General features: G+C 36.4%; 1 pseudogene; it reads right to left on the bottom strand.

Annotated features, from left to right (window-relative positions):
- Window positions 1-34929: 34929 nt before the first annotated feature.
- On the bottom strand, window positions 34930-63900 carry LOC118003560 (annotated as a pseudogene).
- Window positions 63901-72089: the final 8189 nt, after the last annotated feature.

Genomic DNA, 72089 nt, shown 5'->3' with positions numbered 1-72089 from the left:
AAGACAAAGACTGAGGAACTGTCCAGATTAAAAGAGACTTATGAGACTTGACAGCTCACTATATTGTAAGATCTTGGATTAGATCTTATATCAGACCAAGAAAGAAAAAAAAAAATCTTTTTCTCTAAAGGTCATTTTAGGATAATTGGGAAAATTTGTATTCCTCTAGATTAGATTTTTAATTTTCTGATTTTTAGAACTGTTTTTATGTAAGAAAATGTTCTTGTTTTAAGGAAATACAAACTGAAGTATTTGGGGATAAAGGGACATCATATCTGTAACCTACTCTCAGATGGTTCAGAAAAAAAATTAAATACACATACAGAATGATAAAACAAATGTAATTTAGAAAAAGTTAATATTTGGGGAATTTTGTTGAAGGGTATACAGTGTATATGGTCATTCTTTGTACTATTGTTGTAACTCTTTTGTAAATCTGAAATTATTTTTAATTAAATTTTGAGGCTGTACCCTAAAATATTGTAACATGAGCAAGGCAATCTACCCGCCCCACTTTGCAAGTGAACAAATTTGGCTTGAGGAGTGTAAATAAGTGCCTTAACTTGGTCCATACAATAGATCAGTGTTACACAGCAAACCTTAACTCAGATTTACCTCCAATCCCAGTGATCTCTTCACAAGCGAACACATCATCCCTATGTACATGGGAGTAGCAAAATGACTTGGCTCCAGAATCCATGGATCTATCTCCCTGGTTTTACTACCTTTCTCAGTATAACACACTATCACATGTTAACATACCTGACCCTCAGAGAGAGTTTATCCCTGTTGATAATCCCTGTGAAATGCTTGAATCCTACATTCCATTTCCCTACCAGTCCAAATTGAGAAGTTTATCCCTGTTGATAGTCAACTGCTTCCATCCTAGATTCCATTTCCCTAACAATCCAAATCTATTTCCCTAACATATATTTCTACTCATAGATAAGTCTACTCTTGGTCAAGGGGAATTCTCAAGTCCTTGGCCTAGTAGAGAAGTGTCATTTCAGCTACACTCTGCTCTGACCATGTACCCGAGTACCAACACCTCTGATACTGTTTTGTTTGATTCCTTGAAATTAATTTCCCTCTTCATATCCCAATTCCAACATACCTTATTCTCTTTTGCCTAAATCCCTGCCTTTGTTTACTTTCTAGTACCCTTTTGTTTTGTTTTGTTTTGTTTTCTAGATCTTATTTAGACCAACAATATTCCTGGGGATTTAATTCCTTTAACCAAAATCCCAGTCTCTCAAAATAGATTCACTTCAGACCTCTGGACCTGCCTGGACTTTCTGCTTCTACATCTGGGATCAGTTAATCAGTGTCTCAGTTTTCAAGATCCAAGACATTCCTTGCTTGACTGTGTCTCAAAAAATCTCTCTACCTTTCATTATGATTATCAGCCCCCTGGGTTCCATGATAACTGTTTAGTATTATCCCTTTTAATGTTGGCTTCCTTACTGGAAAGCTGAACTTGCATCTGCTTCATTCTTCCTTTGAAGTCCAGCTTCAGTGCCACATATCCTTTAAAACTTACTTAGCCACACCTGTCCTTATGACATCTCCCATTCAAATAACTCAGCACAAACACATATTTTGCATATTACAGTTTACCTTGGATGGTAGCATTCTTTTCGTGCATAAAGCACATTCTCTATACTTTTGAGGACAACATGTTTTCGAGGAGAATGAAGTGGCTCCATTTTTTTTTAATAGTTTTTTTTATTATGTTAAACACCATTCATTACATCATTAGTTTTTGATGGAGTGTTCCATGATTCATTGTTTCCATGTAACACCTGGTACTCCATTCAGTACGTGCCCTCTTTAATACCCATCACAAGGCTAACCCATTGCCCCACCCCCTCCCCTCTAGAACTCTCAGTTTGTTTCTCAGACTCCATAGTCTCTAATGGTTTGTCTCCCCCTCTGATTTCCGCCCCTTCCTGCTATCTTCTTCTATTTTTTTTTAACATATAATGTATTACTTTTTTCAGAGGTACAGGTCTGTGATTCAACAGTCTTACACAATGCACAGTGCTCACCATAGCACATACCCTCCCCAGTGTCTATCACCCAGCCACCCCATCCCTCCCACCCCCCCTACTCCAGCAGCCCTCAGTTTGTTTCCTGAGATTAAGAATTCCTCATATCAGTGAGGTCATATGATACATGTCTTTCTCTGATTGACTTATTTCACTCAGCATAATACCCTCCAGTTCCATCCACGTTGTTGCAAATGGCAAGATTTCATTCTTTTTGATGGCTGCATAATATTCCATTGTGTATATATACCACATCTTCTTTATCCATTCCTCTGTCGATGGACAGCTTGGCCCTTTCCACAGTTTGGCTGTTCTGGACATTGCTGCTGTAAACATCGGGGAGCATGTACCCCTCCGGATAACTACATTTGTATCTTTGTGGTAAATACCCAGTAGGGTATTTTACAACCAATTGCTGGGTTGTAGGGTAGCTCTATTTTCTACTTTTTGAGGAACCTCCATACTGTTTTCCAGAGTGGCTGCACCAGCTTGCATTCCCACCAACAGTGTAGGAGGATTCCCCTTTCTCCGCATCCCCGCGAACATCTGTCGTTTACTGACTTGTTAATTTTAGCCATTCTGACTGGTGTGAGGTGGTATCTCACTGAGGTTTTGATTTGGATTTCCCTGATGCCGAGTGATGTTGAGCACTTTTTCATGTGTCTGTTGGCCATTTGGATGTCTTCTTTGGAAAAATGTCTGTTCATGTCTTCTGCCCATTTCTTGATTGGATTATTTGTTCTTTGGGTGCTGAGTTTGATAAGTTCTTTATAGATTTTGGATACTAGCCCTTTATCTGATATGTCATTTGCAAATATCTTCTCCCATTCTGTCGGTTATCTTTGGTTTTGTTGACTGTTTCCTTTGCTGTGCAGAAGCTTGTTCTCTTGATGAAGTCCCAATAGTTCATTTTTACCTTTGCTTCCCTTGCCTTTGGTGATGTTTCTAGGAGGAAGTTGCTGTGGCTGAGGTTGAAGAGGTTGCTGCCTGTGTTCTCCTTTGGGATCTTGATGGACTCTGGTCTCACATTAAGATCTTTCAACCATTTAGAGTCTATTTTTGTGTATGGTGTAAGGAAATGGTCCAGTTTCATTCTTCTGCATGTGGCTGTCCAATTTTCCCAAACCATTTGTGGAAGAGATTGTCTTTTTTCCATTGGACCTTCTTTCCTGCTTTGTCGAAGATTAGTTGACCATAGAGTTGAGGGTTCATTTCAGGGCTCTCTATTCTGTTCCATTGATCTATGTGTCGGTTTTTGTGCCAGTACCATACTGTCTTGATGAATACAGCTTTGTAATAGAGCTTGAAGTCCGGAATTGTGATGCTGCCAACTTTGCTTTTCTTTTTCAACATTCCTCTGAGTATTTGGGGTCTTTTCTGGTTCCATACAAATTTTAGGATTATTTGTTCCATTTCACTGAAAAAAATTGATGGTATTTTGATAGAGATTGCATTAAATGTGTAGATTGGTATAGGTAGCATTGACATCTTCACAGTATTTGTTCTTCCTTTTTTTTTTTTTTTAAGATTTTATTTATTTGAGAGAGAGAGAATGAGAGACAGAGAACATGAGAGAAAGGAGGGTCAGAGGGAGAAGCACACTCCCTGCTCAGCAGGAGCCCGATGTGGGACTTGATCCCGGGACTCCAGGATCAAGACCTGAGCTGAAGGCAGTCGCTTAACCAACTGAGCCACCCAGGCGCCCCACAGTATTTGTTCTTCCAATCCATGAGCATGTAACGTTTTCCCATTTCTTTGTGTCTTCCTCAATTTCTTTCATGAGTATTTTATAGTTTTCTGAGTACAGATTCTTTGCCTCTTTGGTTAGATTTATCCCTAGGTATCTTATGGTTTTGGGTGCAATTGTAAATGAAATCGACTCCTTAATTTCTCTTTCTTCTGTCTTGTTGCTGGTATATAGGAATGCCACTGATTTCTGTGCATTGATTTTATATCCTGCCACATCACTGAATTCCTGTATGAGGTCTAGCAGTTTTGGGGTGGAGTCTTTGGGGTTTTCCACGTAAAGTATCATATCATCTGCAAAGAGTGAGAGTTTGACTTCTTCTTTGCTGATTTGGATGCCTTTGATTTCTTTTTGTTGTCTGATTGCTGTGGCTAGGACTTCTAATACTGTGTTGAATAGCAGTGGTGATAGTGGACATCCCTGCCGTGTTCCTGACATTAAGGGGAAAGCTCTCTGTTTTTCCACATTGAGAATGATATTCACTGTGGGCTTTTCTTAGGTGGCTTTTATGATATTGAGGTATGTACCTGCTATCCCTATACTCTGAAGAGTTTTGATCAAGAAAGGATGCTATACTTTGTCAAATGCTTTTTCTGCATCTATTGAGAGGATCATATGGTTCTTGTTCTTTCTTTTATTAATGTAGTGTATCACATTGATTGATTTGAGGATGTTGAACCAACCTTGCAGTCCAGGGATAAATCCCACTTGGTCATGGTGAATAATCCTTTTAATGTACTGTTGAATCCTATTGGTTAGTATTTTGGTGAGAATTTTTGCATCCATGTTCAACAAGGATATTGGTCTATAATTCTCCTTTTTGATGGGGTCCTTGTCTGGTTTGGGGATCAAGGTAATGGTGGCCTCATAAAATGAGTTTGGAAGTTTTCCTTCCATTTCTATTTTTTGGAACAGTCTCAGAAGAATAGGTATTAATTCTTCTTGAAATGTTTGGTAGAATTCCCCTGGGAAGCCATCTGGCCCTGGGCTTTTGTTTGTTGGGAGATTTTTGATGACTGCTTCAATTTCCTTAGTGGTTATAGGTCTGTTCAGGTTTTCTATTTCTTCCTGGTTCCGTTTTGGTAGTTTATACTTCTCTAGGAATGTGTCCATTTCTTACAGATTGTCTAATTTGCTAGCATAGAATTGCTCATAATATGTTCTTATAATTGTTTGTATTTCTTTGGTGTTGGTTGTGATCCCTCCTCTTTCATTCATGATTTTATTTATTTGGGTCATTTCTCTTTTCTTTTTGATAAGTCTGGCCAGGGGTTTATCAATTTTGTTAATTCTTTCAAAGAACCAGCTCCTAGTTTCATTGATCTGTTCTACTGTCCTTTTGGTTTCTATTTCATTGATTTCTGCTCTGATCTTTATTATTTCTCTCCTCCTGCTGGCTTTAGGTTTATTTTCTGTTCTTTCTCCAGCTCCTTTAGGTATAGGGTTAGGTTGTGTATTTGAGACCTTTCTTGTTTCTTGAAAAAGTCTGGTATTGCTATATACTTTCCTCTTAGGACTGCCTTTGCTGCCTCCCAAAGATTTTGAACAGTTGTGTTTTCATTTTCATTGGTTTCCATGAATTTTTTTAATTCTTCTTTAATTTCCTGGTTGACCCATTCATTCTTTAGTAGGATGCTCTTTAGCCTCCATGTATTTGAGTACTTTCCAACTTTCCTCTTGTGATTGAGTTCTAGTTTAAAAGCACTGTTGTCCAAAAATATGCAGGGTTTGATCCCAATCTTTTGGTACTGGTGGAGACTTGATTTTTGACCTAGGATGTGATCTATTCTGGAGAATGTTCCGTGGGCACTAGAGAAGAATGTGTATTCTGTTGCTTTGGGATGGAATGTTCTCAATATATCTGTGAAGTCCATCTTGCCCAGTGTGTCATTTAAAGTCTTTATTTCCTTGTTGATCTTTTGCTTAGGTGATCTGTTCATTTCCATGAGGGGTGTGTTAAAGTCCCTGACTATTATTGTATTATTGTCGATGTGTTTCTTTGCTTTTGTTATTAATTAGTTTATATAATTGGCTGCCCCATGTTAGGGGCATAGATATTTACAATCGTTAGATCTTCTTGTTGGATAGACCCTTTAAGTAGGATATAGTGTCCTTCCTCATCTCTTATTATAGTCTTTGGTTTAAAATCTAATTTGTCTGATATAAGGATTGCCACCCCAGCTTTCTTTTGGTGTCCATTAGCATGGTAAATGGTTTTGCACCCCCTCACTTTCAATCTGGGGGTGTCTTTGGGTCTAAAATGAGTGTCTTGCAGACAGCATATTGATGGGTCTTGTTTTTTAATCCAATCTGATAGCCTGTGTCTTTTGATTGGGCCATTTAGCCCACTTACATTCAGAGTAAATATTGAAAGATAAGAATTTAGTGCCATTGTATTGCCTGTAAGGTGACTGTTAGTGTATATTGTCTGTGTTCCTTTCTGGTCTATGTTGCATTTAGGCTCTCTCTTTGCTTAGAGGACCCCTTTCAATATTCTTGTAGGGCTGGATTTATATTTGCAAATTCCTTTAGTTTTTGTTTGTCCTGGAAGATTTTTATCTCTCCTTCTATTTTCAATGGCAGCCTAACTGGATATAGTATTCTTGGCTGCATATTTTTTCTCATTTAGTGCTCTAAATATATCATGCCAGTCCTTTCTGGCCTGCCAGGTCTCTGTGGATAGGTCTGTTGCCAATCTAATGTTTCTACCTTTGTAGGTTACATATCTCTTCTCCTGAGCTGCTTTCAGGATTTTCTCTTTGTCTCTGAGACTCATAAGTTTTACTATTAGATGTTGGGGTGTTGACCTATTTTTATTGATTTTGTGGGGGGTTCTCTGTGCCTCCTAGATTTTGATGCCTGTTTCCTTCCCCAAATTAGGGAAGTTCTCTGCTATAATTTGCTCCAATATACCTTCTGCCCCTCTCCGTCTTTCTTCTTCTTCTGGGATCCCAATTATTCTAATATTGTTTCATCTTATGGCAGCACTTATCTCTCGCATTCTGCCCTCATGATCCAGTGGTTGTTTATCTTTTTCTCAGCTTCTTTATTTTCCATCATTTGGTCTTCTATATCACTAATTCTCTTTTCTGCCTCATTTATCCAAGCAGTTAGAGCCTCCATTTTTTATTGCATCTCATTAATAGCCTTTTTGATTTCAACTTGGTTAGATTTTAGTTCTTTCATTTCTCCGGATAGGGTTTCTCTAATATCTTCCATGCTTTTTTCAAGCCCAGCTAGTATCTTTAAAATCATCATTCTGAACTCTAGTTCCAACATCTTACTAATGTCCATATAGATTAGGTCCCCAGCAGTCCTTACTGCCTCTTGTTCTTTTATTTGAGGTGAATTTTTCCATCTTGTCATTTTGTCCAGAGGAGAAGAGATGAATGAGAGAACAAAATGCTAACAGGGTAACAACGACCTCAGAAAAATATACACTAAACAAATCAGAAGAGACCTGAAACCAGGGGAAAAGAAAGGGAAAGAAAGAAAAAAGAAAATAAATAAATAAATAAAAATATAAAAGAAACAAACTAACTAACAACAACAACAAAAAAAAAAACAGAATATGATCAAATATGATCAGGCTGGTGCATAGATCAGGGCCACACACTAGATTTTGGGCGTATTTTGGTCTGTTAGAAGAAAGTGCCCCCCAAAATTTTAAGAAAGAAAAACTTATATATGTACAAAAATAAGGGTAAATACAATGAAGGGATGGAATATGACTGTAAAGGTGAAAATTATAAAAGATTGTTTAAAAGGCATTGATAAAACAAAAAGTTCGTTGAAAAAAGAAAGAAGAGGATTTAAAGAAAAAGGGTGGAGAGAAAGTGATCAGGTAGGAGACTAGAACAAAGCCATACAGTAGAGATTTAGGGTATATTTTGGTCTGTTAGAAGATACTATATCCCAAAATTTTAAAGAGAGAACAACTTATATATATATAAGCTATATATATATATATATATATATATATATATATAGCTAAAATAAGAGTAACTACTATGAAGGGATAGAATATGACTCTAAAAATGAAAAATAAAAAAGATTTTTTAAAAAAGGGATTGATAAGATATTGGTTGAAAAAGGGAAAAAGAAAAATTCAAAAAAAAAAAGAAAATTAAAAAAATTAACTTTGAAAGACTAAAGAATCATGGTAAAAAAGTCATGAATTCTATGTGCACTATTCCCCTAGTGCTGGAGTTCTGTCGTTCTCATTGATCATTAAACTTGGTCTTGGCTGGCTGTTCTTGCTGATCTTCTCAGGGAGTGTCCTGTTGCTGTGGTTCTCAAATGTCTTTGCTGGAGGCGGAAGTGCCACACCCTTGCCGGGGGTAGGCTAAGTAATCTGCTCGGGTTTGCTCTTGGGAGCTTTTGTTCCCTGCAAGCTTTCCGTACAGCTTTGGAGGACAAGAGTGAAAATGGTGGCCTCCCAATTTCTGCCCCAGAGGAGCTGAGAACTCGTGGCCCCACTCCTCAGTGCACCCCCAGAGAAAAGCAGTCAATCACTCCTGTCTCCCCAGTCTCTGGCCACACTCCGTGCTCACCTGACCTGTGACCCAGTGTTTCTATCTCTGGCACATGACCCCATTTGGAGTCTTCAAACCCAGCAGATCCCTGCAGTGCGCTCCTGCGCCGCTCCTCCCAGGGGGAGGAAGGGGAGTCTCCCTAGATATGCCGCTTGTTGGGTCCCTGCTGGAGGAGCAGTGGCCCGACTGTGCCGTGGATCACGGTTTATGGCAACCCCGAGCTGAGAGCCCACGCCTCGGCTCCGTCTCTGCAGCCGGATTCCCCACTCCGATACCTGGGAGCTCTGCCACACTCAGGCACCCCTGGTCTTTCTGTGACCCCGAGGGTCCTGAGACCACACTGTCCCAGCGATGCTTCTACCTCCCGCTTAGCCACTGGAGCGACATCCCTCAGCAGAGCCGATTTCTAAAAGTTCCGATTTTGTGCTCCGCTGCTCTATCACTTGCCAGTAGCAGCTGATGGAAGCCCCCTCCCCTGCCATCTATCTTCCCAAATATCACCTTGGATTCACTTCTCCGCACGTCCTACCTTCCAGAAAGTGGTCGCTTTTCTGTTCAGAGTTGCTGCTATTCTTTTCTTCGATCTCCTGTTGAGTTTGTAGGTGTTCTGAATGGTTTGATCCCTATCTAGCTGAATTCCTGGGACCAGATGAAATTTAGGTCTCCTACTCCTCCACCATCTTGCTCCTCCCCCCTCCAGAATGAAGTTGCTCCTAACTGGATCACTTAATACCTCTGGACTTCAGATTTCTAAACTGTTGAGTGAGAGTTGAACTAGCAAGTCTCTAAGGGTTTCTCTTAATGCCACAGTTTTTAGAACTTTGGACTATCCAGTGTCAAATAGCAAACATTCAGTTAGTGTTTGATAAATGTGATTCTGACCTCACAAGGGTCTTATCATCATCAAAGGGTCAGGTAATGTAGTGTCTCCCATGGAGGCACTAGAATGCCCTCACTGAGCCCTTTTTCCATTGTGTCTTTAGAGGGTCTGACTTGGAAGCAGGAAATCTTATGCAACTTCAATCAAAGGCAATAGGATCAGTACCCCCAAATAGCTACATGACTATCCCATTACATTTCCAGTCCCCATCTGTGTTGATTATGCCCTGACATCACAATGCATGCGAAAATTCAGGACCAAGTCCTATAGCCACATGTGAACTAAGGGATTTTTGGCCAGAGTAAATGTGATGGCAGTGTTGATATGACACAGTGGAGAATGGGAGGGTCCAATGCTGTTTTTAAATTTATCCCTACTCAAAATGTTCTCTGTCCTTATTCCTCATAATGTGCCCCCAGAAAGATCACCAGCTTTGGTGCCAGCCTGTTAGAAATCTAGAATCTTGTGTCCACCCCAGATCTAATGAATAAAAATCTGTCTTTAACAAAATGTCCAAGTGGTACATTCGAGAAATTTTGAGAATCACTGCTCACCTTGACAGGGGAGGATCCATGTCTTGTGGAGCTTGAAACATACAATTTTGGAAACCATCTTTAAGAATAAGGAATATATATATATATATATATATATATATATATATATATATATATATATATATAATGTATCTCAAGCCTATATTCTCTCAACAATCTTTAGTACTCAAGATATATCTTGACCTTCCCCTCATTGTTCTCTGCTCCATCAATGCAGAATCCAGCTAGAATGAGAAGTACATGTTATCAAAGGGTTTAGTACTGGGTGATTGATGATGAATTTATTTCCTCTCTTAGGTAATAATATTAATAGCTAACATTTAATGGGTGCTTACTAAGTGTCAGGAGTTTTAGAAAGTGGTTATGGGTATTTCATTTAATCCTCATAACAGTCTTAAGAGATCAGAAGGGCTCTTTTAGATTAACCCTTTACCTTAGAGATAATATAAAGTATCTTTCTCATAGTAAGTATTGGAGCAAAAATCGGAGCACAGGGCATCTGGTTATATGGCCCACATTCTTAAAGACTGATCCAGGGCTCCTGGGTGGCTCAGTTGGTTAAGCGTCTGCCTTCAGCTCAGGTCATGATCCCAGGATGGAATCCCACATCAGGCTCCCCCTGCTGTGCGGGGAGCCTGCCTCTCCCTCCCCTACTCCCCCTGCTTGTGTTCCCTCTCTCTCTCTCTGTCAAATAAATAAATAAAATCTTTTTTTAAAAAAGATTGATCCATACTGCCTCTTGATGATAAAAATTAAGACTTAAAAAGAGTCTTCAGCCACCAAGCAAAAGGAAAGAATGAACTGTGGGGAACTAAGATACTGTGATGTTGTAATAAAGCCTGCATCTGGGGAGGGGATAAGGGAAGTGTCTGCCTCTTGGTCTTCCCTATCTCATCTTGTAAAGCAGCTCTATTATTCCACCAGCCCATAAGGCATGTTCTGACAGTGGCTCTTCTCTTAAGCAATTTTACTCATAACTTGATGCTAGAGATAGAGCTAAGTGTAAAGCTCAAAGTGGGAGTGGAGCTTTCGAAGAGCTAATAACAAATGAAGTGTGTCATTAGTGTATTTTTACTAGATCCTTCTGTAAGAAAGTCCCTGATATTCTAATAGTTTTTTTTTTTTAATTCTTTACAACAAAAGCCCGTGGAACTCATAAAAGTAATTTCCTTTTCTATATCACTATTTGGAAAGAGATAAGTAGATACTGAGACAAACCATGAGAGACTGTGGATCTGAAAAACAAACTGAGGGTTCTGGAGGGGAGGGAGGTGGGGGGATGGGTTAGCCTGGTATTAAGGAGGGCACATATTGAATTGAGCACTGGGTATTATATGCAAACAATGAATCATGGAACACTACATCAAAAAAAAATTAATTAAAAAAAAGAATGACCTCAGCCATCAAAAAAATGAACAAAAATGCATATAGAGAGAGCTCAAATTAACTTTTGGGGGGTTGTTTTGATGCAAAGAAAGTACTCTTTAGTACATATGTCATTTCCTGTTTTCTTTCTCCTTCTGGCCACATTTTTAGGACTGCAGCCCAGCCAATAAAATATAAAATAGACACACACACACACACACACACACACAAGTCTGCTGTATCATTAACTCAGAATAATGGACAAATACATGTCAAAACTAATCTTGTTGGGCTGCACTGGCTGGGAGATGCCAGTATAGTCCAGCAAGATCGGTTTTGACGTGTATATGGCCCCTCTGTCTTGGTCCATTACCACTGGCCTTTGGGACCTCATGGGAGGCTCCTTATTTCCCTGATCCCTCTGGTTGACAATAGTTGATTGTTCTTCAAGTCAGTCACATAAAGAATAAAGAAATCTTATTTAAACTCTATTTTGAGATTATTTGTATGATTCATAGTCAAGTTTATGAAAAGTGAGAAAGCAGGTATCAACGAGAAATAAGAGTATTACATTATTTTGACTTAAAAACACTAAAGAAAAATGAAATCTGTTGGGATTATGTATGTAAGTAGGGGAAGGGAATGGGGAAGGCAAGCTGTAAAGAGAAAGGGTTACGTCTGCACGGAAATTGAAACCTGAAAGCATGTTCACAAAAACTGCAGCTAGATCAGCAAAGGTTGTCTGAAAATGCTGTTTTTAAATATAGCCTTAATCATATTGACATGGAAAAGAAATGACATAAGAAGTGAGGAAATCAAAATAAGGCAATTTATGCCATGAAGAAACTTGAACTATAATGATTTCTGAGACAGATGTTATAAAGAAAAAAGATTGCATAACTTTTTAACTGCACTGTTATATTTAAGAAAAATGAAAATTATGTAAGAGGCCTGTGGAAGTTTGCAAAAGATGAAGAGCAAAGAGGTTAGCAAAGTAACTCTATTATATCTTAGTGCTAGACTTTTGGGGAGGCAAGTATGGTTGAGTGATGAGTAAGTGTGAATACCAAGGCCACCATTTCTTACTGGTAGAAGAATATTATGAAATATGTGGAGTAGGAAGTCAAAAAGTCATTCAACAGACTGGTATGATTATGTCACTTGCTTAGACATGAGACAGATGGTCTAGAAAAGCTCAAGTGGTGACTTGGGACATAAATTAACATGTAGAAGAAGCACTGGGCTACTTTTACAAGGGTCAAGGGGCAAATTAGTTAAGACGCCAAAATACAGGTTGACCTTCCTTTATTGCTTTAGTTTAGGCTCTCATGATCTCTTGCCTGCACTATTACATGATTGCCAAAAAAAAAAAAAAAAGCCTCACCTACTTCAGTTCACTGGTAGACTAATCCATCAATGGACTAATGATGATTACAGGCTATGAGCCCAAAGAATATAAAGACCTTAAACATCTATACTTGAGGTACATTGAAAAATAATAAAACTGGTAAAACCACTTTAGAAAGCAGTTTGGAAGTTCCTTAAAATGTTAAAAATAGGGTGGCCATATACTCAGCAATTCCACTCCTAGGTAAATACCCAAGGGAATTGAAAAAGCTTGTACAGAAATTTTAATGGTAGCATTTTTTATAATAACCAAAAAGTAGAAAAATACAAATGTCTACCAGCTGATGAATATTGTATATCCATACAACAGAATATTATTCATTCATATAAAGAAATAAAGTTTGATATTTTCACACATGAATCTTAAAAAAAAAATGTTAAGTGAAAGAATCCAGTCACAAAATACTACATATTATATAATTCCATGTATATAACATGTCCAGGATAGATAGAACTATAGAAGTAGAAGGTACATTGGAGGATATATAGGGCTGGAGGAGAAGGGTGTGAAGTGACTGCTCATGTGTATAGAGTTTCTTTTGCGGCTGATGAAATGTTCAAAAATTAGATAGTGGTATTGATTGCACAACTCTACAAGTACACTAAAAATAACTAAGCTGTATATTTTAAATGGATGGATTTTATGGTATTTGAATTGTATTTCAATAAAGATGTTAAAAATAATTACAATCATCGATAGAATTCTACTTAAACCTAGAACATAAAAAGCTGACAGGAGTCTCACTCTCAACAACAAGCAAAAGATGAACCAAATACAATATCATAATTTTTCTTGACCCTGTAAGACCTGATGGCATCAGGCAAACAAGTAGCTTAGAATCCAAAGAGGACAAGTTCCCCTCCAATGGAAGATGAGTCATAAACACTGAGGCTCACCTGTTGCCGAGGAAGGGATAAAGAGGTGCTTGGTGCCATACAGTTGTGTATAACAGGCAGGTGAAAGGAAATTTATTAAAAGTTTTGAAGAAATGCCAAAAGGTAGCTAACAGGTGTAAATACAAAATCTAAAACCACAAAAGTCTAGGAGGCCATATTGGAGGAAGTATTTGAAATCTTGGGATAAGAAAAGATTTGTTAGACATGATGATGCTAAAAGCAGGACCCATAAAAAAAAAAACTTACTGAATTGGGCTGCATCAAAATTGAGGACTCCTGCTCTTTGTAAGACACTGTAAAGAACAAACAAGGCACAAACTGAGAGAAAATATTTTCAAATCACATTTCTCACAATGGATGAGTACCCAGTATATATAAAGATGCCTCAAATCTTAATAATAATAATAGAATTTTTTTAATGGACAAAAAATCTGAACCAACATATCGTGAACAAGGATATACAAATGACAAATAAGAACATGAAAATATGTTCAACATTATTAGCAAACCACTTGCCTAGTCCAGTGGCTAAAAAAGGGGAAAATTGTGAAAATTAAGTGCTGGTGAGGATGAGAAGCAACTGGAAATTCATACAATTTTTGATGGGAATGCAAAAATGATACAGCAATTTTGGAAAAGAGTTTGGAAGTTCCTTTAAAAGTTACATATATACTTACTGTACAGCCCAGTACATTCACACCTAGATATTTATCCAAATTAAATGAAAACTTTGTCTGCACATGCACATTTATGGCCACTTTATTCATTATCACTCAAAACTTGAAACAATTCACATGTCTTTCACCTGGTAACTGAATGAATAAAGTTTGATACATCCATACAATGAAAGATTTCTCAGCAATAAAAAGAATGATCTACTGAACCAAACAATAACATGAATACATTCCTGTATGATTGCATTTATGTAACATTTAGAAAAGGAAAACATATAGGAATCCAAAAGAGATCAGTCATTGCCAGAAACCTAGGGGTCAAGGGAGGGTGATTAAAATGATCTCTATCTTGATTTTTTTATTATTATTTTCAATTAGCCAACATATAGTACATCATTAGTTTTTGATGTAGTGTTCAACAATTCATTAGTTGTGTATAACACCCGGTGTATCTTGATTTTGATGGTAGATACATGATTGTACACATCTTTCAAAAGTCATGGATACACTGCAAGGTAAATTTTAATTCATCTAAATTTTACTTCAATTTTTAAATAGTCTTATTAGCAAATAGTCTTTCAGAGTTAAAAAATAATAATAAAGCTATAAATAAAATTTACTGATGTCTTTTCCTTGCCCAAAATGATAAAAAGTATTTCTTTTCAGAAGTGCACTGGGGTGCCTGGGTGGCTCCGTTGGTTAAACATCTCACTCTTGATTTCAGCTCAGGTCATGATCTCAGAGTTGTGAGATTGAGCCCCACATAGGGCTCTGCACTGGGCATGGAGCCTGCTTAAGATTCGCTCCCTCTCCTCGCTCTGTCCCTCCCCACCTTGCATGCACACACTCTTCTCTCTCTAAAAAAAAAAAAAAAAAAGGCAAAAAAGAAGTGCATTAAAGTTCTTTCTTATCAAGCCTCGTCTACTACTTCCTCCTATACCCAAATTATACTAGCATTCATTTTCCCAGACATATAGCTCTCCTAGTTCCATGACTTAGTAAAGAATTTCTGTTCATCAGTCGTACCATTTGTCTCCAAGCATTTGAACAATCTGTTTTGTTTTGTTTTGTGTTGTTTGTTTGTTTGTTTTGTTTGCCTAGAGAGTATAAATAAACATGAAAGTGGCACAAAGCCAGTATTGATAGTAGTCAAATTAGGTAGTTTTCTTTCTGGAAATGTTTAACAAGTTCCCAGAAAAATGCCCTCCCTTACCAGCCAAATAGCTCCCTTGGCAATGCAAGAGTTCCCAGTTGTTTAATTTGTCAAAGAAAGGAAAACAAAGTGAGAAACATGGCAGATGATTGACAGAATGGAAACTAGATATTCCTTGGGAAATGTATGCACTCTACCCAGCATGTCAGTTGTAAAGTCTTGACTCTGTAGACTTAATGTTCACAGCTTCAGTGACCTGAGGGTGTTTCCCTGCCAATGCCACCATAATTGATAAATTTATTTTATTGAGTAGACTGTCCCATCAGTTTGTTAGTATTAGTCATTTATCAAGAAAAGTAACTTATCTGACCATTCTACATATACATCTGAAATAGCCATTTGTTTTCTATTCTTTGTCACAAATGCTTCTAATGTTTTTATTTATTTATTTTAGAGAGAGCGAGCATGAGTGGGTGGATGGGCAGGGAGAGGGAGAAAGAATCTGAAGCAGACTCCCTACTGAGCACGGAGCCCAACAAGGGACTGGATCCCACAACCAGGAGATCATGACCTGAGCCAAAACCAAGAGTTAGATGCTTAACCAACTGAGCCACCTGGGCACTGCACAAATGCTTTTAATTTTGAAGAGAAATTTTTATGTTATAGCATTATTTTATTCAGATAAATAACCAGAAGTAGAATTGCTGGATCATGTGGTAGTTCTATTAATTTTTTTGAGGAATTTCCATACTGTTTTCTATAGTGACTGCACCAATTTACATGCTCACCAAGAGTACATGAGCATGAGGGTTCTGTTTTCTTCACATCCTTACCAACACTTGTTATTTCTTGTTTTTTTTTTGTGTGTGTGTGTGTGTTTTTATTTTTGGGGGGGCGTTGTTTGTTTTTGAGAATAGCCATTATAACAAATGTGAGGTAATATCTCATTGTAGTTTTGATGTGTATTTCCCTGATGATTAGTAATGTTGAGCACCTTTTTGTGTAGCTCTTAGCCATCTGTATGTCTTCTTTGGAAAAATATCTATTCAGATACTCTGGCCATTTTTTAACCAGATTGTTTTCTTGTTTTTTTGTTTTGCTTTTCTTTTTCTTTTTTCTTTTTCTTTTTTTTTTTTTTGCTATTGGGTTATATGGATTCTTTATGTATTTTGGATAGTAACCTCTTAGGATGTACAAATATTTTCTCCCATTGGTAAGTTGCCTTTTCATTTTGTTGATGGTTTTCTTTGCTCTGCAGAAACTTTTTAGTTTGATGTAGTCCCATTTGTTTATTTTGGCTTTTGTTTCCAAATCAAAAAAAAAAAAATTACTGCCAAGACCAATGTCAAGGAGCTCACTGACTATGGCAGTAAAAAAGCAGCTTTTCTGATATGCTACTAGATGCTTCTCAAAATGGAAACATCAACTGCCCTCTATTCTGTGGACAGAAAAATGGACCAAAATAAAAATGTCCAAAATCTCATGGTCAGCAGCAAATGGACTAGATAGTTGGTTAGAGGCCTTGAAAGAGAAATGTTGAAAGATCAAAATCATAAAGGCCTAGGGTAATAAGCATGTGCATGGACAAAGGGGAGCAGGTATAGAATGTGAAGATTTTTGTATCATATGTTAACTCACACCAGAAGGCATCCACTACAAAAAAACTGCAAAACATCTGAGTAGACAGAATGGGCCACTCCATTGTTAGCATGATTGGCTCATGAGCAGCAGTGGAGGCAAGAATGAAGCCTATGATGGGCTTAACAGCATGGCTACAACTCACCAAGACCGATTCAGTCACTGCCACTGCTGAATGGCTCAAGCTACCAACAAAGATCAAGGCAGCCTCACCAATATGGCACAGTTTTTTTTTTTTTTAATATTTTGTTTATTTGAGAGAGAGAATGAGATAGAGAGAGAGCATGAGAGGGGGGAGGGTCAGAGGGAGAAGCAGGCTCCCCGCTGAGCAGGGAGCCCGATGTGGGACTCAATCCCGGGACTCCGGGATCGTGACCTGAGCCGAAGGCAGTCGCTTAACCGACTGAGCCACCCAGGATTATGGCACAGTATTTTGAGGAGACCAACCAACCATTTGATGACAAGTGGAGTAGATTGGGCACTTTCTACCCTGAAAGGGGCATTGACTCATCTTGACTGGGACCGACTGGATGCAGGGTAGAGTTTTATCTTTTCTGCCCTCAGGACCTTAGCCAGCACAACTTCCAAGGGCTTACTAAATACTAAAAACACAGGCACAGGATCTCTCAAGATATCGCCTCAGACCAAGGGGCCTATTTTATAACAAAGGAAGTCTGGAAGTGGCCAAATGATCATAGGATCTACAGTGAAGCTTCACATTGTAATACCCAGGAGCTCCTGACCTGAGAGGTCACTGAAATAACTTCTGAAAAACATGGCTCAGGCATCAGTCTAGGGATGATAATAAGAGTATTGGGCATTATCCTTCAGGATGTGGTAATCACCATAAATTAAGTGGGTTGGCCTCAATAGGCAGGATTCATGGGTTTGGGAATCAGCATGTGTGAGTAGGGGTGGCCACACTGAATATCACCCCCAGTGATCTATTTGGGGTAGTGTTCCACCCCTGTAACATTTTAGGCTTTATGAATCTAGAGGACCTGGCTCTAGATGGCCATCACTTCCACTGGGGAATTTGATAAAGTGTCTTTGAAATTTAAGCTCTGACTACTCCTCAGTCATTTGTATGAAAAACCAGCAGTCAAGGAAAGGAGTCATGAGGAGGGATACTTATCTCTTATCTCCAGAAGGTGCTAGGTAAGAATATATCTGGCACACAGGTGATACTGGAGTACCTCTCGGTGCTTCCATGCTTAAATTTAATAGTAAATGAATAAGTGCAACAGCCATAGCCTCAAAAGGGCATGTTAACCTATAGCTCAGGATCTTGGTACACATACCAGGCAGGTCATTTAAACCAGGAGAGGTGCTATCTGAGTGTGAGGGGAATATAAAAAGGATAGTAGAGGAAGTAAGTGATGAGCATCACTTGTCATTCTAAGACCAATATTAGTGGTGGAGGCTATAGTGTTTACCACTAACCCATGAAATAAGAATAAGTCAAATATTGGAAGAGTTATTCCCACATGGAGAAAATTCCCTTAAGGAGCAAGAGGTGCTCTGTCCACATTCCTTCATCAGTGAGGCACTCAACTCCCAGCGACTGTGAACATCAGTTGCCTCATTCACTAGTAATTGCTCTCAGCATCAAGGAACTGCTTATCCTAAGGTATATTCCTTCCTAGCAGTGGCTAGCAGCCAATGATTGGTTTGTGTGTAGATACAGAGGCTTGAGTCCTCCCCTCAATTTAAAACAACTCTGAAGAGCTATTCTAGCTTTAGAGTTACCTCCTCCCAACCAGCCTGTAGGTTCTGCTGAGGTCTTAGGCACAACCACATTGCAGGTCATCTTTTCCCCATTCCCACTCCTGGCTTTCATAAAGAATCCTCCCCAAACCTTCACCCAATTCTCTATCTCAAATCTGTTCCAGAATACATTCTAAAATTAAAGGTTGAATCACAGTTTACATGATTAATCATTAATCTCAGTAAAAACTTGGTTTTGATGTGCTACCTAATCAAATAAATGTGTCAGTGATGAAGTTGCAGAAGGAAGCAGATAAAGATGAAGCAATAAGATGCATAAGATAACTGAGAGTTTTTCAAGATGGGCATTGGCAATTCTGATCTTGTCTAACAGTACCATCTGATACTAACAATCTGAAATCTGTTGGGACCAATGACTCAGAATAAACAAACTGACAACTTTCCCATGGATTAATTTAAGTGACATTTTTCTTTGCATTTCTATACATAGTTTTGAAAATAGAAATATATAGTACTGGCTGCTTTGTTTAAAGTTCAGTGAGAAAGTAGCTGCCTTCTATAGAAATCTATTTGCCTTTATTCCAAAATCAGATCAAGTAATCAATCAGAAGATTGATTAATTAGGAAAACATTGTTAATCCTCAGGAAACAGTTCAGATTGAATACAGGTTGAAGACAAAAAAAAGTCTGAATACTTGCCTTCATGCCAACCTTCAGTGTGAAATTGAATATGAGCAAAGCACTGGAAAGAAATTTGGAAGCAATGAAGAAGTAGAATTCTCTACCTAGCAATAGGGAATCCAGAGTTCCATGGAATTTGTGACAGACTCTCCATGGATCTTAAAAAGAGACTTGACAGAGAAATGAAGGAACTTGATACATGTCTTGTCACAGGAAAGAATGGATTGCAATTATAGTACAAAAGGATTCTTAAAGCATCATGACCGGGTTTTTGAGAACAAGTTTTAAACCTGAAGGGGGCACAGATTTATTAGACTGAAACTGGAGGTTAGCCTCTTAGAAGAGATATCTGTTTGAATGAGATTTGTTGACATCAGTGTACAAAATGAAAATCCGGGAGCATTTTATTGGTTTCATAACACTGGTCAAGACTCGGGGTCAGGAACTTTCCTAAGTCATCTTGTCAATGCTGACAAGTCTAAAATTGACATCCAAATCTCTCAGGAGGTAAACTGGGACAAAGGTAAGAACCTAATGGAAATTATAGGCAAATTTCATTCCCTAAACATAAACTTTTCTTCCATGTAAAATTATACTGCTGCAAAACCATGTGGGTAAGGGGCGCCTGGGTGGCTCAGTCGGTTAAGCGGCTGCCTTCGGCTCAGGTCATGATCCTGGAGTCCGAGGATCGAATCCTGCATCGGGCTCCCTGCTTGGCAGGGTGTCTGCTTCTCCCTCTGACCCTCCCCCCTCTCATGTGTGCTCTCTCTCTCTCTCAAATAAATAAATAAAATCTTTAAAAAAAAAAAAAACAAAAAAACCATGTGGGTATGATGCCTCATTTTCATTCATACTAAAGTGACTGGGCCTTCCCAGCACTTACGTAAGAAGGAAAAAAAAAAAAAAAACCTCCCTTCTTCCATTTCCTATAGAGTACTTGTGACCACCCCCCCAAAAAAACTACTTATCATTCTTATATCAATTAAGATGCCTTTGGCTGCAAGAAATAAGTTATCCAATTCAAGTTGGCTTAAGAAAAAAGAAAATATATTCATATTATCAACAAGAAGTCTGGGACAGGTCAATGCCAATGTTAATTCAACTCACTGCTCTCAGAGCTATAGGTCAGCTTCTTCATTGTGATTTCCTTGGCTTTCCGTCATTCTTTCCTACCTTTCTTAGATTTGATGAAATATTATTCTCTGGGCTGCAACATATCTCTCTTTAGCTCAAGTCCTCATGTAGCAAAATCTAAAGTCAGGAATTAGGCTGGTTTCTCCATTGTGTCTCTATTCAGGAATCAGGAAAACTTTCTTAGAAGCTTCCTATATTCACTTCCTCTTATATGTCATAGGCCACGGTTATATCGCTTTTCCATGCCTAGAGACATGATTGGAAATGAAAGTGGAATGATCATGGTTGGCCTAGATCATTCAAGCTTTGGGTCTTGGAAGGGGCCAGAGGCCTAGGAAAAACTGGCACCTACCAAAAATCAGGTACTGTCAGCATGGAAGTGGACGTGTTTTTATAATAGTTCTTGAGTATGAAAAAGAATTCTATCACAGTCTTCAAATCAGTTTGTGTTATGGGCTGATTTGTGTTCTCCCAAAATTCTTATGTTGAAGTCCTAACCCCCAGCATCTCAGAATGTGACTGTATTTGGAGAAGGGATCTTTAGAGAGGTTATTAAAGTTAAATGAGATCATTAGGGTATGCCCTAATCCAACATGACTGGCATCCTTATAAGATGAGGAAATTAGGACACAGACACACATGGGGGAAGACCACATGAAGACTGGAAGGTGATCATCCAAAAGCCAGGGAGAATGGCCTCAGAAGAAATCAACCCTGCTGACACCTTGATCTTAGACTCCTAGTCTCCAAAACTGTGACAAATTCTTGTTGTTTAAACCACCCAGTCTGTGATACTTTGTTATGGCAGCTCTAGAAAACTAATGCAATTGGTATCCTGGTTAAAGTCCTACTGCTTTTCTCCTTGCCTTGACCCTATGAAATCTTAATAATATTAAAGTACTGGTTACAAAAGAGTTAATTTTACTTAGTATTCTCATTTTTCACATAGGATGGTAAATACCGTTCTCTCCCCAATTAGTCTCAGAGCCAGAACATTCAAAGTAGTTTTATGGGAAATATAGTAATGAGTTGTTCTAACTTTAAGTGGCTTAAATTTTAACTTGGTGCTATGCCAACATTTTCTGCCTTTATGCATATGAGAATAGAGAATTAGGAATTCAAAGTACATTTATAGAGTGTGTCATAGGAGGTTTTTCTGTTATTTCAGAATTTGAGCTGAGTAGCCAAAGCTAGACAATGCATGTTGATTTTGTTAGGACTACACTTTTCACCTAATTTATGTTTTTACAATTTTCAATTGAAGTACATCACACACATAGGAAAGTATACAAACCATAAGTGTACATACTGATGAATTTTACCAAGTGAGCCCATACCTGGGTAGATATGTTCATACATACTCATTCAGCTGAAGATTTCCAACACCTCAGGAGCCCCTGGAGCCCTCTTCCAGTTTTACACAATACCCAAGTGTAACCACTACACTGACATCTAACACTAGAAATTCTATTTAGATATTTCAATTTAATATCAATGTAATCCCACAGTGTATGTTTTTCTGATTCTCTTTTTTTTCTAAGTGTATATATAATTTTCTGTTATGACAATACCTCACAATGAATTTATCCCTCCTAATATAGGTGAACTGGGGGCTATTTTAAACAGTGGTAGTACAACAAATCTGGTAAAAATATTTTGGTGAAATATGAATAAATTTCTATTGGAGGTATACCCAGAAAAAAATTGCTGGGCCATAGGTTATATACCCAGCTTCAGTAAATACTACCAAACAGTTTTCCAAAATGTACCAATTTACACTTGCACAGCAATATTATGAAAGTTTGAGTTGCCACACATCTCCACCAACTCTTGATATCTTCTTTCTTTTTCTCTTCATACATTCTTGTGGCACATAACTATAAGCATTACAGTTTTAGTTTGCATTTCTTTAATGACTAATTAAGTTAATCATTCTTATGTTCATTGGCAATTGGATATATTCTTTTGAAAAGTACTTCTTGAATTTTTTTTCAAAATTTCTGTAGTGGATTGCCTGTATTTCCCTTATTTCTTCATAGGTTTTTGTTTGGTTTTTTTGTTTGTTTGTTGTTGTTGGTGGTGGTGGTGGTGGATTGTTTTGTGGGGTTTTTTTGGCATTTCTTGCTATGACTTTTCAGTGCATGTATGTATTGTAAATATCTTTTTTCTTACATTCTATACCTTCTATTTTCATCTTTTTAATAGTGTTTTTTAAGAAGAAAAGCTCTTTATTTTGATATGGTTCATTCTTTTTTCCTTTTTGATTAGACTACATTTTATCTTTATCTACTTCAAGGTCATAAAGATGTTCTGTTTGTTGTTTTTTTCTTTTTTTTTTTTTTTACTAAATGCTTAATTGTTTTACCTTCCATATTTATATCTGCATTCCATTTGAACTTAAATTTTGTGTATGCTGTGAATAGAGATCAAGATTCACCTTGTTTATAAATGAGTATACAATTATCTCAGAAGCATTTATTGAATAGAAAATCCTTTCTGTACTCAGTGCTATCAGTTTTGACATGAATTAAGTTACAATATTTGTGTGTCTGGACTCTATTCTGCTGCACTGGCCTATTGGTCTGCTTTAATTCATAATACACTGTTTTAATTAGAATAGGTATATCATATTATAGGTCTGAAGAGATAGTATTAATGAATATTCCAGGGTGCCTGGGTGGCTCAGTTGGTTAAGTGACTGCCTTCGGCTCAGGTCATGATCCCGGAGTCCCGGGATCGAGTCCCGCATTGGGCTCCCTGCTCAGCGGGGGGTCTGCTTCTCCCTCTGACCCTCCCCCTTCTCATGCTCTATCTCATTCTCTCTCTCAAATAAATAAATAAAATCTTTAAAAAAAAAAAGAATATTCCAGCTGTATTCTATTTCTTCAAGATATTATTTCTGGCTGTTTTAATTCCTATATAAGTGTTAGCCTCAGCTTGTAAATTTCAAAACATTCATTTATTTATTTTTTCTTAATTTGTCACAATAAAATGTTATAGATTTTCTTAAAGTTTTGTGAATCTTTTCTTAAATTTACTTCTAGGTATTTAATATTTTGTAATTTTAAAAATCCCTACAGGGGCACCCATGTGGCTACTATAGTTGGCTAAGCATTGCCTTGGGCTCAGGTCATGATCCTCGGGTTCTGGGATTGAGTCCTGGGTCGGACTCTCTGCTGGGTGGAAGTCTTCTTCTCCCTCTCCTTCTGCCCCTCCCCCCCCCCCCCCCCCCCCCCCCCCCGTGTTTGCTCACTCTCTCTCTCTTTCTCAAATAAATAAATAAAACCTTTAAAAAAAAAAAAACCTTACAATTCTATTGAGGTATAATTTGCATGGGAAAAAATGCATCAATTTTATGGATACAGCTTGATATGTTTTGACAGATATTTATATACTCATGTAACCACCATTACAATGGCAATCAAACAAACAAGGTTATATTGCAACCTTTCCCATTCACCTTAACCCTATTCCTATACCCAGGGTAAGGACTGATCTGCTTTTTGTCACTATAGATTAAACTTGTCTTCTTAAGAGTTTTATATAAATGGAATCAAGTAGTATGTATTTATTTGTGTTTGGCTTCTTTTGTTTAGCATTTTTGAGATTTTTTCATGCTATTGCATGTTATCAGTAGTTCATTTTATATTTTTTGCAGTTTTTTTTTTTAAAGATTTTATTTTTATTTATTTGAGAGAGAGAATGAGACAGAGAGCATGAGAGAGGGGAGGGTCAGAGGGAGAAGCAGACTCCCTGCTGAGCAGGGAGCCTGATGCGGGGACTCGATCCCGGGACTCCAGGATCATGACCTGAGCTGAAGGCAGTCACTTAACCAACTGAGCCACCCAGGCGCCCTTTGCAGTTTTATTACATTAAATGTATATATCACAACGTGTTCATCCAATTTCCTGTTGATTGACTTTGTGTCCAAGTTTTGGTTCTTATAGGTAAAGGTGTTATGAATACACAACTATATATCTTTTATGTATGTAAGTTTTCATTTTTCTTGGATAAATACTATGAGTGGAGTGGCTGAGTCATATGGTAAATTTATATTTATATGAAACTGACAAGCTTTTTCTTAATGTGGCTGTGCCATTTTGTATTACCAGTAATGGTTGAGAATCCATGCTGCTCCACATCCTCACCAATACTTGGCATGATCAATCTTTTTAATTTTAATTATTCTAGTAGGTACATAGTGGTATCTCATTGTAGTTTTAAGTTATATTTTTCTGATAACTGATGAGGTTGAGCATATAATTAATGTGCTTATTAGTCATTTGTGTAACTTTGTGATGTTTTTGCTCAAAAGTTTTTTCCCAATTTGGGGGGTCAATCTTCTTTATTGAAATGTATAATTCTATTATATATGTGCTTTGAAAATATTTTCCCAAGTCTGTGGATTATCTTTTTATTTTCTATATGATGTTTTTTCTAAACCACAGTTTTTAATTTAATGAAATACAGTATTTTTTATTTTCTGGTGCAAGTTTTTGGTATCCTATCTAAAATATCTTGGCCTGTATCCTTTATTTCCTTCTAAAAGTCTTATTTTGTCATTTTTAAACATATGTAGATAATATAGTTCAATATACAAATATACAGTTCAACAATAAACATATGTAAATAATACAGTTCAAATAATACAGTATAATACAAACATGTAAATAATACATTTTTAAACATATGTAAATAATACAGTAAATAATAACACTTGAACTGTATTTAATGTTTAATGTTAAACATTAACATATGTTTTAAGGTAAGGGTAGAAGTTCATTTATTTTACATGTAGATACCCAGTTTTTTCCAGCACCTTTTGTTGAACATAATATACTTTTTCCATTGAATGACCTTAGAACTTTTGTTAGACTTCACCTGATGTATGTGTGGTCTGTTTTTAGAATATGGTCCCTTGATTACTGCTGTCCATAGTAAGTCTTGAAATCAGGTAGTATAAGTCTTCCAACTTTATTCTATTTCAAAATTATTTTGGCTAGTCTAAATCCTTTGTAGTTCCATAAAAATTCAAAATCAGCTTATTGCTCTTTATTTTTAAAAAGTTGGTTATGATTTTGATTGGGGCTGCTTTGAATCTAGAGGTTACTTTGGGAGAAAACAGGCATCTTAAAAATATTTATTCTTTTGATTCACAAACATGGTATCACTTCATTTATTTAGGTCTTCTTTAATTTCTCTCAACAGTGTTTTGTTCTTTTCAGTGTATGTGTTATGCACAAAATGTATCCCTAAGTATTTCAGGGGTATTTTTTTAAGTTATTATTAATGGCAATTTTTAGATCAATTTACATTTTTTCAATTACATAGAAATATGGTTGATTTTTCTGTACATTGACTTTATATTCTACAATCTTTTTTTTTTTAAAGATTTTATTTATTTATTTGAGAGAGAGAGAATGAGAGAGAGCACATGAGAGGGGGGAGGGTCAGAGGGAGAAGCAGACTCCCTGCCGAGCAGGGAGCCCGATGCAGGACTTGATCCAGAGACTCCAGGATCATGACCTGAGCCGAAGGCAGTCGCTTAACCAACTGAGCCACCCAGGCGCCCTATATACTACAATCTTAACAAACTCACTTAAGCATTCCAGTAGCTTCTTTGTGGATGTCTTAGGATTTTCTAAATAAATAATCATGCAGTTAGTCATGCTGTTAATAATCAACAACTCAAGATAGTTTTATTTCTTCTGTTTCAATCTTAAGTCTTTTTACTTTTTTTTTTTTTTCTTGCCTGCTGCATTGACCAGGATCACTATTATTTGTGGGCTTTCTGTATTTCCAGTGCAAGTCTCTCCAATATTCTGCCCCACAAATTCTAGCCAGTGTTTCTTCCCCCAACCCAATTTCTGTCCCTTCAAATCTATAAGAACGCCAGGCAGTATTTGGGCTCCTGTCACTGACCCAGAAACTATCACCAGTCAGTAAACTAGTGCATTTATAGAGCTTATCTTGGTTGTTTGCTCTGTCTTAAGGATCACAGTCCTGCTCTGCCTATTGTATAGTGTCTGAAAACTTACTGTTTCATATATTTTGCTTAGTTTTTGTAACCTTTTTTTAAGGTTGTAGGGAATATCCAGTCCTTGTTACTCCAAATGCCCTGAAGCAAAATTCCCTTTCTATTTCTTTGAGATACTTTAATTTCAAACAGTATACCCCTGGATCTTTCTATTGTATTCATTATGACAATCTCTGTCTTTTAATAAGATGCTTTGGTATAATTACATTTAGAGTGAAGATTTATATGGTTGAGTCTCAGTCTACTCTCTAGCTATTTATTCTTTGTTTTCTGTGTTTCTCTCTTCTTTTATACTTTATTTACAGTCTGCTTTTCAAGTATTTGTGATATTACATTCCTTCCCTTCTATTGTCTTTAGCTCTACCTTTGATACTTGGTATTTTGTTTTTACTCTACAGTTATAATTAATATTAAAATGTGTTTCCTTGGGCGCCTGGGGGGCTCATTTGGTTAAGCAACTGCCTTCGGCTCAGGTCATGATCCTGGAGTCCCAGGATCGAGTCCCACATCAGGCTCCCTGCTCAGCGGGGAGTCTGCTTCTCCCTCTGACCCTCCCCCACCCCATGCTCTCTCTATCTCTCATTCTCTCTCTCAAATAAATAAATAATTTAAAAATCTTTAAAAAAATAATAAAAATAAAATATGTTTCCTTAATTTATCACTCTCTAACTAGAATTATTATTACAGCACTACACATGTAATTTAAAAAACTTGCAACATTATAATTCAGTTTTACTGTGTTTTGTGTTGTTCTTGTCCATGTCTTAATTCTACATATGTTATGAATTCCATACTCTGATTTTTTGCTATAGTCAATTGACTTAAAAGTATTTAAGAACTTAAAATTGTCTTTTCTTTAAATTAACTTATAGTATATTATTTGTTTCAAGGATACAGGTCTGTGATTCATCAGTCTTACACAACACCCAGTGCTCACCACAACACATACCCTCCCCAATATCCATGATGCAGCCACCCCATCCCCACCCCCCCACTCCAGCAACCCTCAGTTTGCTTCCTAAGATTAAGAGTCTCTTATGGTTTGTCTCCCTCTCTGGTTTCATCTTGTTTCATTTTTTCCTCTCTTCCCCTATGATCCTCTGCCTTGTTTCTTAAATTCTGCATATCAGTGAGATCATATGATAATTGTCTTTCTCTGATTGACTTATTTCACTTAGCATAATATCCTCTAATTCCATCCACGTCATTGCAAATAGCAAGATTTCATTTTTTCTGATGGCTGCGTAATTACTCACATAGTGAACATTTTCAATGATATTCTTTTTTTCCTGTAGACCCTTAATTTCATTAATTTAGAACTCCCTTCAATTGAAAAAACTTTTTTTTTGCATTACTTATTTGATTGATCTGATAATAAATTTCCTCAGCTTTCACTTATCTAAAAAAAAGTGCCCTTTTTGCCTTCATTTTTTTTTATTCTTATGTTAATCCCCATACATTACATCATTAGTTTTAGATGCAGTGTTCCATGATTCATTGTTTGTGCATAACACCCAGTGCTCCATGCAGAATGTGCCCTCCTCAATACTCATCACCAGGCTAACCCATCCTCCCACCCCCCTCCCCTCTAGAACCCTCAGTTTGTTTTTCAGAGTCCATCGTCTCTCATGGTTCGTCTACCCCTCCGATTTCCCCCGCTTCATTTTTCCCCTCCCGCTACCTTCTTCTTCTTCTTTTTTTTTTCTTAACATATATTGCATTATTTGTTTCAGAGGTACAGATCTGACATTCAACAGTCTTGCACAATTCACAGCACTTACGAGAGCACATACCCTCCCCAGTGTCTATCACCCAGTCACCCCATCCCTCCCACCCCACCCCCCACGCCAGCAACCCTCAGTTTCTTTCCTGCAATTAAGAATTCCTCACATCAGTGAGGTCATATGATACATGTCTTTCTCTGTTTCACTTATTTCGCTCAACATAATACCCTCCAGTTCCATCCACGTCGTTGCAAATGGCAAGATCTCATTCCTTTTGATGGCTGCATAATATTCCATTGTATATATATACCACATCTTCTTTATCCATTCATCTGTCGATGGACATCTTGGCTCTTTCCACAGTTTGGCTATTGTGGACATTGCTGCTATAAACATCGGGGTGCACGTACCCTTTCAGATCCCTACTTTTGTATCTTTGGGGTAAATACCCAGTAGTGCAATTGCTGGATCATATGGTAGCTCTATTTTCAACTTTTTGAGGAACCTCCATACTGTTTTCCAGAGTGGCTGCACCAGCTTGCATTCCCACCAACAGTGTAGGAGGGTTCCCCCTCCTCCGCATCCTCGCCAACATCTGTCGTTTCCTGACTTGTTAATTTTAGCCATTCTGGCTGGTGTGAGGTGGTATCTCATTAAGGTTTTGATTTCAATTTCCCTGATAGTGAGCGATATTGAGCACTTTTTCATGTGTCTGTTGGCCATTTGGATGTCTTCTTTGGAAAAATGTCTGTTCATGTCTTCTGCCCATTTCTTGATTGGATTCTTTGTTCTTTGGGTGTTGAGTTTGGTAAGTTCTTTATAGATTTTGGATACTAGCCCTTTATCTGATATGTCATTTGCAAATATCTTCTCCCATTCTGTCGGTTGTCTTTTGGTTTTGTTGACTGTTTCCTTTGCTTTGCAAAAGCTTTTTATCTTGATGAAGTCCCAGTGGTTCATTTTTGCCCTTGCTTCCCTTGCCTTTGGTGATGTTTCTAGGAAGAAGTTGCTTCAGCTGAGGTCAAAGAGGTTGCTGCCTGTGTTCTCCTTTAGGATTTTGATGGACTCCTGTCTCACATTGAGGTCTTTCAACCATTTGGAGTCTATTTTTGTGTGTGGTGTAAGGAAATGGTCCAATTTCATTCTTCTGCATGTGGCTATCCAATTTTTCCAACACCATTTGTTGAAGAAACTGTCTTTTTTCCACTGGACATTCTTTCCTGCTTTGTCAAAGATGAGTTGACCATAGAGTTGAGGGTCCATTTCTGGGCTCTCTATTCCATTCCACTGATCTATGTGTCTGTTTTTGTGCCAGTACCATGCTGTCTTGATGATGACAGCTTTGTAAGAGAGCTGGAAGTCCGGAATTGTGATGCCGCCGGCTTTGCTTTTCTTTTTCAACATTCCTCTGGCTATGCGGGGTCTTTTCTGGTTCCATACAAATTTTAGGATTATTTGTTCCGTTTCTTTGAAAAAAGTTGATGGTATTTTGATAGGGATTGAGTTAAATGTGTACATTGCTCTAAGTAGCATAGACATTTTCACAATATTTGTTCTTCCAGTCTATGAGCATGGAACATTTTTCCATTTCTTTGTGTCTTCCTCAATTTCTTTCATGAGTATTTTATAGTTTTCTGAGTACAGATTCTTTGCCTCTTTGGTTAGATTTATCCCTAGGTATCTTATGGTTTTGGGTGCAATTGTAAATGAAATCGACTCCTTAATTTCTCTTTCTTCTGTCTTGTTGTTGGTGTATAGAAATGCAACTGATTTTGGTTCATTGATTTTATATCCTGCCACATCACTGAATTCCTGTATGAGTTCTAGCAGTTTTGGGGTAGAGTCTTGGGTTTTCCACATAAAGTATCATATCATCTGCAAAGAGTAAGAGTTTGACTTCTTCTTTGCCGATTTGGATGCCTTTTATTTCTTTTTGTTGTCTGATTGCTGTGGCTAGGACTTCTAATACTATGGGTTGAATAGCAGTGGTGAGAGTGGACATCCCTGCCATGTTCCTGATGGTAGGGGGAAAGCTCTCAGTTTTTCCCCATTGAGAATGATATTCACTGTGGGCTTTTCTTAGGTGGCTTTTATGATATTGAGGTATGTACCCTCTATCACTATATTCTGAAGAGTTTTGATCAAGAAAGGATGCTATACTTTGTCAAATGCTTTTTCTGCATCTATTGAGAGGATCATATGGTTCTTGTTCTTTCTTTTATTAATGTAGTGTATCACATTGATTCATTTCCGGATGCTGAACCAAACTTGCAGCCCAGGAATAAATCCCACTTGGTCATGGTGAATAATCTTTTAATGTACTGTTGAATCCTATTGGCTAATATTTTGGTGAGAATTTTTGCATCCATGTTCAACAAGGATATTGGTCTATAATTCTCCTTTTTGATGGGGTCCTTGTCTGGTTTGGGGATCAAGGTAATGGTGGCCTCATAAAATGAGTTTGGAAGTTTTCCTTCCATTTCTATTTTTTGGAACAGTCTCAGAAGAATAGGTATTAATTCTTCTTGAAATGTTTGGTAGAATTCCCCTGGGAAGCCATCTGGCCCTGGGCTTTTGTTTGTTGGGAGATTTTTGATGACTGCTTCAATTTCCTTAGTGGTTATAGGTCTGTTCAGGTTTTCTATTTCTTCCTGGTTCCGTTTTGGTAGTTTATACTTCTCTAGGAATGTGTCCATTTCTTACAGATTGTCTAATTTGCTAGCATAGAGTTGCTCATAATATGTTCTTATAATTGTATTTCTTTGGTGTTGGTTGTGATCCCTCCTCTTTCATTCATGATTTTATTTATTTGGGTCATTTTTCTTTTTGATAAGTCTGGACAGGGGTTTATCAATCTTATTAATTCTTTCAAAGAACCAGCTCCTAGTTTCATTGATCTGTTCTACTGTTCTTTTGGTTTCTATTTCATTGATTTCTGCTCTGATCTTTATTATTTCTCTCCTCCTGCTGGCTTTAGGCTTTATTTGCTGTTCTTTCTCCAGCTCCTTTAGGTGTAGGGTTAGGTTGTGTATTTGAGACCTTTCTTGTTTCTTGAGAAAGCCTGGTATTGCTATATACTTTCCTCTTAGGACTGCCTTTGCTGCCTCCCAAAGATTTTGAACAGTTGTGTTTTCATTTTCATTGGTTTCCATGAATTTTTTTAATTCTTCTTTAATTTCCTGGTTGACCCATTCAGTTTTTAGTAGGATGCTCTTTAGCCTCCATGTATTTGAGTTCTTTCCAACTTTCCTCTTGTTCCTAGTTTCAAAGCATTGTGGTCCAAAAATATGCAGGGAATGATCCCAGTCTTTTGGTACTGGTTGAGACCTGGTATGTGACCCAGGATATGATCTATTCTGGAGAATGTTCCGTGTGCACTTGAGAAGAATGTGTATTCTGCTGCTTTAGGATATATCTGTGAAGTCCATCTTGCCCAGTGTGTCATTTAAAGCCTTTATTTCCTTGTTCATCTTTTGCTTAGATGATTTGTCCATTTCAGTGAGGGGGGGTGTTAAAGTCCCCTACTATTATTGTATTATTGTCAATGTGTTTCTTTGATTTTGTTATTAATTGGCTTCTATAATTGACTAGGGGCATAGATATTTAAAAATATTAGATCTTCTTGTTGGATAGACCCTTTAAGTATGATATAGTGTCCTTCCTCATCTCTTATTATAGTCTTTGGTTTAAATATAATTTGTCTGTTATAAAGATTGCCACCACAGCTTTCTTTTGATGTCCATTAGCATGGTAAATGGTTTTCCACCCCCTCACTTTCAATCTGAAGGTGTCTTTGGGTCTAAAATGAGTCTCTTGCAGACAGCATATTGATGGGTCTTGTTTTTTAATCCAATCTGATAGCCTGTGTCTTTTGATTGGGCCATTTAGCCCATTTACATTCAGAGTAACTATTGAAGGATATGAATTTAATGCCACTGTATTGCCTGTAAGGTGACTGTTAGTGTATATTGTCTGTGTTCCTTTCTGGTCTATGTTGCTTTTAGGCTCTCTTTGCTTAGAGGACTCCTTTCAATATTTCTTGTAGGGTGGTTTGGTATTCACAAATTCTTTTAGTTTTTGTTTGTCATGGAAGCTTTTTGTTTCTCCTTCTATTTTCAATGACAGCCTTGCTGAATAATGTATTCTTGCCTGCATATTTTTCTCATTTTGCACCATGAATATATCATGCCAGTCCTTTCTGTCCTGCCAGGTCTCTGTGGATAGGTCTGCTGCCAATCTAATGTTTCTACCATTGTAGGTTACAGACCTCTTGTCCCGAGCTGCTTTGGGATTTTCTCTTTGTCTATGAGACTCATAAGTTTTACTATTAGATGACGGGGTATTGACCTATTTTTATTGATTTTTGAGGAGGGTTCTCTGTGCCTTCTGGATTTTGATGCCTGTTTCCTTCCCCATATTAGGGAAGTTCTCTGCTATAATTTGCTCCAATATACCTTCTGCCCCTCTCTCTCTTTCTTCTTCTTCTGGGATCCCAATTATTCTAATATTGTTTCGTCTGTGGTATCACTTATGTCTTGAATTCTGCCCTCGTGATCCAGTAGTTGTTTATCTCTCTTTTTCTCAGCTTCTTTATTCTCTATGATTTTGTCTAACCATAATTTTAGAATTTTAACTAATTATCTCTTTTGTCTCATTTATCCTAGCAGTTAGAGCCTCCATTTTTTATTGCACCTCATTAATAGCCTTTTTGATTTTGACTTGGTTAGATTTTAGTTCTTTTGTTTCTCCAGAAAGGGATTCTCTAGTATCTTCTATGCTTTTTCAAGCCCAGCTAGTAATTTTATAATCATCATTCTGAACTCTAGTTCCGACATCTTACTAATGTCCATATTGATTACGTCTCTGGCAGTCGGTACTGCCTCTTGTTCTTTTTTTTTTTTGAGGTAAGTTTTTCTGTTTTGTCATTCTGTCCAGAGAAGAATAGATGAATGAGAGAACAAAATGCTAAAAGGGTAACAACAACCCCAGAAAAATATACACTAAACAAATCAGAAGAGATCCGAAATCTTCCAGAAAGTGGTCGCTTTTCTGTTCATAGAATTGCTGCTATTCTTTTCTTTGATCTCCTGTGGAGTTTGTAGGTGTTCAGAATGTTTTGATAAATATTTAGCTGAATTCCTGGGACCAGACGAAATTTAAGTCTCCTATTCCTCTGCCATCTTGCTCTTCCTTTACACATTATTTTTTTAAATTATCTTTTCAGCCTCTTCCTCTATCTTCTTTCTTTCTGAAACTACAATTACATATATATTAGAATGATTTTGGTTTGGAGATTACTGGGACTATGCTATTCTGTTAATCTCCTCTAATGATTTTCTTTTTAATTTCAGATATTTTGTTTTTTATTTCTATGATTTCCATTTGCATCTTAAAGTTTTCATCATTCCATCAGGTACATATATTTTCCTGTAAACGCTGTCAAATGTATCCTGATATTTTAGAGCCATTGCTAATTTCAACATCTATGTTGTCTGTGGTACTATTTCTGTTGATAGATTTTCCTCTTAACTATCAATCAAATTTTCTGTCTCTTCACCTATTTAGTACTTTTTCAAATGTTATCCTGTGCATCAGGGATGCTATTTGGTAGGGACTCTGGATTATGCTGGGGGGTTTTGTCTGTGTAATTTATTGTTGTTTACTAATCAGATAAATAACCAGCAGAGAACCTCAACTTTCTGGAATCCTCATCTCAGTCTTTGTTAGGATGTGTCATTTTTTAAATTTTGCCCTTAAACCTAAGGCAAATCCCTTAGTCTTTAGAAATAATATTGACTTCTAAGTCATGAAAATCCAAGTTATTTACCAAGCCCTTCTACTTGACAAAGCTTGAACTTCACATTCTGTCTTCTTTCATTTGTAGCTGCTGAAATCTCAGATCAGGTATTTCCATTTTCTAGCAATTTTTACCTTGGGCTAATTGGAGTCTTTTCTGGTTCATGAAGAGTTCAGGTATGATCCAAGGATTTAGGGAGAATTTATGTGCTGATTTTAGGACCCTCCTCTTTTTGTAGTTACTTTCAATTCTCTTCTTTTTTGACTCATCAGTACCTACTAGTCTTATTCATCACATCTCAAACCTCTTCTCCCAACTCCCTGTTCCCCTACTCAGGGTATAATCTCTTTCTGCTGCTGCATTATCTTGTCTTGTCATAGTTGGGCTGCCTTCTGAACTCTATTTTTTTTTTTTCAGTCTCTAATTGAATCTTCATTCTTTTGTGGGCTTTGCAGATGACTCTACTGGTTTCAGATATTTATTTCCCCATTTTTATATAAATTGAAATAAGTAGTATTTGCTGTCTTCTATTATACTATAAGCAAGAGTAATGGGAGGTTTTTGTATTCTCTCTTTATTGATTAGTATGTGTTATTGAAGGATGTATGGAGAGATTAAAATGCATGCAGTTGTTTTTCACATTATATAAACATAGAATTATATTTAGAAAATACCTGAATGTCCAGAAGAAAATAGAAAAACAGAAACCATTATCTTCTCAAGATAAATGTCCAAGGGATAGGGAAAGGATTTCTGACTGAAGGCAGCATTAGCAAAAATTAATAGCTATATCCTGTCTAGACATTGCATCCAGTCAATTTAATAAACTAATTACAGATGGATAACATGTACATTGTTGAGGTAGGCACTTTAGGAAATAAGTGTAATAACTATATTTTTCTGCCCATACTTTTCCAACAAAGAGCACTTTCACACCACTGGGTCCAACTCTGGCAAGGTCTCTGAATCTAGATAACACAAGAAGGCACAGAACTTCAAGAGTTCTATTTTTCAGGACCTTTTTCACCTCTTTCACTTTTTTTGAGAAAATCCAACGTGGCTTGTCTCTCTGCCCACACCCAGAAGAGGTGTTTGCCCCAGATATGGAAGCTCCCAAGGTGGCTCTCTTCTCACCTTCTGAGAGCATGAAAACAGACAAGATACGGGGAAGGGCTTTAGGACACAAAGAGTTGCCTTTATGAAGTGCCCACTTGTGGAACAAATGAGGGCATGAATTTATGTTCAAAAATTGTCCAAAAATGAACAAAGAGATTCAGAAGCTATGTGGATGAGCTCCTAATAATAGCACCACCAGAGCAGACTGTGACAGCCTGGAAACCCCAACTAACCTGAAACTACAACATTTCCAATTAGGGAATCAGTACCCTAGTAAACCATGGTATCTGAGAGGGTTAAATATATTGCCCAAGGGCCTACTCTTCTTTCTGTGGGTTAATGCATATGCTAGAAAATAATTATGAATACATAAAAGTTAACATAAAAAAGAAGCATAAAACACAGCTCCTACTTAAAGAAAACTACAAATTAGTTTGGGAGATAAAACATTCATACAAAGGCAAGCGCTAATATGAGTTAATAATACAAAAGTTTAAGAAGCAGTATGAATAAGGGTCAAATAAAAGTAGAACTGACAGAAGTAATACATTCAGAGAAGATTTTATGAACTGACTCAAGTGGAGATTTTCTATCATTGTGGCTATAGTTAGATATCTATTCAGCAGTTCTGGGGCTATTCAGAAATATATATTAAGTAAATTTTTTAATGGCCTGTCCAAGTATTTCAGTCTAAAAGGCCTCATAACCAATTAGTCATGGCCAAAAATCTCTATGGTGAGATCATTCTTATAATCAAGGTAGAAACCCAGTAAGCTATACCAATTTCATCATCTCTTAACAGAATCTCTTAGCAAAGAGAACAGCCACTTTGTTTCTTGCCAAAGATGTTCTTGCCCCTTTCACCAAATATTTTTCAACATCTTGGTGAAAACAGTATCATCTGGGTCTTCTACAGAGAAAAAATGAGGGGGTAAAGATTAGGTTGTGGTCACAACTCATAAATCTATTTCAGCATTCCTATCTTTGGAATGTATTTATCTTTTGGGGGGAAATAATTTTATAGTTACTTACCCAATTCCAGGCAGGTAACTAGAATTCCCTTCTCCTTCATAGACAGAAATTCTATTTTACTTCGCTGACAGTAATCTGCAATGGAAAAAAAAGAACAAAGACTGTATTTTTAGCCTCATTATAACTTAAGGTGACGAATGAAATATAAGCAATAGTCATTGGGTAGGCTTCTTAAGAAAACTCTTCAAGGATAACTGACTTATCCAGTCAGTAGTTTTCTCTGTGATTATTGAATGCTAGAGTTTAGGGGTCAGTCAAGAATTTGGGGAGAATATATATGCTGCTCTTGGGACTCCTTCCTATTTGTGGCTACCTTCAATTCTCCTTTTGACTTTTCAGTAACCAATACTCTTATTCATCAGTTTTCATATCTGCTTTCCCTATCATAGTTTCCCTACTCGTAGTGTAGTCCTCTCTTTCTACTGCTGAATTATTTTGTTTTGTCATGGTAAGACTGTTTTCTGAACTCCTATTTTTTTTTTATGAGTCTCCAACTGAATCTCCAGTCTTTTATAGGGTCACCCTGTTGCTTTTATTCTCTTTTTTTCTTTTAGCCTAGGAGATCCAGCATTTATCTTAGACTAAGAATCCAAGATGGTTACTCACATAGTTGGTACCTTGATGGGAGGACTGGCAGTCTGAGCTCAACTGGGACCTCTTCTTATTTAGTCTCAGGGGTCCAAAGGGAATGTATTAAGACATCCAGGCAGAAGCTGCACGACTAACGATATAGCCTCAGAATTGCCGAAAGTAACTTGTGTTGTATTCCATTGGTTAATATGTTCATAAAGCCAGTGCCAGTTTAAGGCAAGGAGGGATGACTTCATACCTTACTTAGAGGAGTAGCAAAGAACTTTTAGCCATCTTTATTACGGGTGTTTTTTTTTTTTTTCCCAGAAATCCTTAAATGGGTAAAAATGATCTGCATACTATAGATGGATATGAAAATTAATTTAGAAAAAGGCAAAATAGGTCAAATTTAGCCAAGCGTAAAAGGAGTGTCATTACAAAAAGAAACACAAAGCAAGAATTTAAACTCCAAACAGACATTATTGTGAAGGCTTTATGGACTAGGAGGGGAGGTACAAACTGTTAAATAACTAACAGACCTTAGAATTCATGTTCTTTAAGGACCCCAATATTGAGCTAGTCATATCCAAACTAAGAATAATGACATACATCAGACTTTTCTCAAATCTCTGAACAGGAACTCTTGATTTTATTATAGTATGGTCATCAGGGACCATGGGGACTCCATACACACAGCATGGAGCCACCTGGTACTGAGACACCCAAGTCCTATTGACCAAACACAGGACCTTACTGTTGTACCAAAGTTCAACAGACATTCCAGCACAGAACCCACTTTGAAATTTTTGTTTTTTCCTGCAAAGGGAACTCTGATTAAATAGATCTCTCACCACTTGATAGTATCTCAGGTTTTTTGTTATTATTGTTGTTTTTGCGGCAAGGGGTTGTTTGTCTTGGAGACGGGCATAATAAAAATTGGAAAGAGAAAACTAGAATAGTAAACACTCCTTTTATTTATTAGTTTTTTGCTGCCTTTCTTCATTCCTGCTAAATGCGGTGTACACATAAGGAAAATAAAATATTGGTCCACTATCTGAGAAACTTACTTTCCTGAGTGGTTCTGAAAATGACCCATATGCCATGTCTTCAGCCCCATTATGACAAACTGCAAACTTTTATGAGACTGTAGTTAGCAGAAGAATCTGAGGCCATAGAATATTAATTCATGAATAAGCACAACAGGATGCCCAGGAATCAAAATAATTGATTCTTGCTTTACTAACTTTATTCCCCTGGCAGTATTGTTTGATCAAATATATGAAACATGATTCATTTAATCACCTTAATATAAGGGATTTGAGCTTACATTTCTTCATTAGATTTAAAAAATTATTCTCTATAACAATAGATTTTATTCTGCCTAAGGAATCAACCACTAACTAGTCTTTTTTCTCATGATATATAAATACCTTAATTTAAAAAAAATCAATGTTCAAAATATTTTAAAAACTAATTACATTGAGCTTCTTTTATAATGTTTTTATTAAAAATATTTTCATTTGAATTCTATTATTCCTTCAAGGTATTGCCTTTAATTGATCTAATTGTAATAGTTTCTCACATGATGCATGTCACTGGTTTATATTAACATTCTGTCATCAACTAAATAAATAGCTTCTCCTTGGTATAGTTAGTTTCTCTATAGTTAAAATCACATTCATAAATGCACTTTTTCAGGGTTTAGAATTAGAGTTTTTTAAAAACTCAAATATGAGAAAAGCGAATAGAAATATATGGCAAATTTATCAACAGTTCAGATTTTACCAAAAAATCAATTATAAGAGAATTTATTATTTCCTAGACTCGGTTATGTGTCCTTCAATTGACCTAGTTGAAAATTCTGGATGATGTCGATTTACCACTAGTTTTCATTACTTTCATTATTCAAAGGACAAATGTTTCTAGATTGTCATTGGGAAGAAGTCCTTGGTCCCTTAAGACCCTCACAAACTCTGCCAATGGAGATGATAAAATACCAGAACAATGACATACAGAAAGATTTAAAAATGATATTTTAGACTCTGAAACATCACTTAAAACTTCTCTAAAAAAGTAGAGTAAGAGCTCTAATAGAATTTTCCCTCCATTAATAAACCAGTATGTACCCCTTCTCTTTCTGTCTAGATAGAATAAGCATAATCCTTATTTATGTATAAAAAGTTTCTTACTAAAGTGTAAGGCATCTGTCCAAGAAGACGGTTTATAGGTGTACCACTTAGTTACAGTCTTCAGTTTGGTCTCACTTGGACAAATATGGCTGGTTACTTTCAACTTCTTTGCTTACATGCTAGCTAGACAATTCATTCTGTTACTCAACACAAGATATAGGGGGCTGATTACTGAGAAGATTGTCTATAAACCTTGTGATATGACAGCAAACAATACAGAATCCATGTCCTTAGAGTTTGCATGTACCATTTCTTAAAGAGAAGAAAATATTCTCCAAAAGCACCTGATACTCTAAACTTGACTTTTCATGTTCAGATTCCACTGATCTTGAATCCAGGTCATCTCCCATTAACAACTGTTTGTTATTTTTTCTTTAAATGTTAGTCAACTTCAGTTACTTCATTTTTCTGATATTTGACCAGACTATACCTTTCATCATACACACTCCACCTCCCTATTTTTTTGTTCATACTTTCTGCTTCCAAGCTAAATTTAAGGTCAAACTGTAGCTTCAAGCTAGATACTAATGTCATCTAGGTATCAGCTTAAGTTTTTTTTTTTTCCTTTACCTTTCTAGTCTAAATTAGGTGGCCCTCCTATATTTTTAATGTCATAGCACTCAAAACAGTTTTTACATCATCTCTTTGCAATGCTTATATTCCAAACAAAACTATAAGCTCCCTGAAACAAACGTATGTTTTTGTATTTGACAAAAGGAATATAATGACAACACACATATAATATGAAAGATGGGGTTTCTTCTATACACCATCTGAAATCATGAATCTTGTAATTGGCCGATTAAATAAGTGAAGGGCTGATAGCTCAAAACTGGAAGTGCAGGAGGGCACGGTTTGTGAGTGGTTCATCTATGGATTATATGCATATGGACTTGAACAAATAACAACCTCACGCTCTTCCTTCCCCCTGTAAAAATAAGGAAGTAAATAAATAAATGGCAAAAATTCTCATTTCCTGAAAAGCAGCTTCTAAATTATTAGTTCTGTATGCCAGGGCTAAAAAAAGGCATAAGGACAAAAGTAATGTAATAGCTCTAATGTATCTAATAACTAAACTGGCTAGTCATAGCATGCCTCCTCCCCACATATATGCTGTTAATGTCATTGATTCATCATACTCAGCAAGGTATTTTCAGGAAAAAAATATTAATTACAGCTTATAATGACAGACACAGAGTGGCTGCCACTCTGCTAGGTGTTGCTAGGTGTTGCTAGGTTGACTTGTGTCTAGGATTCCCCGATTCGGCCACAAGGACTTTAGATGATAGAGGACAGTTTCTATGCAAAAATTACAGTCTTTTCAAAAGTACTAAAGACAGGAAAAAAATGACACTGGCCCAGAGAGAATTTTTCAAAATTTTTAAGTTCATTTCTCCCAGGGGATTGTACTAATTTTTCCCATCAGATAATGACGGCTGTATCCTATAAAATCAAGCAGAAATTACTCCTGTCAGTATTATAATAAATCAGTTAATATTGAGTACTTTTATGAAGTAAGAACTAAAAAACAAGTTCTCCTTGAAAATATTGGATGAAATATTAATTTACATCACTGAAAAAAATAATTTATAGTTTATAGTATAGAAATCTGTATCTATCAAGTTTTCTTACTTACAATTGAATATTCCATAATCAGGACTGGCTACATAATTTGTGGAGTCAAGTGTAAGAGGAAAATTTGGGGCCCCTTGCTCAAAATTATTAAAACTTTCAAGGCAGTGACAGTTGACCATTAAAGCAAGCATAGGGCACTGTGTGACTGTGCAGATTGCATACCTTGGCTATAATTTAGAGTTTTTATATCAATTTTACCTTACTACATACATATAATTACAAATAAAAATTCTTCATCTTCCAGAAGAATAGGCACAGCTATTAACATTTGCACATGAAGAAACTGTAGCACAGAAAAGCATGATCTAGCTAAAGCTTCCCAGACAGTCAGCAGGAGTACTCAGTCAATAACCTGTGTGTCCTAACTCCAGTCCCACTTTCTGTTTACTTATCAGATTTCATCTCCAAATCGAACTCCAATTTCAACAAATGGCAAAGACATTTATGACCAATATACACTGCTTCCCCTCAAAGCATCACCTCTGGAGTCAATTCTAGGAATTTAATTGTATGAGACAAACAACAACTGTTACTTTTGTGAATTACTTTTTTTGCCCCATTCAGAGTCCAAAACATTGCAGGATTGGGGAAATGAGAAAACTCATAAAGCAGCAACTCTTTTCTATCCAGTGCAGCTGAGAAATGCAATTAATAAAAATGGAGAGACTCAACAGCCTAGCAGCACCCAAAGTAATAACTCCTTTTATGAATATGAGACATAGGTCCCAGGGTATCTTGAGGTCGGTTTCTGCTCTATCGATCACATTGTCAGACAACACATTTCATATCACTGAACACGTCCTATTTCAGGAGACGTGGGAAAGGGACACTGGAGGAAACATAAATGTCAGAGGAAATAGGAATGCCTGTGAACCTCAGCACGTGTTTCTTAGAGCAATAAAAGTGATCTGGCTTGGGAAGCCAGTCCCAGGAGTGATCAGAAATTAGAGAAGCATCCATAGCTGGTAAAATACTTGAACATATGCTAAGTGTAGACAACATAGCATGAAAGTCCAAAGCTATTGCAAGTATTCATGTCCTGGGAACTACCAGGAAGCTATCAATTTCTCATTCTTGCTTTCAAGCATTTGGCAAATTCTTATATACCAGGTCATATACCTACCCACACTGATTCCTGTGATATAAGTCATTCGTTCATTGTATGCAGGTATAAATTCAGTGCAATTGTCAAGTTATTCTGTGCCCTATCTCCACAAATTTTTTCTCCCATTAATTGTATCAGCAAGTTAAAAGTCAAGAGGTTTCATCAGATATTTATTAAAAAGGGAAGGATCCTTGGCATGACAACCAAATTCTTTTCAGTAATTGTCTTTTTAGACTGGTGAACCAGAAAGTTCCCTGATTCCTACACTCTCTTTCTAAGGCCCCTAACCTAGCTCTCACTCTGCTTTCTCAGTCCCCAGGTGGACCCTCCATCCTTTTAACTGAAAAGCAGGAGGGGCATTTGTTGGGACACAAACATTTCTAACCATGAAAGGCCATTCCAGGTGGAAACATTTCTTTGTCATTCAGAGATCCTATTAGTTTGACTAAGTCCTTTTTAGTGAATCAGGAAATGTATTGAACACGTACTAGCTGCTTGATGTACATTATTTCTAGATGTTTATAAACACTACACATGAAAATGCCATTCACACTTCACAAGCTAAGTGGAATGGAGATAGATTTTGAACATAAAGATGTGAAGCAAGAGATGTAGTTTGCAGCTGTGGGGATCAAGGAAGACAACCTAAATTGGCGGTACTCAATTTCCTGAAATGGGTGAAATTGCAGATGGGACTCTCCTTAATGCATGGGGATTTAGAGAGTAAAAGAGATTTTCAAAATTTTCTTTTTTCCTTTTGAATTAAGTTAGGCAAACCATGTGTCCCCTTTGTAAAACATACTCTTTGATTACATCTATTACAGAACAAGTATTACTCTATTGTGCAAATTTCTTTCATCTCTCTCTCTCTCTCTTTTTTGAGTTTCACATTGATACTTTATTTGCTTAAAACCTAAACATGGTCAGTTAAGAAGAAATCTACTCTAGTGTATAAATCTTGCCACTTAAATTCTAGGGTTCTTTTTCTCTTTTTCTTTTTTTTTTATAGCCTTGGTAAAATTTTATCCAAGAAAAAATAGATACATGTGTACTTAAAAACATGAACCATGAGAGAATAAAATAGGAAATCAAGAGTGATTTAAGTTTCGGTGGCCCTTGCCTTTTTTTTTTTTTTTTTTTTTTTTTTGTTTTTGAAAGACTGTAGCAGGATAAAAGGATCACTGGCTCCTGGTCTCGTTGAGATAACAACTGAAAATTAAGAAAAAAAAAAAAACATACCTTGGGTGCAGGGCAGGGAATGATGTTACCTGACCTTGTTTTAGGGTATGGATTTCATCCTCAGATTTCTCACGTGCAGGGCTTGCAGAAGGCTTCTTTCCTGGAGGGCTATCTGGTTCCTCCCCTTCTTTGGGAGAAGGAGTCTTTTCCTTTGATGCCTTTGAAGCCTTGGGGCGACCCACCTTCCCTTTGCCTTTCACGGGGTTTGGCCTCACTGTAGCCTTTAGCCTGGGTTTGGGCATTTTCTTTTCTTTTCTCTCAGGGTTGGACTTCTTAACCATCTTTTTGTTTTTCTTCTTTTGCACAGTCATAGTCACTATCGTCATCATCCTCCGTTAGGAAATCTTCATCACTGCCGAAGGGTGCCTCATCCTCTTCTTGTTCTTCACTGCCCACATCTTCCATGAGCATCTCTCTCTGAGTGGAAACTGCTTCAGAAGCTGCTTGCTGTTGCCAGCACCCATTTTTATGATTTTCTTTTTCATCTTCACTGTCCTCTGCTGAGTGACAATCAACCTTCTTGGTCTTCACATCGCTTTCTTCAGAGTCCTCACTATCTTCCTGTGAATTCTTTCCAGATCGCCTCTTATTTTTAGCTTCTCAGGGAGATGACCGAATTTTCTTAGCTGCAGGGGCTGAATCTCTTCCGTAATCTTCATCAGCATCATCAGATTCCTGACACTGTGAATACAGTCAATGACCTTTCTGTTTCTGACAGGCCGAGACCTGTGCACTGTCAAAACAGGAACGCGTCGAGAAGACAAAAACAAGGATCCCCCCCTACCCTGTGTGCTGGGTGCCCCCCTCAACTTCCGCTGATGGGCAAAACCCAAGCTACTGGCTTCTGAAACTCTGCTGCTTCTTGGTTCAGGGTCCCTTAATCAGACGAGCCCCCCACTCCCCTGTCTGTTTAGAATGCCCTGTCTCTTTCTATTAGGTTGTATACCTGTTGAAGCAAAAACATACGCTAATTGTTTTTCTATCCCCAGAACTTACCATATTGTATAGCAAATCAAATCCATAACAACAATTTTAATAATGTATTGCATTCTTGCATCACATTAGGCATGGTGTTAAATGCCTGGTGTTCATAATGCTAGTTCATCTTCATAATAACCCAATGATTTCAATATTTGTTCGTATTTCCATTTTAACAATGGGAAAATGAGGCTTATAATCACACACACTAAATGTAGGGTTTGGATTCATAGACTAATCAAGAACCACAAGCCCCTTCCTAGTTAAAAGCCCTAGTTTAGCTTCCCTTCAGTTTCAGCAAGCAGCCATCTGAGTACCGAGATGTAAATAAAGAAAAGACTCAGGCTCCTGTGAGGGTCTCTAGAAACAATCTTTAGGGTGCGGTACACACCAGCAGGTCAAGTCATGTATGCTAAGCTGGAGTGACAGCCTCTCTTAAATGCAGGAGCATGGCCACTCTGATAACTGACAGCAGGGAGTTCTTCATCCTATTGAAAAAGCAGCTCACCCAGACCAAAAGTTCTTAATATCCAGGTTTTATATAACATGTTTTCTCCTATGTCCAAGAACAGAAGATGTATGGATGTGTATTTGCATCTTTGTGTCTTGTTTCCTTTAGATTCTTCCTACATATAGAACCATAGCTGGTCTTCTTTTATGTCATCCTGAAGTCTTTTGGTTTTAAACAGTTCTCTTTGAATTTCCACTTTAATAGAAGGGGACCAATTAACCAGTGGATGTATGGCTTGTTTTGTTGTACTTTCTTATGCAGTAGCTAGTGTGTTATTTTCTCTTTTTTTCATACTTCAACCTGAAGAGGAGGAAAATTCTGCCTTTGCCACTCCTTTCTGTCTCTGCCCATTGCTAACTACCTCCCCAAAAGGAGGAGAAGCTGAAGTGACTGGTCAGAGCTAAGTAGTAAACATAACGTAAAAGGCCCCCAACCATTAGCAGTCTCCTGCTTCCAGTTCTTTCATCCAAATGCAGCGTTCTCTCTTCTGTGTCTGGAAGTCATGAGGTAGCCACACATTGGACATGGTCCACCAGCCTCTTTCCATTTTCAGTTCCAGCTCAGATTGGGAGAGGAGGGGGTATGTGTGAAACATACTTTTCATTCTTGTCCATATGACTTATAGGCTAAAGAGATTCAGATTTGACTCCATAGACCCCAAAAATACAAAGGTGTAAGACAGTATACTTTGGCTTTCAGGCTAATGTTTCCTGAAGAAAAAAAAAATGAAATCTAGAAAAGCCCCTACCTTTGTTTGTATAATATGTTTGTCTGACAATAAATAATGTTGGCCCTTTATTTTTCATTTAGCTATTGTTTTTTGTTTTGTTTTTGTTTTTTTTAATATTATCAACCCGAGAAAGGTGGAATGCTGAATGATAGGATTTCGGCACCAAAACCCCACCTTGCATGCTTAACAACTATATTTCTTTCCTCTACTTTACAATCCACCAGAGACAGTTCGGGCAAAGAGGTATCCAGAAAAAGGGGAGAGAATTTGAGGATACAGAAGGAAATCCTCAAGTCAACCTTTGGACCATGATGTTTCCTGGGGCTCAGCCACCTACATTTCTTCCTTCCCTGGCTGGGTATGGCAGATATTGGTAGTTGTACACCAATATTCATAATCTCCTTCCAGAGTCTTAGCTGAGCACATGGCCAATTAACAAAAGATTCCAATTTTCAGGAGCCCTTGTGGCCAGATGACTGAGTTCTAAGCAGCAGTGGGTATGTGTGTCACTTGTGGGTCTTACTTATAAACGGGCAAGTCTGCTCTCTCCTTGGCCCTCTCCTCTTTGCCATTGACTGGCACATACATATCTGATGGCAGATGCAGATGCCAACCATCCCGAGATGAAGGTATATCTTGAGGATGGCAGAGCTTCCCTAGTGGTTATAGACTTCTTATTTTTAACTATTATGTGAAAGAAAAGTAAGCTTCTGTAATTCTTAAGCCCTTGTGCCTTGGGTCTTTGGGTTGCATTATTTTAGACCATATCCTAACTAATACATGGTAAGGGGCTCCTCAGAAACCTGGCTTACTCTCTTTTCCTGTATTTCCTTTCCCACAAGTCTCTGATTACACAGATCCTTAGTTCATACCATAGTTTTCAAGATGTCTCTGGTCATGAGACATTTGAGAGCTAAAGTATAGGTTTTTTGTGTTTTTTTTTTCTTGATACAAAGAGATATGTATTCCTTCCTTTTTGCTGGGTTCTTCTAAGCTGATGATGCCTTGTTTTCATTTTAAAATCAAAGATAGTCATATTATTTTTAGTCTTCCTGTTTTTAATCCTTACCAAAAATAAATGAAAACTTTTGGGTATTTATGAGTTCACTTTTACAAATACAAGTACAGAATGATGGATGGTGCCTGACACTCCTCCATTAACAATTTCAACATGTTTTTGTTTTTACTTTGTAATGCCTGCCTTTACCAGCCTCTCCCTAGTGAATGCACGTGCTCTTCTGGAATATTTTTCACTAAAAAGCCTAGGAAGCATCACTCCAAAGAGCTGCTCCAAGGAAAAAAATCCATAATATAAATTTCCGTATATTGCAGAATCTGTGGAATGTAAGATGGTGTAATTCAGAGAATTAAGGATTTCAGATTATATAGACCTGGGTTCAAATAGTTCGTCATCTATGAATATTGGTTAAGTTTACCTCTTCAGACCTAAGTTTCTCATCTATGAAAGAGAATAGCAATAGCTGCCTTATGCAGATTAGATGAGATAATACATGGAATGTGTAGTTTGTAGATTGAATAGCACATTGCTGACACACGGTAGCCACCAACTCACTGTTAATTCTTCTTGTAGTTAATGTTTTGATTCTTTTCTAGATTTATCTTCACAAGTAATTGACAGTCACTGTATTTGGAAGCAGTGTCAGAAGCCAAGATGTTTGCCTGGTTTAGAGAGAGTGAATATTTTGTCAGGCCACTGGGGCCTACTCCAGATTCACAAAAACAACACAAAATGCTTACTGAACTGTAGAATGCTAATTATGCACCCTATTTATAATAATCTTACAAAGTCTCATTACCTACAGCAGTCACAATGCATTTGTCTCGTTTCTGTTTAGGCTGGGAAAATTACAGGAAGGCCTTGTCATTCTTTTTGGAGTTTTCTGTATTTGGTGACATTTCCCCAGCTTGCTGCAAAACAGCAGCTGCAATTAATTACTTTTTGAATCAACTAGAGTACAGCTTGTAAGTTTTCTGCTGCCCTCTGTCAATTCTGGCACAATGAATTCTTTTTTAAACTTGCATTTTACAACTTGCATTTCAAGCATTTCAAAGATTGCAGGGCCTCAATATAAGATGGAAAATGGGGGACCATGTTGTATTTAGTATTTTCCCAGAAAATACAGCACTATAATGATAATCAGTCAACTCCGGATCCTAATGTTTGCAATGAACAAATAATTTTGCTTTTTACAAAATCTAAAACTTTGTGGAAATCTCCTAATTGTTAAGGTGACATCATCTTATGCCTCTAACTAAAGATTGCAACCTCTCTGAGCTTACCAATGCTGACATCATCATTTTCCAAAGTTTTAATCATATGAAAATGAAATGCAATGAGCAAAGAAAATCCCAACCTGGAAGATCTCGTCAATCCTATTTAGTCAGTAACTGCAAATACTTCCACTGTGTTCAGAGGCTATGTTAAATGAAATGTCTTGCATTTATTTTGTCCTCAAGTTTTCAGGTCATATACAGACACATATCACACAACCTTTTATGTTACAGAGGCACATCTCCATAATTGAGATTAAAACAAGGTGAGGGGTGATAACCATAATCAGATAAATGATTCCCTAGTTGATCATTTATAAATGATTTTGGAAAGTATTTTTGAATATAGGTTTTACATAAGAAGTCTATTGGTCTTCAAAGTCACTTTAAACAGAATGATCGTGTTACATATATAAGAAGACAATATTTGAGATGAGGTCACTGTCCTCTATGCCCCTGCTCAGCACCTGCCTTATATCTGCTCTACATAAATAGCAAAGAATTCTCAGCTTCACAGATGATGGAAGCCAGACCAATTGATACTGACCTCTTTCAGAAGTTTCTAGACATAAATATTTTGAAAATGTGAGGTTCAAAGAATATTGCCAGCTGAATCCACATTGAGAACAAAAAGGATTTAGTAAATAAAAAGGTGTTCCAAATGTGAGAACTTGGTTTCCTACAAATGAGTCAAAAGTCAAAATTAATCACATTTGCCTTTATCCATTCAGTCAGTTTATTCTTTTATTTTGATAGTAGTAAAACAAGATGTTAGAGGGTAACTTTGTGTCTCAGGTTGACTGAATTTTCAATATGATAGTTTATCATGGCGTCAAACATAAGTGAGAGACAAACCTTCCATATGCCTGTTTTCAAACGGAATGATCCAAAATCTGTTCCCAGAATCCCAAATCTTTCATCCACTTCATGAATATAATAAGGGGCCGGAGTGTGAAGAGAGGCTTTTGCAAAAGAGATTGGTGAACACAGTTCTTTACAAAGAGCTATTGCTTTGCTGAGATCTCACCATCCTCCTTCCAAGGGATGAGAAGCAAGGCAACACCTTCTAATTTCAAGCTTAGAAAGGGAGCTTCAAGAATATCAAAATACAATTTTCAAAAAGTTAACTCTCATACAAATAAGCAGTGAGTCTGGGTCAATAATTTGGTGACAAAACAAATATATATATATATATATATATATATATATATATATATAATCAGTACACTGAATATGTGTGTGTATATATATATTCAGTAAAGTAAATTATATAAATATATAATATGTAACATGTAAGAACATATGTAACATAATATATAATATACATATAAATATATAAAACATATATGATACATATATATTCAGTAAAAAAACAAATGCCAGATAAGTTTTCAAAGTTAGATAGAAAATTGTATAATGTCCTATAGGACAAAAAAATCATAACCATAGAAATCAGTCATTTTCTCTACAAGAAAATCATTTGCATCTCTATTGATCAAAAAAAATTTTGCTTTAATTTAGTTAATATCTAACTTTCCAGAGGCTGAAACTTAATTATTGGTAAACAGTAAATCAAAAATGTTATCTTTTCTTAGAGTGACAGATGACCTCTGGACAGGTTAGTCAGACAGTACTCTGATACTAATTTGAAAAGACACATGGTAATCTTCTTTGCCTTATTTATAAGTTTTAGATAATATCCTTGATAAGGAAATCACTCAGAATGTTTTGAGATATATTCCCCACAGTCCAAAAACAAAGAGTAGTAGCTGACTACTAGTAGCCTGAAGAAGCTAAAGTGAACTACAACTGGGATCTAATTAGGTCCCTAGAAATTTAGAAGGCAGACTAACATCCTTGAGGATAGACTCTCTTTAGTGCTACTGTACAGAGATGGTCCTGAAACTCCAAGTGTTGTGGGACTGTTCTTCACTGAGCAGGTCTGGGCCTTTGGTTGAGAGAGTAAGTAGAGAGTCTTCTTGGTCCTAACCAGTATGGTCTTCTGGAGGGGCACAGGGACCTCAGGGAAAAGCCTGGGAGTGTGGTGCTAGATGCTCAAGGGCTGAGTTAGAGGTTACAGGAGACCATCTGGGAGACTGATACTGCTAGTTGATCATGGCAACTGTAGGAAAGAATGGTAAGCAGGCAACCTTTGAAGGGCCAACAAAAGCACCCACAAGAGAAAGATCTAGCTTTCATCATTAGATAGGCCCACTCACTAACTTAAGCCATCTGCCAGGCCCAGATTGCTAACACGTTGAACACCTAAGAACTGGCCTATAGACTGACCTACCACAACCCTTGCCCAGGCAGGAAAATGGAGAATGTGAGCATGAAGAAAGCAGAGAATAGAAGAACCTCACAACCCTCCCCAAGCAGGCTTTCTGCCTGAAGTAAGTTAAATGAGAGGTAGGTGTGTGTGTGTGTGTGTGTGTGTGTGTGTTGTCTTTATTTCCACAACACACACTTCAGATACACTACAGTGATTCTTTTTAATTTTAAGTGAACCATATCATCTTTTTTCCTAGTTTTATTGAGATATATTTACTCATATAAGTATACTAATTACTCATATAATATACTATATAATATACTAATATATTGTATTAGTTTAAGGTTTACAACATAATGACTTTATATATTTATATATTTCAAAATGATTATCACACTGTTTAGTTAACCATCCATCACCTTACATAGTTACAAATTTTGTTTTCTTGTGATAAGAACTTTTAATATCTATTCCCTTAGCAATTTTGAAATATACAATATATAATTGGTATGGTAACTATGGTGTCTACACTATGCATTTCAGCCCCAGAATTAATTTATCTTATAACTAGAAGTCTGTACCTTTTGACCACCTTCACCCATTTCTCCACCCTCTACCCCAACCTGAAGTAGATTAAGTTAGAGATCTGCCACTAAGTTCAGAATTGTAATGCTTATGTGGGACTGGATATTAATTTTGGTTATTGAGTGGATATTGAATTTCTGATTTATGACTTTTTATGACTAAAACTGACTAGGTTTCTTTGTTTTTAATCTGAATGGGAACAGAGAAGTCATGAGCATGCCCGTTTTCATTGAGGGGCAGGGAAGGAATATATTTTTCTAAATAAAATTTTAAAGGGAATGGGAAATAGAAATAAGAACTCATTGTGGTTACCATCTTCATGCCATCCTTTCACTAGTAGTAGAAATTGCTTCCCTTATATGAGGAAGTCAAAGAATGGGACTTATACACATTCCAGGACCATATTTACTCACCTCACCATGATCCCATATTACTATTTTGGGGTTTAGGAATTGAAAGTAAAACTTCTCCACCAAGTTGATGAGAATAACCACAACTAAAGAAATCAAAATGATAGTAAAGAATACTTTGTTCCTCATTCCACTTTTAGATGTCTGTGCTAAACTTTTTGGGTATGTGATATAAAGAGAAATGTATACCATTCCAATAGGGAAACATTTTTTGCTTTCTAATATGACATTAAATTGGTAGCCTGGAAGATATGTGATATTCCTCATGAGTAAATTTTTACTTTTCAAGGTAAAAATAAAATTTATCCATTTGAACAAAACCTTTGTTTTGTTTTGTTTTGTTTTTGCCTTTTTTGGCTAGGGGTGCTGCATGGTATTGTAGCAAACTGAGGCCTTCAAAACTAAATAGTTTTGGGGTTGAATGCCACCTCTACTACCTTTTAACTTTCTGATTTGAGCCAGATATTTAATCTTTCAGAGCCTTAGTTTTCGCATCAATAAATAGGGATTATATTCACTTCATTACATTTTAAATGGAATTTCTCACCCTTTTGTACTATAAATAGAGACTAGACAGTATACTAATATAGCCTGACAAGGAAAAAGTATTTAACTTTTTGAAAAAATAACTTGTAATCTTCAAGGCTTATTATCATGTATGTGACTTGGTGAATAGTTTTTCCTTCTGAATTTGACATGGAGACTGAATTTGAACTTCAAATTTAAATGGCTTTCCATTAGGTCCTCTCTGCTGAGCTCTGCTCCAGGGACCACTAGAGGGTCATTGGTTTTCCTCAGAACTCTGAACTGCTTGGCTGCAACTAGTGACCCTTTGGTTCTAATGCCAGGCACTTTGATTACTTTTCTGCTCTGGGTCATAATTCAAAAGATAGAATTGGTTTTGAAAATCTCTAAGCAATTTAGTTCCTGGAATAGAAATCTCAAAAGTCAGCTGGTTTGAATTCCCAAGCTCTGGAGACACAACAGTTTGAGAACTATGTATAAACCTAGATTCTAGCTTGCTGTGAAATTTTGAGAAAAACTAAAGATCCTTTAGAAAAGGACTATGAAACAAATGAGTGCTGAAGACTCTGATGTTCTTGTCAGAACTCAGTGGGAAAGAGGTAGTGAATGAATGAAACTCCAGAACACGGGGGATATTCCTGGGTCTCCATGACCCCACCTTGGGAACAAGAACCAAGAACTAGCTCCGATGTTGTCAGAAAAGAATTCCAAGCATGAATCTGGAGACAGTCCAGTAAAAGGTGATAATGAGGTGTGAAAATCTGCTGATCAGTTGGTAAAGGACAAAAGAACCCTTGGTGCAGTGCAAGGTAAACCATTTTGACACACTGTCTGAGGACTCAAATTCAACAATACAACCAACTTTGTACAAACCTAAGAAAAAAAATCAGATCCTCCCAGTGTGCATCTGAACACTTTGGTCAAGACACCAGGCAAATGGGCTACATTCACAATTATATAGTATTTAGTAGAACCAATAGTAAGTCTAGAATTCTATATAGGAATGAATCCAGTAGTTCAGCATCGTCCACCTGAGGATAAACTAAAGCATTTCACCATCAGCTCTGGACCCCACTGGATGAAATGTCTGCTTGGTGAATGGGTCCCACAAGGACTACAGCAGAGGGAGAAAAGTTTACTCCTGTAAAATGAAAGACCCCTGGAGGCAAGAAGTTTATCATCATTGTGAGATGAGTGGCTGAAATCAGAGGTGAGGCTGTGAAGATATTATTTTGGGAATAGGAGGGATACAGTATAGCCACAGCTAATGGCATAATGGGATAGTAGACATCAGATGAGCATAAATTTTTTTTAACGAATCGTAATAAAGATTAGAATGGAAAATACACAGGTTTCATAAGTAAAAAATTAGTGCAGGAAGATCTAATTTTGATGAAGAGAGTCAAGAAAGGACCTTTTGAGAAACTGACCTATACTCTGAGATCAAATTACAGTCACGGTAGAGGACCTCTAAGGGCTCTTCCAGTTTATAATCCATAAGCTATGAAAGAGAACAGGATGAATAGGGGTAAATACCATTTCCAGCTACTGGGATGAATATAGAATGCATTAAGTAGTATTTGGGAATTTTGAATGAGGCTCCTGAAAAAATTAGCCCCTTCAGTGCCTGTTATGGTGTCTAGAATTCTAGTATTATTGTATTCCCTCCAGTCTTGCATTACATTCCAGGAAATTTATTTTTTTATTCTTATGTTAATCCCCATACATTACATCATTAGTTTTAGATGAAGTGTTCCATGATTCATTGTTTGTGCATAACACCCAGTGCTCCATGCAGAATGTGCCCTCCTCAATACCCACCACCAGGCTAACCCATCCTCCCACCCCCCTCCCCTCTAGAATCCTCAGTTTGTTTTTCAGAGTCCATCATCTCTCATGGTTCATCTACCCCTCCGATTTACCCCCCTTCATTCTTCCCCTCCCACTACCTTCTTCTTTTTTTTTTCTTAACATATATTGCATTATTTGTTTCAGAGGTACAGATCTGTGATTCAACAGTCTCACACAATTCACAGCGCTCACCATAGCACATACCCTCCCCAGTGTCTATCACCCAGTCACCCCATCCCTCCCACCCCACCCCCCACTCCAGCAACCCTCAGTTTGTTTCCTGCAATTAAGAATTCCTCATATCAGTGAGATCATATGATACATGTCTTTCTCTGTTTGACTTATTTCACTCAACATAATACCCTCCAGTTCCATTCACGTCGTTGCAAATGGCAAGATCTCATTCCAGGAAATTTATTTTTAAAAACAAATTGCCCTGCAGTTAATTAGGACAATTCTTCTATACGTAGGATGTTAGTTACCATAATCTTCTCTGTCACTATTCCTGGAGATAAGAAAGATATGAACAGGTTATACTACTTCTTGACAAGAGATAATTCAATGTCTTCTTCCCAGAAAACTGGATTTCTTCCATTTCTTCCCAACAGACTCATACATGTTTATTTTTGCCAAGCACCAAAACAAATTTTAAGTTGTTTTGCTGTTGGAAAGACCCAATATGTGGTTTTCCAAAGACATTTTTCCTCTATTATTTGACATATGTTTTCAATTCTTTTGTACTCAACTCAAACTGTTGCTTAATAAAAGCCATTTGATGTCCAAGCCAACTTTTGAAGATTATTGCATCTTTCCCCAAAAACCTTTTAAGAGGAAATTATGATCTGCCAGCAAGAAATAGAACTAGACTAATGGTAAATTTTGTTCTGTCATAAACCAGGAGCTGAAGTTTGAAGGGGTTAGTGTAAAAAAAAAAAAAAAAAGAACTAACTACCCTTGATTAGTAGGCACAGAAAACTGGCAAACTTTTAAACTCAAAACAAGTGTGAAAGATTCTTAACTAGTTAAAGAAGATGTGATTCCAGGGAAGCCAAAACCTTAGCTTTCGATAAACATATTAGAGACTGTATTCAGTTTATAAGTTTAGTTTTTTAAAAAACAGGTGAAAGACTTTAGTTCCAGCCAACTGACTTGCTTCTTGTGCCCTGAGGAAGAACAGATGGATGAACGGTCTGACGGTGCTTCTCTAGCTAAGGAGAAAATAGACCTTGAAATAGACCACTTAGTCAGACCTCTCATTATTTTAACTACTACTCAGCATAGATTGGCACAACACGGATAATAAAGTATTATGTTCCCAAAGGCAGCTTCTTGAAAGGCTAGCTTGGCAGCTGTTCATTTCACCTGGAAAGTTCAATTCAACATTACAACAAATGGAGTCTGGCAAGGAACTGTGAGAGGTCCCTAATTTATTAACACCAAGAGGCAAGTTTTAAAGGGACAGTTTTCCTTTCTGTGCATAATAGTTTAGCAAAGGTCAGAATCATTTACAATCCCCAAAATGTGCAAGTAAATAACTTTGATTACACAGTAATGTAAGGCGAGAATGTTCTTCCTCACATTGATTTGGTTAGCCTAAGAAAATCCGAAGAGTAGAACATCACAAAACTGCACATTTTTCCTTTCAGTGCCATTCTACTGAGGGTCTCAGTTTATCTCTTTCCCCACCTGTCCCCAAACATTTTTCTAGATATCTCAGTAATGATGGGCCACTGATGCTGAAAGTATAGAGGTGTCCTCTGAGATTATGTTGACCAGAGCTATTTGTTAATAGTTATTATTAATATTGAAGCTACTTCAGTAATAATTTTTGCCAATATATAAGCCTAAGGAAAGGTTTATTTAAGGTTTAGATTTATAGCTTCAACTTCCACATTTTCTAAAAATACACACAGAGAAATAAACCTTTAATTAAAGTGAAAGTCTAATGAATATGAAAAAGTATCTTAATTGTGAATAGATTTATTGGATTTAGCTTTATTGGGCTTACAAAGCACAGACCTCCGGGGATTGGATATCACTGAGATTATCCTTGGCACCTTAAGAGAAACAGCTTTGTTGTGATTTAGTGACCGAGAACAAGCACAATTTTCTGGAGTTCAAGCATATTGATAGTATTTTTATGAGGTTAAGCCAAGGCACATCATAAGCTTGCATTGTATAAAGAATCATATTCCTGGATTTTCAAGGATTCTGTGGGGGCTCCAGATCAGCTAAAAGGGAATCCACTGACTCCTTAATTTATGCTAATCTCCAATCTACTCTTTTTTTCCAATTCCTTATCATGAATTATTTCAGTAATATTCTTGGCCATACCATAAACTCCTTTGCTCTTCTATCTTTTCACACCTCATAAGCAAAACCTCATCTGTCATGCAGCCCACTTTCTGCTTTCTCTCTGTCATCACCCAAGTGGCCAAGTATCCCACAGTACTCCTATTGATATTATTATAAATTTGAGTTCACTAGCCTAAAAGGAGCCATCAAAACTGTTTACCAGTCCTACTCAATTCTCTGGTCCTCTGGTCTCTCAATTCCCCAGTCTTGCTGCTGAGCTCCATATAAACACACACACACACACACACACACACATATTTTTATGCCTCATCTGTAAAAAGAAACTAATAACAAACTTTCTAGGTTTGTTGGAATAATTAAGTGCATTGTTATATGAAGCTCTTAAAATAATGCCCAGTGTACAATAAGGGCTACATAACACTATTATTATTACTATTATTATGATTATTATATACAGTTGCCTAATCTATATTTCTGTTTGAAGGCAGCTTAAATTCAACATATCAGGGCTGAATTTATGACCTCAAGCAAACATTTTAGGAGCACCTATTCCAAGGAATTGTACCACCATTCATCCAATTTTACAAGCCAAAGGTAAGGAGACATTCTTGACACTTTTTTCTCTCTCTCATGAATCCTCACCCTGATATCCAGGCTATTAAACAGCCAACAGTATGTTGTGGGAAGCACTAGATTGTTTCTTTCCCTCTCTTTCCTATATCCTAGCCACATTTTCCTCCTTCCAGTGTTGTACATAGGCAAAGCTTTTGCAGACACTGCATCTTTTGTCCATAATGCTCTTACGTCACCTGCTCAGGTGTAATCTTGATTAACTTCTTCCTCTCTATACTTCCACCAGGATATAATCTTTGTTCTCTCTCTAAGTCAGGTAGTTTTTTTTATATCTTCTCTTAGAATTATGTTTCTTTTTTAAATGAGACTATTATCAGTTTTAACTAAGCATCTTTTGGTCTGATAATGTGATTAATTATCCTCTCTCTAGAATACAAGATCCATAGATTGGGAACTGCATCTGGTTTTGCTTACCATTATATCCACATAGCCTAGCATAGATCCTAGGGTCCGGATGAAGATAAAAATAAATATTTTCCAGAAAATGGGAGAAGCACTATTTGCAATAAGAAAACAGAAAGCCTTTTAGACATCAAAGAAACCAGTAAATAAATGAAATATAGGAAAAAAGGTAGAGAAAATCAGTGAATCCAAAAGTGAGTTCTTTAAAAAGATCAGCAAAATTGGAACATCTTTAGCTAGACTGACCAGGAAAAAGAAGACACAGATTACTAACATGAGGAATGAAAGAGAGGACATTATTCCCAACCTTACAGAAATAAAAAGTATTATAAGAAAATATTTATATTATGTGACAACAAATTAGATTATTTAGGTGAAATTTTTTTAAATTCTAGAAAGACACAAACTACTGAAATAGGCTTAGGAGGAAAAGAAAATCAGAATACATATAGTAAGTAAAAATTTGAATTAGTAATTTAGAAAATGTCTCACAAAAGTGCCCAAGCCCAGAAGCCCTTCATGAATGAATTCTAGCAAACACTTAAAGGAAAATTAATACAAATCCTTCAAAAACTCTTGCAAAATATAAAAAAGAAGGGATTACTTCCAAACTCATTATACGAGACCATAATTATCATGATATCAACCAAATAAAGGCAATTAAAGAGGGGGAAAAAACTACAGAACAATATCCTTAGATTCAAAAATCTTCAATAAAATATTAGCACTGATTACAGAAACATATATAAAGAATTACTCAGAGTCAATTGCATATCATGATGTGAAAGAATGAATTTGGACCCCCACCTCACCCCACATAAAATATGTGTATATATGTGAATGTGTGTGTATTTCAAGCCACATATGTAATTTCAAATGTTTTAGTAGTCACTTTTCAGTTTTTACTTTAAAAAGCACTTAGTGGTAAAAATTTCAATGCTTCTCTTCTAAAATAAGGAACCTAGCAAGAATTTCTGCTATTACTATTTCCATTCAAGATAGTGAAGGTTCTAGCCAGCACAACAAGACAAGAAATAGTAACTAAATCACCCAGATAGGAAAACAAACAAAACTTTCTCTGTTCACATCTGGCATAATTGTCTATGATCAAATTTTCATGGAATCTACAAGAAAGCTGCCAGAACCAACGAGTTTGGGAAAATTTTAGGATACAACATAAATATAAAAAAAAATCAATTGTATTTCTAAACACGAGTATAAAATTGCAAATTGAAATAAAAACAAGCACTTAAAGTAATAACAAAAATACGAAAAATTAGGAATAAATCTGATAGAATATATGCAAGACCTGTTCACTGTAAACTACAAAACATTTATGAGAGGAATTAAAGATCTAAACAGATTGGGAAACATACCATATTAATTGTTGGAAGTCTGAATATTGGTAATGTGTCACTTCTTCCACATTGATACATAGAGTTGATGCAATGAAATCAAAATCCTACCAGGTACTTTATAGAAGCTGACAACTTTAAAAATAAAGAACAAATCTGGAGTACTTCCACTACTATTATTATTACTTGATACATTACAGTCTCAAGACAGTATGATACTGCATAAAGATAGACAACAGAGCAATGTCATAGAATAGAAAATTCGGAAATCGTATGTATATATTGAAGTAAATTTCCACAAAGACTCAAAGTCAATTCAATGGAGAAAGAATAGTCATTTCAATAAATTACCATGGAAGAATTAAATGTCCAAATACAGGATATTTAACTTGAATCCATATTTTGCACCATATACAAAAATTAGCTAAACATGGATCGTAGACCTAAATATAAAAGCAAAACTATAAAACATGTAGAAGTAAAACATAGGAGAAGATCTTTGCGACCTTGTATTAGGCAAAGATTTCTTACATACAATACCAAAAGCAGCCTATAACAAATTCATTTTTTTTAAAGATTTTATTTATTTATTTGTCAGAGAGAGACGAAGAGAGAGAGCACAGGCAGGGGGAGCAGCAGGCAGAGGGAGAAGCAGGCTCCCCGCTGAGAAAGAAGCCTGATGTGGGACTTGATCCCAGGACCCTGGAATCATGACCTGAGCCGAAGGCAAATGCTTCACTGACTGAGCCACCTTGGTGTCCCAGCCTATAACAAATTTAATAAATTGGACTTCATCAAAATTAAGAACTTACAGTCTTTGAAAGGAAGAGAATGAAAACACAAATCACAGACTAGGAGAAAATATTTTCCTATTACTCATCTGATGAAGGACATATATAAAATATATATCCACAAGTTAAATAACTCTCAAAACTCAATAATAAGATTACACAAAAATATATTGCAATAGTACAATAAACTGGACAAAAATTTAAAAGATGCTTTGGAAAAGGAGATATATAGATTGCAAATAAGTACATGAAAGGATGGTCACCATAATTAGTCCTGAAGGGAATACAAATTAAGATCACAATTTGATACCAACACATATTATTAGACTGTCTAAAATTAAAAAGACCCATCATATTAAGTACTGGAGAAGATGTCTCATACAACTGTATCTCTTATACACTGATGGGAATACAAAATGGTACAGTCACTTTAAAAACAGTTCAGCAGCCTTTAAAAAGCTAAATATACATCTACTATATGACCTAATCATTCCACTCCTAGGTATTTATCCAAGAGAAATGAAAGCTTATGTCTACAAATGACTGGAACTCAAATTTTCATAGCAGCTTTATTTGTAATAGCCAAAAATTAAAAGAACCCAGATGGCCATCATCATGTGAATGGATAAGCAGATTGTGGTGTATTCCTAAAGTGGAATAATATCTTTCAATATAAAGGAATAAGCTAATGCTACATGCAAACACATGGATATATTTCTAAATATTCTGAATGAAGAAGCCAGAGTAAAAAAGTGCGTACTGTATGGTCCCATTTGTATGAATTCTAGGAAATTCAAACTCTGTAGTGAAAGAAAGCAAATTAGTATTTGCCTCAGGATGAGTGTGGGCATGAAGCCAGGGGAGGGAGGCACCACAGGGGGCATTAGGAAGTGATTGGAGATATGTTTGTTATCTTGACTATGGTGATGGTTTCACAGGTGTAGGCATATGTAAAAAGTTATCAAATTATACACTTTAAACATGTTCGGTTTATTGAATATCAATACCTCCCCAAAGATATTTAAAAACTATCATGGAGGCTCTACTAGAAGTTTGTACTGACTATAGTTGTGTCAGGCAGAATTGTCATTTCTACTCATATATCTGTAGATTTCAAGGAGGACCAAATACCTGCCTTGATTAAGATCACTTATTTCCTGCCTGAATTTCACAGTTTCAGTTCTGCTAGCTGTTGTTATTGACATTATTTTAATTATATAATTGGTCAAATCATTTTTATTGCCAGTAAAATTGTCCTTTCCAAGTGTGATCTGCGTTCCCTTTTAGGTTTCATTTGAAAGAAATCAATAGGTGTGGCACTGAGAACACAAATCACAATATTTGATGGATAATTAAACATAGCACCTGTATTAAGCCTGGCCTTGAGAGTATGATACCAGATATCAGGAGTTAGTTCAATAATATCTCAGATGTAAAGTTGAGAAATCTTCCCATCCTTTCCAAGGACAGGAAATTCCTCTGACCAAGCCTTCTGCAAGTTTTACTTGAAATGTTAATACAATTGCTTTTGTAGGCTTTGGCTGTCTCCAATGATCTGCATATTTATTTTTGCCTTCTTATGTAGATCTTGTGCCTATTAACAAAGAACACTGTTTAGAACATATTCCAATAGAAATCTTAGCAGGAAATGCTTTAAACCATGTTACAACCCAGAGGAATATACCACATTCCCTAAAGTAACAGAGACTCTCTAGTTCTCGGTGTAGAGGATGGGGAAGGAGCAGATTTTACTCTAGATACGATCAGTGAAAAAATATATATGCTGAAGTATTAAGAGTTATTATAACCAAGAAGTAGAATGATTGGTGAGTTTCATTTTATTCATGTTTGTTTATCTTCTAATTTTCTTACAATAAACATAGTATTCTGTTTTAATAAGAAGAAAATTTAAAGAAACAAGTTGGAAAAAGCAGAATCAACTTTCTAGCCTTTCAAATTGGTGAAGCTAAAATTATCCAAAGAAGGTAGAAAATTTTCTCAATTGAAAAACAAAATAAAAATTAGTGAAATGCAAGATTCTTGAAATCAATGATGTGTCCTTATTTCCGTACAAATTATATTTTGCTGAGATCCATCTACTCAGTATCAGACGCTGTGATATACATGAAGTCTACAAAAATTAGTAAAACACCACTGCTGCTCTTAAAATAACAGCCAAATGGAGGAGATGGGCACATATACAACTATAGAAGCTATTCTATTGATATACATATTAAGTTCTGAAAATTTCTCCTCAAATTCAATTTCTTGGTTAGACATAACTGCTATATAAGTTAACACTGACACCATCTATTGGTGACAGTGACACTTGACTGACTTTTAACTTGGATGTTGTTTCCCCTTTTTAAATGAAAGTTCGTAAGTATAAGCAATTTGTACATGTAACAGTGGTGCTTCTCCAACACATAATATGGTAGACAGTGTACTATGTCAAGAAGACACAGAAGCAAGAAAGGTGGGGTATGTGGAGACCATCAAATCTCTCTCTTTTTGGGAATCACAAGGCTCGAATGTAACATTAATGAGTAAACAACAAAATCTCATGGGAAGATTATAAATTAATTTTTTGTGAACTGAAAGTCTCAGTTTTGTGCTTCTAAGGATCAGTGCCTTTATTCAGCAATGGTAAATAGAGACATAGAAGGTAAAAGGTCAGGCTGAATCTCCACTCATTTTAGGATTTCCCAAGAAATTGCTAATACTGCCAACTTAGTTTTTTTAGATGTTAAGTTTTTGCAAATTTCTCCTCTGCAATTAGATAAGACAAGTATACACACACACAATCGATTCTCATTATGTGTGGATTCTGTATCGTAAATTTGCCCACTTGCTAGAATGTATTTGTAACCATAAAGCCAGTACTTGTGGGGTTTCATCCTTGCTTCGGCAGCACATATACTAATTTGGGGATGATACGGAGATTAGGATGCCCCTGCACAGGATGACACACAAATTCATGAAGTGTTCCATAAAAAGAAAATATTTGCAGGGTTTTCATGATCATTTGCAGACAACGCACAGAAGGAAGAAAAATTTGAATCACCTAATGCACATTTCCAGCTGAAGTCAAACAAGACTACACTCTGTCTTTTTGTTTCACTTCTCATACTGTAAACAAGTGTCTTTTTCATGGTCCATTAAGTGTCACATTTTTTTGAATTTTTGTGCTTTTTGTTGATTTTGCTGCTTAAGATGACCCTCGAGTGTATTGCTGAAGTGCTGTCTAGTGTTACTAAGTGCAAGAAGGCTGTGATGTGCCTTACAGAGAAAGTCGTGTTAGATAAGATTCATTCAAACATGAGTTATAGTGTTGTTGGTCTTGAGTTTAATGTTAATGATTTGGCAACATATATTAAATAAGGTATCTTTAAACAGAAATATACATAAAACAGGGCTTTGTATTGATCAGTTGACAAGACTGTTGTGACAGGAGGCTTGCAGGAACCTAACTCTGTATTTCCCCGGGGAGCGATGATTCAGCATTTGCTAATTCAGTGTCTGCAACAACTCAGTAGAATGGAACTAATGAGAATGAGAATCATCTGTATGTTTGCATATTTGCACACAGTTTATTTTAGACATACATATATACATATTGTGTATATATATACGTATTTTAAATATATAAATGTATTTTTTAAATATGTGTAATATTTTAAATATGTATAAAATATATATATTTTTTAAACATACATATATACATAGTGTGTGTATATATACATACATATACACACACAAATATACATATTGACTAATCAATTGACTAATATTCACCATGAAGAGTAACCTTAGTCTTCCAATCCCTGAATCGGGTAATATGCTATATGCTATAAATTGCGTTTATATGTTTATGAGAGACAGTAGAACCTCTCTCAAATTAGAATTTTCCCAGAAAACCTGGCCCTCACAACCACTGTTTAGTGACACCAATTCTGACTATAGGAGTGGTGAGCAGTTACTAGAGGAAGGCTATTTGCTTTAGCTTCAGCATTCTGGCCAAAGAATATTTTTCAGTGCCTGAGCAAAGGGAATTAGAAAAAGAAGAGGAATGACAACTAAGAGATTAATTAATTAATTAATTAATTAATTAAAACACCTCTGAGTACTATTAAATCCCCCCGACCCGAAATCAGGATATTTTTACATCCTTCTCATTATTTTTAGTATTTGTTACTACCCTTATGGGCCTCAGCTTTCCATCTGCCAGATGAATTATAATTGAATTCCTTGGGCTAAAAAGTGAAAATCAAGAAAGATGGCAAAGATAGAGAGATCTATATATATGCTCTTGAATCAAATGAAAAGGAGACCTAGAAAGAACAAAAAGTAAAATTCAATCAAGAAATATGTAACTCAGACTTTGGCCCAAAACACTAGAATAAAGTCAGGCAATTTTGAAAGCTCAGATATGTTGTTTCACTTCTATTCAAAGGAGGATGATAACCAAATTTGGATTTTCATTCAAACCAACCTTCACTTTTCCAGTGCCATTTTCCAGAAACAACTACCTCTTTATGAATAGATGTGTGAGTAATGACACAAAATGATGAATCCTAAAACCATGGAGTTCAAAATGGAAATCACATACGTATTTTTTTAGGGTGGTCTCTAATTCTTTATCTAATTAATCAAATATTAGTCCTGTTCTAGGGCTATACTAAGGATATTAGATGGGTTTTTAATTGTAAACAATGACTTACCAAAAGAATGTTTTAAATTTATCCCCTACATCTTTAGAGAATGAGAAAAACCACCTATCTTCTTTAAATCTATATTTGGGGATTTGATTTTAATTTCAACTGCCAAAAGCATTGGCGAAATTGCAACATGACCATTCTCAACTACATTTAGTGACAAGAACAAAAGTGCACTCAGTGTGCATACATAATACTGGTCCCATGACAAACTCTTCGTGATAACAGCGGTGTCCCTGCCTTTGCAGACATAAGAGGACCCATGACAAATGAGGTACACCAAGAGACTAACAGCTCATCTTCTGCACTTGTCTGCTGCATTATACTGAGTGAGGAGATGTGTAGCAAGCTGATAATACACACAATCCCTCCCCTTCCATAATATGTTCTCTGCCATTCCTCTTACTCCTTTTTTTGTAGCAACAAACCTTATCAATATTTGAGGCTCTTTTGAAGCTAATGCTCATAGGCTCTGGAAATATGAAAGGTTACTATATAGGGAATGATAACCAGCTGTTTCTCCTCTTACCTGAAGATAGATCTTGAGCAGCTGCCATTCATTCCAGAAGGATTGAATAAATGCTTCTTGATTATAAGGATGATGATGATAGTTGTGATGATGATGATGATGATGATGATCAAACAGCATCAGGCCTAGAGAAGACCTGGACTGCAGTCTGCAGAACCTCACTCTGATAAAAGAAATGTCCTGACATTGAAAATTAGGAATTTAGTTGCTGATTCAAACTTACTCTGCATTTAAGAGGAATTTGCTAAGCATCCATTGTGAAGCCAGTGCTGTGATTGAACCCAAGGAATGTACAAAATTATAGGTCAAAAACCTGTCTCTGTCAAGTTGGTTTACAACTTATTCTAAAACAAGGACTTTCTTATATGAAATTATTAAGCAGTGTTTAAAGATGACATGTTAAGAAAAAAAAAAAAGAAGAAGAAGAAGGTAGCGGGAGGGGAAGAATGAAGCGGGGGAAATCGGAGGGGTAGACGAACCATGAGAGACGATAGACTCTGAAAAACAAACTGAGGGTTCTAGAGGGGAGGGGGGTGGGAGGATGGGTTAGCCTGGTGGTGGGTATTGAGGAGGGCACATTCTGCATGGAGCACTGGGTGTTGTGCACAAACAATGAATCATGGAACACTTCATCTAAAACTAATGATGTAATGTATGGGGATTAACATAAGAATAAAATTTAAAAAAAAAAGATGACATGTAATTACTGTACTATTTTTGAGTTCAGGAAGTTTGAGTACTAAGGGAGTCTTCATGAAGGAAGTGAGGTTTCAGCTAGGCTTGAAGAATAGATAGGATTAGGAAGTAACTGAAAGAGATGTACTCATTCTATAAATATTTATACTGTATACCTAACAATGTTCTAGGCCTACCGGAATCATAGAATGAGATAGTTAAAAGGCATGTTTGAGATTATAAAGTACCCTTTTATTACACAAATGAGGAAGTGGTATCTAATCTTTATGCTCTCTGGGTGGGCAATTATAGCAAATTAGTGGTAGAGCCAAGAACAGAAAATTTCTACTTTAGTTCAGTATTTATATATGAAAAATATATCATTTCTCCTGCCTTAATTGTCTAGTTAGGTAACCAGGGCCCACATTAGAAATGGCCTGAAAATAACTAGAAAGTATCATAGAGAATCATTATCATAAAATGAGGAGAAAAAATCCCTCCATCCACCAAAATCATCACCTTGAAGACAAAACAGAACAAGAAACATTTCCATTGTTAAGAAATTACTCTCTCCATATGAAACAGATTCTTTTTAAGGATTTTTTCTTATAAAAAATAATACTGTGATTTGTCAAACATTTCCTATATTTGATTAATCTTCTTAAATTTTTTTTGTAAATTTATTGTCTTAAGTAAAATGTCTACAACTAATCTTCATTTTAGTGGTGTCCACTTTATATATTAGCCAGAGTTGTTAAATTCCAAGTTATTTTATTCTACTTTTCCAGACATCAATAAATCTTAGATTATACTTTAAAATAGATTTTGTTTTTCTTCCCAATAATGACAGCAAAGAAACCAGATAAATACAAGGCACTTATCGAGAGGCAGCATATATAGGAGCTAAAGTGTAGTCACTGAGTCAGACAGATTTGGCATCAAATTCTGTTCTTCAAACTTGAATCCCTCTTCTTCCATATGAGAAGAATATGGTTCTTAACTCCCAAGATAATTGTAAAGATTAAAGTAAATAATGCATGCAAAATAATTAACAATTTCTGGCATATAGTATATCCTCAACAAATTATAGGTAAATGTTAGTTATTAAGTAGCTTAAACATGGAGATGAGTTATGTTTATGTTTGGCTACTATATTGGTGTCAAGGTTGCTGACCAGATAATTTAAGTCACACTTATGACAAAAGGTTATCAATTGTGCATGAAGTTGTAAATGCATCTAATTGAGCATGCAACTGTCAGGAAAAGAAAGACGAGTAGGAGACTACCAAAGACTGTTCTAGCTTGAACATCTGTTAATCACATATAAAGCACTTAAGGAGATTTTAGCAGCTTTTTTTTTTTTTTGAAACTAATTCTCACCGATAAAAACCTTAGAAAACAGAAATATATAGTCAACAAAATCACCTGTAATAATACCATTTGAAGTCAATAAGTTTGATGAATTTTTAAATTTTCATATAGAAATGAAATTTTTATTATCTATATAATTTTGTGCATGTATAATTTTAAAAAGTTACAGTGTAAAGTAAACAGAGTCCAACCACCTGAGCTTCTTATATTCTGCTTTTACACATATTATGTAACATTCAAAAGTATTATTTATTTATTACATAATATTCCACTGAATGATTATTATATTGCCATTTTCAGACATTTCTAATGATTATCTATAAATAGTGCTAAAATGAACATCCTTGGAAAGAAATCTTTGCCTCTGTGACAATTTCCTTAGGATTAAATGCTTAGAAGTTATTTTACTGTATTAAAGAAAATTAACTTTTTATAGCTCTTTATGCTATACAGGTAAACTACCCTCTAGAAAGTTTATGCCAATTTATACTCTCATTACTGTGTAGGGAAGTGTTCAACACCCAATTCACTGCCCTTACCAGGGGTCATCATTATTCATCATAGCTGTAGTAATAATTGCTGATAATTACTAAGCCCCTTACCATGTGGCAGGTCCTGTTCTACTTTACAGATGCTATATTTTTGAATCTTCTCAATATCTCTATAAGGCATATTGTAATTATCCCCATTTTGCAGATTAAAAAACTGAGGCACAAACGGATTAAGTTAAATGTCCGAAGATACTCAATTAAAACTGAAGTAGGGACTCAAATCCAGGCAATGTGATTTCAAGGATCACGCTTTTAACTGTAATACAGTATTATTTTCCCACAGCAGTCATAAGTACTATTTTTTAAAATATTTTTGCAATTTAAAGAAAAACACCCACTTTTATTTTCTATAGTTTTATTAGTAAAGTTAATATTCTCAATATGTTTGTTTTTTACGTTTTGTTTTTCTTAGTGTGAATTTCCTATTCATGTTTATCACTTTATAGAATACTTTTTCCTGGAGGCAAGATTTTGAAATTAGATTCTAATTGGCTATCTCTTTGGAGTAATAATAAGTATGGATTTCCAAGATGATGACAGGATTTATTCATTTTCATTAATTTGGAGGAATGTTGCTAATTGCATTCTCTAGTGAGCTTTGAACTCCCTGCCTGCCAATATATATTGCATTTTACAGGTCCTTTTAGATGTTCGCTTTGGTTTGTAATTGATGGATTTCCTGAAAGCAAAAAGTCACGGGAGATTTAGTGTGTGTGAAATGGTAAATATTGAAAGCATTTTAAATATTGATATGAAAATAGATCTCCTAGCTGGATATCTTTTTGTTCTGCCGTTTCTGGAATGAATACATTAGTTTAAAAATTTTAAGCATAACAGATGTGAAAGTGCTAGTGTTTGGATTGGTAATAGACTGTTCCCTGCCAGATTTGCTGGTAGCATTTCTATATTCTGGAAATACGAGAGACATTTACAGCCATAGTGATATTTCCAAACACTTTAATAAATCTAGTACACTCAGATGATTATTTGCAATTGCAGAAATACTCCTGGCCTAGAAGAAACTGCTGTACTTAATGGGGTCTGAGGATCAATTGTATTTAAGGGCTACAAAAAAGAGAATGGGCATGAGGTGGGATGCAATAAAAAGGGAAAGGAAGTCATGAGCCAAGTGTCTTTTGCAATAAAAAAAAAATGGAAAATGAGAAATTAGAATAATTTGGTGAGGCCAAAGGGAATGATATTACTCCTTGGAAGATTGAGAATCAATCTTTGTTGATTCCCAGAAGTCTGGGAATCAACAAAGTGCTGAATTTTGGTTTGGGGCTGGATATGCAAGAAAATTCCACCAGCAATGAAAAGAAATATCTCCCCATTTTCTCTTCATTCAAAATCCATATTTAAAACATCATTATAGTAATGTATTTGTCAGGATCCTGACAAGAGATAGATGGTCTAATGAAATGAGGTCATTGAAGAGTGTTAAATAAGGATTATTATTTTTTTTCACAAGGGGATTTCATTAAGGGAATGAACAGGGGTTGGTGATGTACCCAGGGTCTGTTACACTTCTAACAGAATGGAGCTGTTACCACTTCTAACATGAAGAGACAGAGTGGTAGGGGAGGGAGGGTTTTATGGGAACTGGAGAAAGCCAGAGCTCTTGGCAGGGAAGCAGTCTTTGGTGAACTGATTTATCTCTTCTTCTTCCTCTGATCTCCTGTTGGTGGCCCCCACTGAGTAAACCCAGTCAGGGTTTAGGAGCCTTGGTATATAATCCACAAAGGTCTGCCTCCCAGGGCGCGTTGCAATATAGAAAAGAGAGGGGAAGGGATCTGGAAGGGCAAACAGAGCAAATAAAGTGTGCCTCTGATCAGTGTTAATATGCTCTCTGAGGCAAGTCTAGGTTCTAATGCCCTTCCATCCCTGATTTCACATCTGACAACAATATGCCCTGAACATTCGTGGCACTAGAGAGACACATCCCCTACCTAAAAGTAAAAATTATCCAAAAGAAGGAAGGTTATAAGTACAAATGTCTTCCTATACACCTCAGGGTGTCTGCCACTCCCCAGTTCTCTATCAGTGCCCTTCGGCACCCAGCACAGTGTCCTATACATCACAGTCCATCATTTTTCAGTCCAAAATACTGAAAGTTTGTAGGAAAATATAGTGATAGCAAACAAAAAACCCACCCTAACCCTCATGCACTGTTGGTGGGAATGCAAACTGGTGCAGCCACTGTGGAAAACAGTATGGAGGTTCCTCAAAAAATTAAAAATAGAGCTACCCTACGATCCAGTAATCACACAACTGGGTATTTACCTAAAGAATACAAAAGCAGTAATTTGAAAGGATATATGCATCCCTATGTTTATTGCAGCATTATTTACAATAGCCAAATTAGGGAAGTAGCCCAAGTGTCCATCAATAGATGAATGCATAAAGAAGATGTGGTATATATATATATATATATATATATGGAATATATATGGAATGGAATATTATTCAGTCATAAAAAGGAATGAAATCTTGCCATTTGCAGCAACATGGATAGAGCTAGAGCATATAATGTTAAGTGAAATAAAACAGAGAAAGACAAATATATGATTTCACTCATATGATTTAAGAAACAAAACAAATGAACAAAGAAAAAAATGAGAGAGACAAACCAAGAAACAGACTTATAAATAAAGAGAACAAGCCGGTGGTTGCCAGAGCAGAGGTGGATGGGGGATAGGTAAAATAGGTGAAGGAGATTAAGAGTACACTTATGATGAGCACTGAGTAATGTATACAATTGTTCAATCAGTATACTGTACACGTGAAACTAATATAACACCAAATGTTAACAGTACTGGAATTAAAATTAAAAACTTAATAAAATTGATAAAAATCCCCATCCTGTCTGACTTGGAGTAACTAAGCTGGGTTGCTATAGAAGCAATAAAATGGGTAAACAGTTGTGAAGAGTAAGCCAAAATGAGACAAAAAAGAGCATATATAGACTCAAAGTTTACACACTAATATGAAAGCTGTACAGTTCCTGATACCCTGGGGGACTAGTAATTCCATGGTTAGGGAGAGGAAAATTCAAAAAGTGGTAAATTTTAAGGAAACTGGAAATTTGAAATTACCCAAGGAGGGTAAATCCTCACATTTGAGACCTAGGAGAGTCTGTCTCCTAGAACTCTGTTTGGTTAACTTACTTCGGGAATTTCTATATGCAGAGGCAGTGGTGTGCTGTTCAATGTGTAAAAACAAACTCTCTGGGTGGAGCAAATGATTTATAGAGTTTGCTGATTTCTACCCTATAAATTCTCATACATGGCCAATTTCAAGCTACCAACATGGTGTCACTGAACTGAAACTGGGAAGTGATGTCTGCAATTGGCTCTTGTCTATACGAGCTGGTTCCAGCAAATCACTGGGCAGAGGCCTCTGTGAAATAGACAAAGGACACAGAAGCGCCCCCTTGGAAAGTACACCAGTTCTTCCCATCAGCTACTTATTATCGGTGTCTCCTTGAGAAGGAAACATTCATATCTAGTGTTCACCTCACCCAGTGATAGCCACTTCCCCTGCTGAATCACAAATCGCAAAATAGCAAAAATGATGACTTGAGATCTTGGATCCAGGGCAGCCTAGTACCAGTTTTTGGTTAGGGCCTTGCTGGGGCAATCTATAATCTACAGCTTATTGCTACATGACTCTTTGGACTGAATCGACAAGACAAAAGCAGTTCTCCAAGGTCTGGCGTTTTGTATGTTACACACACACACACACACACACACAGAAAGAAAGAAACACATAAAACCAACATCCATGGGTTCTGTGCCAACCCACGGATGTTTGTTTGCTATCTTCCATTCCAAGTGGGTCCATCCTGCTTTACACCCACGGAGTCGGACCTGTTGGAAGTATATCAACGGCTCCACTGCCCTCTGACTTACAGTTGGGTTTAAACAGTGGGAAAATGAGTTTATCAAAGGAAAAATAGTGACATCAGAGTAATCTCCTGACTCCCTCTCAGAGGCTCCCTTGGGCTGATTGCATCCCTCCTCCAGAGGTCACAAGGTCTGTTAAGTGCCCCTCTTTATACAGCTGCTCTGCTTCAAGTTCTCTCTTTCTCTTTTTTTTTTAACTTAAACTAAACAAAAGCAGTTCACCCTTTTCTCCTACCCTCTGCCATCTGCCTCTGGCAACTGCCACTCTGGCAAGCACAACTCTGTATACACACACACACACTCATAGACGGTGCATGTAGTGTTTTATATATATATATATATATATATATAGTGTTTTTTATATATACTGTTTTATACATATAGTATTATATATATATATTTAGTTATAAATTATGTAATTCAGTTATAAATATTTATATGGTTATATAGAGAGAGAAGAGAGAGAGAGATTCCATATATAAGAACAATCACACAGTATTTGTCTATGTCTGTCTGATGCCCTCAAAGGTCCATCCATGTTGGCACAAATGGCAAGATTTCATGCTTTTTATGGCTGAATAACATTCCATTGTGTATATATTCCACAATTTCTTTATTAATTTATCCACTTATGGATACTTAGGTTGTTTCCCTATCCTGGCTACTATATAAATACTGCCACAGTGAACATGGGGGTGCATATATCTTTTCAAGTTAGTGTATTTATTTTCCTGGATAAATACTGAGAAATGGAATTACTGAATCATATTGTAGTTGTATTTTTAATTTTTGAGGAACCTCCTTACTGTTTTCCATAGTGGCTGCACCAATTTACAATCCCGCCAGTAGTACACAAGGGTTCCCTTTCCTCCACATCCTTGCCAATACTTGTTATTTAGTCTTTTTTGATATAGCCATTCTAACAGGAATAAGATGATATATCATTGTGGTTTCAATTTGCATTTCCCTGATGATTAATGATGTAGAGCATATTTTCATGTACCTGTTGACTGTCTATATATCTTCCTTGGAAAGATTTCTACTCAGAACTTCTGCCAATTTTTAAATGAATTATTTGTTTTGTTTGTTTGCTATTGAGTTTGAAGAGTTCTTTATACATTTTGGTTATTAGTCCCTTATCGGATATATAATTTGCAGATATTTTTCCCATTCAACGTGTTGCCTTTTATTTTGTTGAGTTTCCTTTGCTATACAAAAAGTTTGATTTGATTTAGTCCTACTTGTTTATTTTTGGTTTTGTTGCTTTTGCATTTGGTGTTATATTAAAAAAATCATTGCCAAGACCTATGTAAAAGAACTTACCACTTATGTCCTCTTCCAGGTGTTTTATGGTTTTAGGTTTTGTTCAAGTTTTTAATACATTTGGAGTTAATTTTGTGTATGATGTAAGATAGTGGTCCAGTTTCATTGTTTTGCATTTGGCTGTCCAGTTTTCCCAATACATTTGTTGAATAGACTGTCCTTTCCCCATTGTATATTCTTGGCTTCTTTGTCACAAATTAATTGACCATATATGCATGGGTTTATTTTTGGGTTCTCTCTTTGGTTCCACTGATCTATGTAACACAATACACAATACTATTTTAATAACTATAGCTTTGTAGTATAGTTTGAAATTGGGGAGCATGATGCCTCTAGCTTTGTTCTTCTTTCTCAAGAATGCTTTGGCTATTTGGGGTCTTTTATGGCTCCATGCTAATATTAGTATTGTTTGTTCTATTTCTGTAAAAAATGCCACACAAGTTTTGATAGGGACTGCATTGAATCTGTAGATTGCTTTGGGTAG

The sequence above is a fragment of the Mirounga leonina genome, unplaced genomic scaffold, assembly GCF_011800145.1.
Source record: "Mirounga leonina isolate KUSES-001 unplaced genomic scaffold, KU_Mleo_1.0 Mir_91, whole genome shotgun sequence".
NCBI classification, from domain to species: Eukaryota; Metazoa; Chordata; class Mammalia; order Carnivora; family Phocidae; genus Mirounga; species Mirounga leonina.
Note: the sequence above shows the minus strand (reverse complement) of the source record. Positions and strands in the feature narration are given on the sequence as shown.